The following is a 72,089-nucleotide window of genomic DNA, read 5'->3' on the forward strand; positions in this document are numbered from 1 at the left end:
TAGTAGCAGGATGACGGATTGCCAGAACTAGGACCCTCCCCATTGTTGGCAAAACGCGAGTGGCTGTCCCCGTACGTAGCCGTAGGTATTTTGCTCTGTCCCTATTTACATGGCGCCTTCATATTTTGTGAGTGAGCTCCGATCATCAATTTTAACCAATAATATAGTAGTCAGAGTTTAAATTGTGACTAAAACGTCAGTATATTTACAATATAAAGTGAGTACGTCACTGTGCTTTGATGTTAGCCTTTACTTGCTAGCTACCCATTAAAGATTACGGTGCAGCAACGAAACAAAACCATGCATATGACCAAATCCATAGTTCATGAAGATAGCTCACGTGTGGCCCCGTGCAGCACGTACTCTCCAGTGTTTTGGTTAAGCAGATTAATCGGCCCAGTCCGACGATAAGCACAAAAGAAGAGCGATCAGCTGCTGTCATGTCTTGAGCGTGATGGCAGCGAAGATGAACAGGTGCATGCTGCTGAATGCTATTCTTGCGTTTTTGCACGCATGCATGCTGCTGAATGTACCACTACTTTAATCAAAGAAGCGAGACCATTGATGAGGTGACCTATCACCATGATGAGGTGATTACTACGCGATGACTAGGTAGGGTACTGGTCAACATTGCCGGAGCAGGGAGCGACTAGTACTGGCAAGGACAAGTGGTGGAATTTCCTGCATTCAGACAGTAGTTAATTACCGAGGGGGGCAGGGCACCTCTTCTAGATCGTGTTTGTTCGATGTCCGTCTGTGCCTCGTTTGAGCCCAGCTGGCCTGCCCTCTGAAATGTTGCAAGTTATAGATTCTTATTGTAGTTTAGTTGTATATTTTACATGTTATTAAATATTTTTTTAATGATTTTGAGGAGTAACCTATTAGAGTTGTGTCGAATATTATTGTACAAGGTAGATTACAGTTGGGCTTGGTTTTGGACTATGTGCAGACATGGTAGGAGTTGTGTCCTAATAGGACACTTGTATCCTAGGTCTTTTATATATAGTGGGGGTAGACACACGATGTAACATATGCCAACATAATAGCACATGCACGAGGGGGAGCCGGCGGTGTGTGCCGGCGCCCGGGCGGTCGGGGTGCATTATTGTAGCGATGTCATGGGGAGGAGCGCCCGTAGACATGCCCCGGAGATGTAGCCATATCGGTGAACCTTGTTAACAAATCTCGGTGTCGTGTTTGAGTGATTGCTTGATACTCGGTAGATCGACTACGCGACTCGGATTTATTCTAACAAATGGTATCAGAGCAAGGTTCAAAGAAGTCGCGGATTGTGGATCTAGAGGAGGTCGTGGTTGTGGAAAAAGTCTGACAGGCAGCGCGATTGGGCGGCAGCGGATGTTGCCGGCAGTTTTCATGTCGCGGAGAAGTCTTGGCCAGTATAGCAACAGTGACACGAATCAGAAGCAGTCGGAAGCTGCAGGGCGACGGCAGATCGGATCAGCAGAACAGAGGCTTGGGGACTCAACGCGTGGCAGAGGAACGGATCGATCTGATCAACGGCAGTCGGCAGAGCAGGATTGGTTCTCTCCGTCAGATCGGGTAGACGGCACCGCATGTGGAATTGTTGCACTACAACGCGTGGCACAAGGGATTAGGGCAGCGGCCCACTCGGATGCAGCAGGCGCGCAGTTGGCAGTTGGCCCAAACCCATGGCGCTGGATGGTTTAATACAGAGGCCGAGGTGCGGCGCGGAAGCAGCAGCGATGCAGAGTCCCAAGTCGGGGCATGGATGGTGCAGGTCCAGGATGTGTGCAGGGTCGCTTGAGTTTATCTGGTGTGAGATTTGTTTAGACAAAAAAAAAAGTTGCTAGGTTCAACGCGTGTGCACGGGACTGGTTTGGCATGGATGTATTTGATTCCTTGTTCTGCTACAGGTGCATGGAGAAGCTATTAAATCAAACATGGGCAAGATAATTTGCAGACAAGGGATTTCTCCGGTTTAAGTTTGCATGGAAGTTTTGCTAGGTTGGTTTGATCATATGGTTTGGAGCGTGTGAACAGGCAACGGAGTGCGCGGACAAGCGCCTCATGGAGGATCATGCATACACAGGGCGTTAAGTAATGCACGAAGATGTGCGGGCCGATACGACGCAGGGTGAAGCATGGTTGCAGTCGGTTAATTTCGGTTGGGTCGGACTGGACTGTCTGACGGATCGACGGGGATATCGGTCAAAGCAGAAGACATCAGTAATTTCAGTGACGCCGACACATGAGCGTGATGTTGATGGTGGCCGACTTCTAGGGCGTGGAAACACGTGGTGCAGGCCTGAGGGCTTGTGCGGCTTCGACAAGACTATGCGCAGGGTTGATTCAAGGCAGTGCACACATGAGAGTTTGAAATCGACGGAGCGCGGGGTAGCATAGCGCAGCTACATGCAGTCATGTTGAAGGTGGAGCTGGAGTCTGATGGACGAGTATGGTCTGTGTTGATGGGGGGGGGGGGGGGCTACGGTGTAAGATATCGGAGAATCGAAGCCTATTTCAGCGGGATAGCGAGAGACGTGGATCGGACTGGGTACCAGTGGTCTGCTGGAGACGTGATACTCGACATCGGTCGGTGATAATCGATGGTTCTCTGCATTGGGGGTTGTGACAGTGTGGGCTAGCTATCCTGGATACTTGACCAGGACAGCAGAGGCTCGATGCGGTGATAGCGGCGAGGCGTGCGGTCAGCACGGGACACATCGACAAGCCAAGGCACTGGTGGTCAGACATGTGGTCAGACAAATTGTGCAGGGGATGTTGAAGCAGTGTTGATGAGTACCAGATTCAAGTTGGTGACTGGGTCTATCGGTGCCGGAAGATGGACAAGAGTTGACCATGGAGAATCTAAGAAAGTGGCAGAGAGTCTGAAATAGTCAAAAGCTGAGAGAGTACATGGCTGTATATTCTGTGGTGTTCAGTACACATGGCAAAGTGCGGATGACAAGGCAGAAGGAGGTGGAGTGCTATAGCTGTGGGACATGCCAGAGATTATCCGGGAAAGAAGGGTGAGACAACTGCGAAGTTGACTCGGGGTGACACAGGGTGACAGTGGAATTCCTTCAAGTTTCAGACAAGTAGTCAAGAAAGAGCGGTGATGTTGAGTTCAGATAACTCTTTATATGTGGCGTCCAATATGTGAGTTGTTCATTTTCACGCAGACAGTGGTCGGTGTGTGATGGCGTTGAACGGATTCTTCGGAAGTTAGGAGCACAAAGTAGAGTAATGAGGAACTTAATTTTGCTCGAGTGTTGACTGTGAAGAAGACGAGAAGGGACTACAGTTGCCGGTGGAGTCACATGGAGTCTAGGAGTTGCAGCGCTGCTCATGGCGTATCTCAAGTCCAATGTACATGGAGGTTCGACGCATGGATGAATTCAAGGTGGTGAAAAATATTCGCCAAGGTGGAGTTTGTTAGAGTTGTGTCGAATATTATCGTACAAGGTAGGTTACAGTTTGACTTGGTTTTGGACTGTGTGCAGACAGGGTAGAGTTGTGTCCTAATAGGACACTTGTATCCTAGGTCTCTCATATATAGTGGGGGTAGACACACGATGTAACCTATACCAACATAATAGCACAGGCACGCGGGGGAGCCGGCGGTGTGTGCCGGCGCCCGAGCAGCCGGGGTGCGTTATTGTAGCGGTGTCATGGGGTGGAGCGCCCGTAGTCATGCCCCGAGAATGTAGCCATATCGGTGAACCTCATTAACAAATCTCGATGTCGTGTTTGATGATTGCTTGATACTCGATAGATCGACTACGCGACTTGGATTTATTCTAACATAACCAACTCGTAAAAAGCCTATTCTCTATCTCGGGTTACGCCTAATTAAGGTATTTTGTGACCCAGCAAAAAAATTAAGTTATTTTGTGGAAGGATACAAATATGAGAAAATGTAGCGGTGCACAGGGGTTGCGCTAGTACCCCCACCCAACTCCTGCCGCCCTTCGCCTGTTTTATGTATGTATGTACTTCCTCCGTTCCGGTTTATAGGGCTTATCTTAAAATTTTATTTTATCATTTTATAACTCTCAATTTTGTTTCTCTTGCTCACATTTCAAATTTCAAGGTGCATTAAAGCTTTGTATGCAACAATTAAAACAAAACTCGCCAATGCATGCATTGCAATTAATAATTGGTAAACACAATTTCTTAAGAAAAACGAGCCCATCAATCAAGTAATTCTACAAACTAAAAAATTATTTCACAACTCACCATCTATCTTGGTTGGTGAGATTTCTGAATTGAGCCCTTAAAACCGGAAGGGAGGGAGTACCCATCAGGCCAGGTTGATTTCTCAGGAGGAGGAATTTATTGCAAACTTCATAAAGATCATATTCAGTACGTTGTCCCCGTGTGAGATGTGAGTCGTTGGGCTAAAGGCTTGAAGTAATAGCTATGTAGATTTTTTTATCTATTTGTGCTTCATTTTCTAGATCATAATAGTTGACGTACAAGATTATATTCGTCTATTTAATTCTTATGGTGGATTTTTTATAATATTGTTAATTCCATATATTGTAGTCATATTTATTGCATGATTGGTATGCACATGCATATTATATCTCTGTTATTTACTTTAGTTGTGGCCAGGTTATAATGGGCAGACAGTACTGGAAACTGTATGTGTTACATGGATTGAATTGAGAGGTATTTTTATCCCACTGACCAAAAAGGTTAATCACTTGTGCCTGATATATCTCCTATTAATTCAGTGTTGAGTGTCGGTTCCTGGTATCTACTGTTTTTGAATTCCAGGAGAAAAAAAAAAGTCCGCAAGAAATTACGAGAAAACTTGCGAGCAAGTTTCAAGTCATCCGAGGACCAATCGGACAAGACCCCAAACCTAAGGCGGCCCAAGGAGTGAGCGTAGGTGCCCTATGGAGGGCCCTAGGTCCCTAGGGCGCCTATAGTAAGCGCCCACAACCCCTAGGGCACCCCTCGGCTGCCTCTAGTGCCCGATGACTTTATATATCCCTATAACTCACCCTCAATTTAGCGATTAGTTTTCCTTTGCCGCCACTTCATGGTCGAAGGCAATCTTTGTTTTCGGCCCAAATCTGGCACTCTGCGGGAGTGGGGAATTCACCTCCATCACCAAGGTTGATACTCAAGCTCCAAGATGAGTTGTGTGTATCATGTCCCCTAGCCATGGTAGTAACCAAGATGTAACGTCTCCACCTTGTAGTTCAATACAATAGCCATATGACCTGCTCTACATTATTCTGGTTAATTTGATGTAAACCCTAGAGATGGTGTTGATCATGTGATGAATTATTTCTTTATGTTAGGATTTATAGATGCCTTTATGTTCTATATATAGATGGCCATTTAGTTGGGTAATCGGTAGAGTGAGAGGTGTGCATTAGTTTGGTAATCTTGCAAGTGAACAACTTCAATGATAGAAAGTGGAAATGGCTTGTATAGTATTGCATTGTTGCCACTAAGGATACATGTTTGTATGAGGACTAAAATGATTCATATGACAATATGTCATCTTGGTCAGTGCAATTATCTGTGTTTACACTTCAAGTTTGGATGGTGCAGAGGGTATCTTGATCTACAAGTAGACTACCATTACTAGGGAAAACCCTAGTAGTAGCGCGGGTTTTGAGGCTATCAGCAACGCGGGCAGCCGCGCTACCGATAAGGCGCTACAACTAACTGTTAGTAGTAGCGCGGTCTGTACCCGCGCTACTACTATTGACTATATCAGCAGCGCTTTTCCGGAACGCGCTACTATTAGTTAGCTGTAGCGATTTCCTAGCCCCGCACTACTGCTATATCTTTCATCATTTCCACCCCGTTTCAGCTTCAATAAACTGCAATTTCCAGATACTAGGTACTACTAGATATCAATTTCATAAAGCATTATAGGTACTAGCTAGTATTCCCTCGGTTCCAAATTACTCGTCGTGGTTTTAGTTCAAATTTGAACTAAAACCACGACGAGTAATTTGGAACGGAGGGAGTACTAGATAACAATTTCATATATACTGAACATGCATCCTCAAGCAGTACTAGGTGATATCGACGACGATCATCATATGTAGTTCTAGATGATATCGACGACGATCATCATATGTAGTTTTACATGATATCGACGACAATCATCATATGTAGTTCTAGATGATATCGACGATGATCATCATATGTAGTTTTACATGATATCGACGACAATCATCATATGTAGTTCTAGATGATATAGTCACACACATATGTAGTTCGAGATGATATCGACGACGATCATCATCCTCAAGCCTGGGCGGTGGGTGTTCCTGATAGTAATTAGGATGGCCTGTCCAACACGAAGATTCTTGCCAACAAGGAATCTCTTCCACCCAACCGAGTTTAAGTGTGTGCGACCGTCTGTGTCCATGCGGTAAGTACAGGTGGTGACGGAGCCCCTTGCGGTAAGGCGTAGTCCAGCTGAGCCTTCTTCATCAGGCTCGAAACCACAACTCACATATAGGTTCTTTGGCAATTTCTGAATAAGAAAAACATATCAATTAATAAATAGCCTCGCACATACTCTTGCAAATATATTTCTATTAAGTCTAGATTTCTACACTACCAAAAGACATAGTACTACACATTTGTACTAATTAATCATGAATTCTACTAATAAGCATGTGATCAGACTCTACACTAAAGCATATCATCGACTAGATTCCACAAAGCATATCATTGGACTCTACACTAAGCATATCATCGGATTAACTAGGCATATCATCGGATAATTTGCATTTGTAAGTATAACAATAAAGCATATATATATCATCAAATTACTACAGTCAGTATAACATACTATTTCATGCCGATCGACCATGGTACTTGTCAGGCGGGTCACGAATGGCACCCCGACAAAGTCATCACGTGGCGGAATTATGTCCCGTAGGTTGCACACCTCCTCCTGGCTCAGCCTCATTCTTTGAGCTACGATGGCTTCATGAAGTGGGTTCTCATCATCTTCATCGAGTGGGTCCTCATTATCTTCATCATCTTCGTCATCTTCATCATCTTCGTTATCTTCATCATCTTCATCATCTTCATCATCTTCATCATCTTCCACCAGGTTGAGATAAATGACAGCCAGCTTGGGTCTTTCTGCTCTGAAGGAGAAGCTGATCAACTCACCACCAGTAAGACGCATGCGGGCAAGGAAACGGGCCCATCCACCTCCTCCATTCTGCGACATATTGCGTCCTTTCTCGACCTCCATAGTGTACGGCCCCCCAGGAGCCTCAAATGTCACAGTGTCTCCTGTCAGCTTGTTGAATTTCAACCTCACATTGCATGGGACGATCTGTGTAAAAAAAGCAAAATGACACAATGCAGTAATGCCAACACTAAAAATAAAATAGTTGTTACATTTCATCTAATTTCTTACCGCCGCATGACGAAAACTCGGCTGGAAGTAGATGTCGAACAGCTTGCCAGTTGCAAGGCTGCTGGCGCACCTTAACTTGCATAGTCGACATAGTGGTGGTGGTGGTGGCGCCATTTTCCTAAAGCAATATGAGCAAAGGATTAAAGATCCACTTCACAGGAAAGAAAAACAGTAGCATGTGATATTTCTGGTTCTTCCGCAAGAAGCAATTTGATGGACAATTATAATCCTAAGATCTAGTAACATATTAGATGACAAGGTACCACCTACCAAAGCATTTCGGTGGCACCTATTGCCGAAAAAACTTTTCACAAATATCTACCAAATCAGGGTACCATACCAAGACATTTCATCTAATTTGGTCCCTATTGCCTAAGATAATTGATTAAAAAAACAAGTGGCAAATTTAACTAAATTGGCACCTACATTTTGCCAAAAAATAACTTATTACAAAAAAACAAAAGCATCTACCTATCCATGTACAGAAAAAATAACAATAAAATGGTGCATACTAAATCAACTAGCCTACTAAATCAACTAAATCAAAATGTTCTAAATCAACTAAATCAACTAAATCATATCAACTAAATCAAAATGTTGCATATGAACTAGCCTACTAAATCAAAATGTAGCAGGGAGGAGGGAGAAGGAGGGGCGACTCGAGGAGGGAGAAGAGAGTATGACGGAGGAGGAAGGCGGAGCGAGGAGGGGCCGGCCAGCGGCGAGTGGAGGGAGGATAGAGGAGGAAGGCGGAGCGAGGAGGGGCCGGCCAGCTGCGAGTGGAGGGAGGACGAAGGAGGAGGCCGGTATCGAGTCCAGCGAGGAGGAGGAGGTGACGGCGGCGCAGAGGGAGGAGGGGCGACGGGGAAGGACCGGCGCGGGGGGGGGGGGGAGGGGGAGATCCAGTGAGTGTGTGAGTGTGAGTGGATCGGATAGAGGAGAGTGGGGGTGGGAGATGGAATGGCTTAGCAGTAGCGCGCTATAGAGAAAGGCGCTACTGCTAAACTACCTAGCAGTAGCGCATTTCACAAAGAACGCGTTGCTGCTATGTGTCAGCATGTAAAAATAGACATAAAAAATACATTGATCATCAACGATCTTTTTGTGTACAATCTGATTTGTCAATATGAGTCCTCACCGGTTTAGGAACCGGTGAAGACTCATATTGCAGCCACAAATTCTACACATAGAGTTCAATGAAGACCAAGTGCTTGTCAAAGTTTGAGAAGTAGCATATTTAAGGTGGTAGAAACTCTCTTCACGGAGTGAGGTGGGACTAATTTTTTGTAGTAAACTTAGCAGTAGAGCTTATTGGTGAAACGCGCTTCTGCTATGATCCGTAGCAGTAGCGCGCTTCGTGATAACGCGCTGCTGCTAGAACTAGCCTCGCGGCGGCGGCGTGCGAATTATAGCAGTAGCGCGTGTTTGAGCTGGCGCGCTACTGCTATATTTATTTCAGCAGCGAGTTTTGTTTGCGCGCGCTACTGCTACGTAGCAGCAACGCCTTATTTTAAAGCGCGCTGCTGGTAAGATTCTGTGTATAGGCTTTTCCCTAGTAGTGTACTAGCTATATATGCAGGGATGATCTTAGCCTATAGAATTATGGATGTAGCACCATTATGTTTGGAAAGATAGTGAAATGTTTTTTATGCACTTTTTAAATGACTATTTTACTTACGCACTTTTATGTATTGGAGAGTTAAACTTGGTGTACCTATATAACCTGATCTAGTTTTTAGCATTAGAATCACCTTCCAACAACTTTTATATGCACTTCTATTCTCATTTTTATTACAAAAATAAAATAAATAAATATTATCTACCACATTATCTTTTAATTATCGTGTGCAACTAGCAACACTAGCAAGGTTGACACCCTTGTTAGCACTATTGGAGACACAGGTGAAGTTTTATTTGTGTTGTAGCAATTTATCCGTGTTATAGACCATAGTTACCTCCACAGATTGATACTTTGGTTTTTCACTACGGAAAGTTATTGCTTTCTACAAACTCCTGCACATGGGAGCCCAACAACATTGACTTGTTATATTCCTTGTTAACGTCAAGCCACTTTCTGGTGCTGTTGCTAGCGAGGTGAAGTTCTATATCAGTTCTGTATTATTTTTAGTATCTTCATTGTTTTATATATTTCTTAGTTGTAAATTTTTAATGTTTGGTTGTGTTTTTGTCTTTCAAAATTACCAAGAACTCCAACAATATTTCTAATTTCAGCAACTCGTTACTTTTTGTTTAGTAGTTGTAGTGGAATATTTAGGGACAGTTACTACATTGTAGATGGAAATCCTAAGCTTGAAGAAAAGGGGATGGAAGAGTTTCAAGGATGATTGGTATAGAATCAAGATACTAAATGACAAAGCCACAACCAAGTGTTCAATAACCCTACTCAGGAATTTGTATACTATTATATCAACTTGGTTTAATTATTTGTTAAGCACTTTATCAGGAGGAAATTTTCTGGGAAGTAACACTCTAGATGCCTACAATGCGATCGAGAGTTTGGATGGATCTCCGCAAAAACAAAATAACCTAAACAATAAGAGGGTGTCCCATTGTCGTATAGAAATTGGAAGAGATATAAAAAATGATGGCTATCTTGGAACAAGTGAAGGGAAATACTAAGAAACTTGAAGTAGTAATTAATAACCTTTGCTCTCATTTGGGATCAGGTTAAGCATGTTAAATGCACATGTAACATTAGCCAACCAACACATTGAGAAGCTAGAAACTATAGAGGAAATGTAAGTGATCCTTTCGGTACTAAGTTTGAAATGAGGAGTACCTCCACAAATTCATCTCCTGTTCTCATGTATATTCCAAAAAAATTGACACTTTAAATCTGCTAGAGTTATGAAAGTGGCATAAAGACTGTTATAACTCTCTTTGCGTCACTTATGTTTTGTTGGAAAGTTAGCAACTTGGTTGGAACTTGTTTTTATGGTTAAATCTTGGGATTATTACTATTAAATTTTTTAGTTTTTAACTTTATTAGTTTTCATGCTAGGAGAGTCAACAACTTAATAAGAACACTGAGTTAGAGTCGATTTAATAAAATAGTAGTGGGTATTATTTTGGTTTTGAGACTTTCTTAGTACTATTAATATGCATTACGGCGTATCTCTTGCTATTTAGAGATGGTATAGTGTATTTAATATTTAAATGAACCATTTCCTTTCTTTCACCAAGTAAACAAAATATGGGGACTCTAATGGGAATTTGAAGTTGCAAACTTATGTTTGTATCAGCCATCATCTAATAGCAACATTGCTATAGCCAGGGCAAAGTGATGGTCTTGAACCTACCAATCTTTCCCCATGGGGTACCAGCTTGGTGTACTATTGCAACTTGTGAGCTACGCTGGGATTTCCTCGAAGAGGAGAGGATGATGCAGTACACTAAAGATAAGTATTTCCCTCAGTTAAGAACCAAGGTTATCAATCCAGTAGGAGAACCACGCAACACCTCGTTAGTAGTGCCTACACACAAAATAACAAATACTTGCACCCAACGCGAACAAGGGGATGTCAATCCCTCGGCGGTTAATTGCAAGGATCAAATCTTGTAGTCATAGATAGTTAGAACAAAAATACAAAATAAAATAAAGTAAATAAAATTGTGGCAAGGTATTTTTGGTTTTTGATATATGATAAAAATAGACCCCGGGGCCATAGTTTTGACTAGAGGCTTCTCTCTTGGAAATAGCATACAGTGGGTAAACAAATTACTGTTGGGCAATTGATAGAAAAGCAAATAATCATGATGATATCCAAGGCAATGATCATGTATATAGGCATCACGTCCAAGACAAATAGACCGACTCCTGCCTGCATTTACTACTATTACGCCACACATCGACCGCTATCCAGCATGCATCTAGAGTATTAAGTTTCATAAAGAATGGAGTAACGCCTTAAGCAAGATGACATGATGTAGACAAAGTAAACTCACGCATGAATAAACCCCACCATTTTATCCTTAATAGCAACAATACAAATATATATGTGTCTTGTCCCTTTCTGTCACTGGGATATAGATCACTGCAAGATTGAGCCCATCATAAAGCACCTCTCCCATTGCAAGAAAAATCAATCTAGTTGGCCAAACCAAATGAATAGATCGGAGAGAAATACAAAGCTATAATAATCATGCATAGAAGAGTTCAGGGAAGACTCAAATAATATTCATGGATAATCTGATCATAAACTCACAGTTCATCGAATCCCAACAAACAGACCACAAAAAGTGATTACATCGAATAGAACTCTAAGAACATCGAGGAGAACATTGTATTGAAGATCAAAGAGAGAGAAGAAGCCATCTAGCTACTAGCTATGTACCCGTAGGTCTGTGGTAATATACTCACGCAACATCGGAAGGGCAACAAGGTTGATGTAGAGCCCCTCCGTGATCAATCTCCCCTCCGGCAGAGTGCAGGGGAAAGCCTCGAGATGGGATCTCACGAGAACAGAAACTTGCGGCGGCAAAAAAAGTATTTCGGGTTGCTCTCTGATGTTAGGGGAATACTTGAGTATTTATAGAGGCGGAATTAGGTCAAGAGGTGTCACGAGGGGCCCACAAGCCTGGGGCGGGCCTAGGGCGTGCCTCCCGAGCTTGTCCCTCCCTCGTGGCTCGTCAGGTTTTCTCCCGGACCTTCTAGGGTCTCTTCTGGTCCAGAAAAAAATTAATACAAAGTTTTTTCTCTGTTTGGACTCTGCTTGATATTGATTTCCTGAAAAGCAAAAAACAATCAAAAAACAGCAACTGGCACTGGGCACTAGGTTAATAGGTTATTCCAAAAAATGATATATAATTGCATATAATTGAATAATAAACATCCAATATTGATACTATAATAGCATGGAATAATGAAAAATTATAGATACGTTGGAGACGTATCAACTGTGCAATATGATATCATGATGCTCATGTTGATGATTTGTTTAAGATTAATGCAAGTTCTAGTGTTCTTTGCTTGCACATAATTTTTTGCTAGCCTCTTTGGTACTCAACATTGCCCACTCTCACATTGTAACATGGTGTGTACTTCACTGGTACATCCAAATCTGTTGGTGGATCTACGCTTGTCCTCCTACACATAAACCCAACATCTCTTGGAAACTACAATCATACCTACCTACATTTGGCATTTCAATAGCCATTTTTAGTAAATTGCCATGCACAACCATCATTTATAGATGATGAGCCACAAATGTTAAGGGCATCTAAAAACATGAGAGGGTGCATAAGGGGGACAAGAGGGCCTCACTCGATGTCAGTAAAACTATTGGAACTCATCCATTATGTAGAGAATGTGAATATTCACTAATTGAAAGGAAAAAGAGATGCAAATAAAAAGGACAACCTTGATGAATACCTCAGGCCCCTTAAAAGTAACAAAATGTTAACCATTTATATTGATAGTAAGGTGGTAATGGAAATGCATTCATTAATTAACATGATAAAGTCACCAAGCATCCATTTAGGTGTGAGGGCCCTAATGATGAAGTACCATTTAATTATTTCAAAAGATTTGGCTAAATGAATGTATTTAACATGGGCACATTATGATTGCAAGAGGAAAGTTGGAAAGGATGTATAAGTTCTTAGGACATGGTAATACTATTTGGAATTGTATGCCCTTGAGTAAAAGATGGTTAGGATTCATAAATGTAGTCTGGTAAATGGTCTTCGAGTCTTAGCCAATGTTCTAGTAACTATTTTATATAAAAAAGATTTTTAACCCCATGTATTAATTAAGAAATGTTCATACAATAAGTATGAACGAAGCATGCTATACAAGAAGTCACAAAACCAAATAACACACCATCAACTTTAGAACTGAAGCAAAACCTTGCAAAGTCACGAGTCACTATATTAGCCTCCGTTTTTATTTTCACCATCTTTAAATCCTGTAATTTTTTTGGATGAATCCGTTTCCCCCTAGCTTGAGTTCAACCAAACAGATCTATCAAGGATGGAATAGCTAAAACCATATGCACAAACAAGCAATATATCTCTAAGATTGGCCTAAAGTCTTGCCTCATATGCTTCATTCTTGTCACCTGCAAATCACCAAAGGTAACTCTAGCATATGTTTTACTATTGGCATCCTACTTGGAACCCCATCTACGATCAACTTATATCTCTACTCTTGTCATCTTTGGCCGGAAAATTCTGGCGCATGTAACATTCACAAAATTTCAGCTCACTTTCATGATGGTTAAAAAATCAAATTATTCAAATTCCCATCACTGGTGCTAACTTTTGCAGATGAATTGTTTGTTGGGTACATAATCCTAATGTCCAATATATGACCAAGAGTGAATACAAAACATTTAGCAGGCTGCCATGCTCGGCATGCAAGAATCAAGACACTAGATTACACTCCTTCCCAAGGTTTGGAAAGCAAAATTTTCCACCTAGGGTAAAATCATTTGCTTGGAGGCTGTTCAGGATAGCTCTTCCATCATGTTTGCAAACTTCATGATTCTATACACACATCACAGAGCAATGACGTAGATGTTAATTACTTAATTCCGATTCTCATCTTCGTCAAAGTTTCTTTTGCTAGGGCGCTTTGCTTTTGTTGGGGACTTAGATCGGTATAATTTACTTAATTTGCACCTAAAATTTATCACTCCTCCATTATTCAAAGCCTATTTTCTAACTCACATCTTGAAGCCTCTCTTGAAGATATCTACACGTTCTATTGGAAATTTAGAAAGCTCTATATTGCATGCTCTTAAGGCAAATATGTTGGTTAATTTACCAACCATATGTGCTTCCAATGATTTTCTTTCCATGACACAAATGAATCCGTGACAGACCAGGATTCGAATTACAAATCTAACCTCCCTCCTAATCATGCTTGTTCTGGTTCTATTTCTTCTCTTTCTCTAGATCCTCGAGCATTTTTGAATGTGGCATTCAACCCTTCCCAGGTAGGGAATGTTGCTAGACTTGAAGTTTTCTTTTTGATGATATTACTTATAATTCTCCATTTACATCCAAGTTTTCTCCTTGCTTGTTGATTATGTGTTATAATCCAAGGCTCAAGCGATTGTCCTTGGAATGCAAACAGTCCGAGCTCTCTCTTAGAGAGAGCTATCCTTCCTGATAGGTTGGAGAACTCTTTTGGATGTCGCTTCAACCAGCAATCGCCTACCATATAGATCTTTCCTTGCTTATTTATTCAATCAACGACACAAGGATTTGATAGTCACTATATTTTCAAGGAACTCCAGGGTTGTAGCTCATGCCCTTGCAAGATGTGCTTGTAGGGACTTCCACGACTCGTTTCTTGTAAGAACCATGTTTTGAACTTCCCTCACTCGATCGTTCTAGGCTTGCTCTAGAAATGGTAGATCTCGCTTCCAGGATTCAGTATGTACTTTGCCTTGGATGTTGATGAAGGAGTAAAATCCCGCTCTACCTACCCAGCATCACGACTCCCGAGTCCAATCTGTGACCTTTGACCTCTTAATCTAGTGGACGAACAAGAAGATCAAATGTATATATATCCTCTAAGCGATATTCATGCTGCTAATACATAATGCTAGATCATGAACAATGCAATGTGTGCCACTACGCCATCATGGGGAAGGTGTCTCTCAAGTCTTTAATGTCATAAAGAATTATCGAGGAGGTCAAACCATCAGCTGCACACACATTCCGTCTAACTCAAAGACAAGTACGGTGGTCCATGTGTTCCTACTATGCCCACTTCGGGATGGTGGCTTTCCAAGCCCAAGCGGATAGCGAGATACGTGTTATAACAAAACCGTGCACTCTACTACAAACACTATCATTCGTGACCAGTCCATACTCACATATGTCATGGCTGAGAGCCAAACGGTAGTAATGCTAACTCCCTTCATCCAAATATGTAGGGCATAATACGTTTTTTGAACTTGCATTTGATCATTGACAAGATGAATAATATATAAGATATATGATACAAAAATTATATCATTAGAAACTTCTTCCATATATGAATTTGATGGTATTGCTTTGTGTAACATGCATGTCATATATAATTGCTCTAACCTATGGTCAAAAGTAAACTCGAAAGACGGATTATAGGTGCTATATATTTGGATAGAGAAGGAGTACCAGTGACCAAGTGATGGGCTAAAAGCATCGATAACCATCCATAGGCCAGGAGGTTTATCCTCCCCTTTCCATCAAAAAACAAGGACATGCCTCTTTGTGATTTACCACTAGCAAATTGGTTTGACCTTGCATCTTCCATGTCATTGGCATGCTGTTTTAACCGTGCGAGGAGTGCCCCCATCCATTGTGCCAGGAACAGAAATTCAAAGGAATTAATTTTAACCCATTTCCTTCACCTCCCAATTCCATGCATGGGATTGGTGAAAGCCAAATGGAGTTGAGCTTTACCCATTTTTTTGTCCGAGGAAAGCTGCATCGGAGGCTGCGTCCGAAGCTGCGTCTGAGGGGCCGATAATTAATGCCAGGGCCGCCACTCCAACAGACAGTTCAGCTTGCAGCCAGCCAGCCAGCCAAGGAAACAGACTATAAATCCTGAGCCCAGCACATACCCCATTAGACCAAGCTGCTGCATGCCATTGAAGCTTCATTCGATCACAAAGCTAGCGACTAGTGATCCCTGCCCAGCAAACAAGAGTAGTGCTCCTGCTTCCGAAAGATCGGCCATGGGAAGCATCGGAACCGCCAACGGCAACGGGATCGGGCACGGTGGTGCCGCGGTGGCGCGGCGGCAGCACGCCGAAGGCCCCGCGGCCATGCTCGGCATCGGCACGGCGAACCCGACCGGCGTCGAGGTGCCCCAGAACGTCTTCGCCGAGAACCTCTTCCGCGTCACCAAGAGCGACCACCTCACTGAGCTCCAGCAGAAGCTGACCAGAATCTGTACTACCGCTATGTTTACCCCTGTTCACCACGTTCGACTACAGTACAATTTGCATGCATGCATGCATGTTTTTTCCTGCTACCGCTAATGATTTACTTCTACTAATTTATGCTTCTTTTTTTGGTTGCAGGCGAGAAGACGGGCATCGACAAGCGCCACTTCCACCTGACGGAGGAGACGCTGGTGGCGCACCCGGAGCTGTACGACCAAGACGCGCCGTCGCTGGACAGCCGCCTCGCCATGACCGTCGACGCCGTGCCGAAGCTGGCGCAGTGCGCGGCGGCCAAGGCCATTGCCGAGTGGGGCCGCCCGGCGAGCGAGATCACCCACCTCGTCTTCAGCACCTACTCCGCCTGGGGCGCCCCGAGCGCCGACCTGCGGCTCGCCACGCTGCTCGGCCTCCGCCCCACTGTCAACCGCACCATCCTCAGCCTCCACGGCTGCTACGGCGGCGGCCGGGCGCTGGGCCTCGCCAGGGAGCTCGCCGAGAACAACCGCGGCGCGCGCGTCCTCGTGGCCTGCGCCGAGATCACGCTCGTCTGCTTCGGCGGGCCCGACGGCGGCAACCTCGTCGGCCACGCCATCTTCGGGGACGGCGCCGGCGCGGTCATCGTCGGCGCCGGGCCCTTCCGCGACGGCGAGCAGAGCCCCATCTTCGAGATGGTCCACGCCACGCAGACCACGCTGCCCAAGACCGAGCACGTGCTCGGCATGCAGGTCTCCGGCAGCGGCGTCGACTTCCACCTCGCCATCCAGGTGCCCACGCTCATCGGGCAGAACGTGGAGCGCTGCCTCCTCGACGCGTTCCGGGGAGGAGACGACGAGGACGACGACGGTGGTGCTCATCTCCCATCGCCGTTATCTGGGAACGGGAAGTGGAACGAGCTCTTCTGGGCGGTGCACCCAGGTGGCCGTCAGATCCTGGACAACATAGACAAGGTGCTCCAGCTGGAGCCGGAGAAGCTGGGCGCCAGCCGGCACGTGCTCCGCGAGTACGGCAACATGAGCGGCGCGACCATCGTCTTCGTGCTCGACGAGCTGCGCCGGCGCCGGAGCCTGCTGCCGGAGTGGGGCGCCATGCTGGCCTTCGGGCCCGGAGTCACAATTGAGACCATGGTGCTCCGCTGTCCACGCTAGGTGCATCTATGGCCTCCAGTCATCCTTCTCAAAGCTCAAGCCTCCTTAATTATACCATTATACGTACGTTCGTATGTATTTGTGTGTGCGCGTATCGTGTGTCAAACTAAATGGACACGTACGTCACTCAAATCAAATCAAGGCCGCAAACGGCCACGTCCCACTGAGCTTTCAGTCCATGTCCCATAAGACTAGCTATAGCTAGTAATTATATATGTAGTACCTGCTGGGTGTAATATGATTCACAAAAAGAAACTAGCTACTTGGATGTAGTAAATTGTAAAGTTTATTTTCCTAATATTTTCTAGCTATATGCGCGTCTTTATGAAGGCGGACAGATCATTCTTGAATCTCAAAAAATGAAGGTATGTTCCAACTCCGGTTAAAGCAATGGCTTGGTGTATTCCACATTAAAACATGAATAGTCAATCTCTAAAAAAAACACGAGGTGGCGACCTACTAGCGCCTCGGGGCGGGCCATGAAGTCGCTGCTAATCGTACTGCTGAGTGTGGTATGGTGTTGCGGGACGCCCATGATGAAATTATTTTCACAGCATGCCGACAGCTCTTTGCATGTGATAATGCCCTTGATGCCGAACTGGAGGCATGCAAACAAGGCCTCGCGCTTGCACTGGAGCGCACGACCTGCCCCATCCAGGTGGAGTTGGACTGCTCGGAAGCAGTGGTGATGCTAAATTAATGCCACTGAACGGAACCGGTCGAGGCACATGACCATTGTGAGTGAACTTCAGGAGAAGTTAAAAGTTGATAGGGAGATCTCAGTTACTCTTATTAGCCGTACCAAAAATAAAGTTAGTCATAGTCTAGCTGCCTAAGGGCGTTGTACTCCTCGGACCGCGGTGTGGTTAGGAGGAGGTACAGACGAAATTGTGAACTTGTGCAAGGATGATGCACCACCTTAAGTAATGAGATCCCCCCCCCACCCCTCCCCCACAAAAAAAAGGAGGGAGACGACGGGTTGTTGTCGGCAAGGCAGCAGATGGAGGTTCGTTGACGGGAGCGGTGGTGCGGTGCCGGAAAGTCGTCAAGATCGTCATCTGGTAGTTAGAGTCAAGGAGTCGTGCAGGTTAGCACGGTCAGTTGGTCGTCGTCGTCGTGTCAGCGTCATCGTGTCCAAGGTCGTCTATGTGTCACCATGGGAGGATCAAGTTCAACTATGTGGGGGCGGTAAACCAGAGAAGGTGAGTGTCTTCAATGAGGCCATGTCTCTACATGGGGCTGGAGTTGGCGGTGTAGTCCACGGGGTGGTGTGATCCACAAGGAGCCAACATGTATCTCGCTAGGGTGGATTTGTAACACCCCGAGAATCATGCTACAATAACCCCACCCTAGTGATGCCATGCCATCACAATTAAGTTGCTAATCCTCACTTTGTTTCAAACCAAACTTAAATTCATTAGTTTAAATTTCAAGTAAAAAAATTTACATCTTCAAGAATGCAAACAAAATAGTTCATAATTTTACAAATAATTCCTATGTAATTATGTTGAGGAAAACAACATCACCTAAATTCTCAAAACGCCACTAGGAGTTAGAACAGTGCCCAAAACAGCCCCATTAATCTATTTTCATTTATATAAAAGTTAAATGAAATTATCTTGCCTCAAAACCTTTTTATGGCAGTGCTCAATATTGCAAAGTATTTATGTGGCACAACTCCATAAGCTACAAAAGACTTCTTTTGGCTAAATATTTTGCAAAACAGAAAAGAAATAAATAAATAAAAAGAAAACAAAAAGAAAGAAAGAAGGAACGGAAAGAGTGAGGGAGCCCCATGTGTGGGCAGGGAGGCCCAACCCACCTCACCTCCTCTCCCTCCCCATGCTACAGGAAACAGGGGGAGGCCATGGCGGCCATCCACGCCTCCCTGGCCAGTGATGCCGCCGTGGCGGCCATCCCACGGTGCCCCGCGTGGATAAGGTCATCCCCTCCCCCCGGACAAACCCTAGACCATCTTCCCCCTCCCCTCGTGCTGCTCCCTTCGATCCTGAGCTCGGCCTCGCCACTGTCACCATGGACCTCGACGTCCGCGTGCCCACCTTGCTCCCCGCCGGCCAACCCCCTACCCGAGATCTACTGGATTTGACTCTGTCATCTGTAGAAGTGGCTGGTTGCGTGTGGTGTCGGTGTGATCTCAAGCTCCTTGACACGCCGGATAGCTTGGATGGGTTCATCGGCCTCCCCGGCGCCCCGACGAACTCGTTGTTGTCCATGACCGTTCTCCCTTGCTCTACAATGTGCCGTCTGTGTGGACATTTGGCGGGCCGTAGATTGAGTCCTTTGGAAGACCAGCTGCTTGTCTAGATCGAAGGCACCCACTCATCATGTCGCCTATCCTGTCGCAGATGTCCCTCATGACTCTTCGTTCCCTGATTTCTCGACCGTTGTGTTGGGTTTGGTTTGTCCAGATACTGCAACAACGGTTATAATCGTGTGTGAGGTTTCCTAGTCTCTTCTGGTATGTATTGTGATCGGTGATTTGGACTGCAAATCCCACATGGTCCGGGCGACGAAGCATACGTTGTTTGGACATGGACATAGAAAAGGTTGCTTTATTTTTTTTTGCAAAACATGCTTGACAGAACAAACCAAGAATATCACCTCCCTCTAGGACTATGACATAATCCTGTAACCAGGTTGATCACATTTTGTAATATTTCCTATGCACAATAAAATTTCTGTTGCAGTCACGTGCTCGCAAACCTCTTTTTACCGATGGAGGGAGGTACCGGTCAAGCATCCATCGTTGGTGTAGTTTAAGATTCGTGCTGTTTGGTGGCCCACATCATTGTATCTCTGTGTATTTCAACTTTTCATGTCTGTATCCACCATTAGGTCAAATCATGCGTAGGTCCCACCCATGCATGCATGCATGCAAGAGACATCCACGCCGTGCTGCAAATGCATGAAAGCGACCCATCTGTCTAATCTCCCATCCTGTAAATTTCATGGCTTTTATTTTCTCTTTGACATTTTCAATCGTTTATATCTTTTAAACAGTGATTTCATTTTTGAAATATTTTATATATTTGAACTCGTGACACTAAGATCTTTAGAACAAGATCAATATTGGACAGATTTCAAACATATTTAAATTTTACGTCTAATTTCACGCATATACCGGGCGAAATCTATTATTCGAAATGAGTGAAAATATGTGAAACGTGTTCTTCCAAACATGTGAATTTGACTGTTTCAATGCATGAAATTGAATATTTCAAATATATGAAATTGTGTTTTTTTAACTTATGAAACATATTTCAAACTTATTTGAATTTCAGGGAAATCAGTTTTTGGAACATAGTGAAATTGGATATTTTTTGTGTTATCATAACATAACTTTTCATTGAAATTAGTGAAATATGTTTTTGAAATGAGTGAAATCATTTGAAATAAGTAAATTTGGTTGTTTCAAATGAGTGAAATATGGTTAAAATTTGAGTGAAATATGTTTTCTCAAATGAGTGAAATCCGTTTTCTAAAATGAGTGGAACTGAGTGTGAAAATATGTTATTGCGGTGTGTGAAAAGATGTCAAATTGTTGTTTACAAAATGTGAAACTTACATTTGTCGACATGTGAAAGTTATTTCATTGAACTTATTAAATTTTTAGGGAAATCATTTTTTGGAACTGAGTGAAATTGGATTTTGAATGTAACGGAAATGTGAAATCAGTTTTTTCGAAAATGAGTGAAATATATTATTTCAATTGAGTGAGTGTAATGTGTTTTGAAAAATGTGTGAAACCTATCTTTTGTAAATAATATAAGTGAAATTGTTTATTGAAATGAGTGAAATATATATTCTCAAAATGAGTGAAATCAGTTCTCTTGTTCAAGATAGTTGAGTGAAATATGTTATTTGGAATCTGTGAAATAAAATTAGTCGAAATGTATCCAATTTTGATCTTATTTTAAAGGTCTTGCCTCGAGCAATTCAAATATATAAAAATATCGGCAATTAAATTTATTGTTTGAAATATAGCAATCTTCAAAATTTTGGCTATCAAATTTAATACTAGTCTTTCCTTCGGAGAGAGACTTGTGAATGTTTAATCGCCGTACTACTACCCACATGTAGATTCCTGACAAAAGCTGCATGGCACGCATAGGGGTCCACAGCAGGTTTGTATTCTCACGTATTGAAGTGTGAAAGAGATTGGCTTACTTATACGTGAACAATGGCCGCGAATCTCAAAGCAATCATATGTGGTGGATTCTTTGCCGGTAGCTCCCCGCTCCGGTAAAAAAAACTTAGTCGGTCACGTGTGCTATCCGTGTCGGCTTGGACTGCGTACGTACGTATCCGTCTTGGCTTGGACTCGGGTCACCTCTCCACGACCCCGGCCGGTAAATAAATATGGCAACAGACCTTACGAATCAGCCACCAAAGAAAAGCCAGACGTGCGAGAGCTCAGCTAACTCCCAACTCCGCGAGCTCCGGGTGCATCATTTTGACGTCGATCCCATCGGCGGCCGGCGCGCGGAGCCACGATGAACCCGGAGATGATGCGGTTGGCGGAGGAGCAGATGCGGCGCATGTCCCCGGACGACCTGGCCAGGATGCAGCGGCAGCTCGCGTCCAACCCCGACCTGGTAAAGCTGGCATCCGAGAGCATGAGAAACATGACTCCTCAGGACCTCAAACTTGCCGCTCAGCAGCTGAACCAAACTAGCCCAGAGGAGATGCTTTCCATCGCCGAAAAGCTCACCATGGCTAAGCCCGAGGAGTTCGCCGCCATGAAGGCTCAAGCTGACGCTCAGATCTCACACGCCATATCTGGTGCCAAGGCCCTGAAGCAGCAGGGGAACGAGCTTCACGGCCGTGGGCGGTACGCCGAGGCTGCTACCAAGTACGACCTCGCCAAGGATAGCTTGAAGAACGTGCCGTCGGCAGCCGCGCACGCATTAAGGGTGCAGTGCAGCCTTAATCTGATGTCCTGTTACCTGAAATCGGGCAAGTTTCAGGAGTGCGTAAACGAAGGGTCAGAGGTTCTTCTAGGTTGTGATGATTCGAGCAATGTCGTCGTCAAGGCGTACTACCGAAGGGGTAGGCGTACAGAGGACTGGGGAACCTTCAAGCTGCCGTCGCTGACTTGAGTAAAGCCCATGAAATCTCTCCAGAAGATGAAACCATTGCTGAGGTCCTGAGAGAGACAGAGGGAGAACTTGCAGCTGAAGGAAATCTGCCAAAAGGAATTGTTATTGAAGAGGCTGTAGAAGAACTTCCAAAAGGAGTTGTTATTGAAGAGATTGTAGAAGAACTTCCAACCTTCCAGCCTCCGTCTTTGCAAAATGTTGCGGAGAACCATGATGAAATAGTAGTTAACAACCAGTCGCCATCCAGTTCTATAGCTGATATGCAAGAAGCCGTGAGAAAATCCATGGAAGACCAGGCTATGCGGCAGATGTTCGTGTCCATGATGGAGAACATGAGTCCTGATGTGATGGCAGACTTGAGTCAGAAGTTTGGCATGAAGCTCTCCAAGGAGGAGGATGCCAAAGCACAACAAGCTATGGCTTCATTATCTCCAGAAGGTCTAGACAGAATGATTAGATGGACGGCCAGAGCACAGCGAGGAGTAGAAGTAGCAAACAAGACAAAGAACTGGCTCCTAGCCAGGAAGGGCTTGGTCATTGCCATTGTCATGCTGATCTTGTCCTTGATCCTCCTGCGTCCTGGATCGCAGTGTCAAATCCATGTTATGGGTGTGTAGTCAATTAACTACATGGCTTTTTGCCAAAAGAAATAAATACAAGTGAAATTTCATGTATAAATTTGTGAAATATTATAAGATTTAGAGATGGGTTATACTTGACATCATAGGTTTATGGTTCGGGCACCCTCACCACTTTCATTCAACTATATGTTTTGTCCTAGACATCCCTCTGATGCCGATCACACCGTGTATCCTAGAAATTGGGAATGAATACTTAGCCTTGTTTGTTCTTTTGTCATATGTATTTATATATTGTACATATTAGAAGTAATTGGCCAAGGTTATTTTTACCTTGAGGTATATATAGGCTGACCGCTGAATTGTGATGTTATGAATGTCTTACGTTATATTGTTAATTGATACCATATGCCGTAAAATCATATGTTCTATTATTAATTGATAAAATCATAAAAAATACATTTTCTAAGATTGAGAACATGAGCAGCACAAATTACATAACAGGGGAAAAACAGAAACTTAATTGATCACTTGCTAAAATTGCAATATAGACATAAAATGCTTTGCCCTCCGCGCCGCTCTTGCACTCGGGTGGCATGCAAAAACATAAAACGGTGACTGATTTGTGTCTAGCCGAACTACAACAGCGTGGTTAATTCCAACAGACGAGTCCTAATTTTCCCTCTTAAAAAGCATGAAGAGATATCTGTGATTGACGACAGTTGATGATTGATAGCTGCAAATTTTAACAGCTGATGATTGACAAGATTCATGATTTGGTAGGCACACATAGCTCATCGGCAGGTAATCTACCGTTACAGCCCGGAGGGTCCACTCAGACGTGTTGATACTATGTGATGTATGATAGCAGAATGATGATGTGGGTGAAGGTATTTTGTGGAGTTCTCAAGTTCATATGCCTTACAAGGAAGCCGCCTCACCCGGGTGAGTATTATGCTGCCGCTTGCGTAAGGCAACTGTGCACTAGATTCATATTTGCCTGATATAAGAACAGTGTACTAAATTTTGGAAGCTGTTAGTGAGCTCTTTTTCTCCCGACTAAAGTTTAATGTTTGTCTGAAGCTGGGTATTCGTATTCATTTACATATACACCGTAAGGGATATTGATCTCTTCGGATATTACTTGCATAGCTGTCAAATGTGGCTCTCTGGCATCTTGCACAAACAGAAGCTGTCAAATGAATTAGAGCAGTTCTAAACTAGCTATTCATCTGTGGCCATTTCCGAAATCAACTGAACAAATGAATATATTGTGCATGGTTTATACGTGTAATCTTAATAGGTGGGCACCAAGGATCAGACTGTAGTCGTGAGAATAACTGGCCGCCCTATTAGATGTGGCAGAAATAAGAAGACTGAGAATAGCATGGGTTGGTTTGGTTGGCGATGGCCCAACTTTTTACGCTTGTTCAGTTGGGATCTAGTAGGGGCATAGTGGAGAGAATAACTTGTCTCTCTATTAGATGCGATAGAAATGAGAATAACTGGCATATCGCCTGTCACCCCTACACCCTTGGCCGTCTCGGGGTACTCAACCTCTTCAAGATTGCTCATGCACTGCGTTTGCAATGGTTTTCGTTTGAATGGAAGGAACCCAACAAAACGTGGGTGTGTATTGGAAACCGTTGTGATGATGCGGATCCCAACTTGTTCTACACCTCCTACACTATCACCATTGGCAATGGGGAGTGGGCTCCTTTTTGGGTCTCCCCTTGGCTCAATGGGGTGCGGCCTAGGGAGATTGCACCTTTGATTTACAAGGCGTCACTAGGAAGATGTGGAAGGTGGCCGAGGCCATGATAGAGGGAGCTTAGCTCTTTATAATTAAGCCCCCGAGAATTGGAGTACTGAGCACATCCGCCAAATTGTGTCCCTTTGGGCCAACTTGCGCGAGGTCCATCTCATGATGGGCATAAATGACGACATCACATGGAAGCATATGGTTAGCAGGCACTACTTGGCACAGTCGCAAAAAAAAAAGCAGGCACTACTTGGCAGCATCCGCTTATAAAGCATAATTTCATGGCCTCATTACTTTGTGCACGGAGTTGGCAGTGTGGAAAGCTTTGGGGCCCTCCGAAAGTCAAAATTTTCGCACGGTTGGCCATCCAAAGTCAAGTTTGGACCGCCGATATATTTGAAAAAGGGGGTGGCCAAACTGTGGAAAGTGTCCACTTTGCACGAGCGACCCGAATCCGTTGATCATCTCTTCTTCAAGTGTCGCTTCACTATTAAGATTTGAGGCATGATTAAAGAGTGGCTCCATCTCCACTCCGTTGACCTTCATCATGGAGCACCATCCCTTCCATCAAAGCTAGGTGGATTGGTATCTCCGAGCCTCATCGCCCTAATCGGAATGTCATGGCCTCCCTCATGATGCTACCCTCTTGGATCATCTGGAACGAGCGCAACTCATGGGTGTTTCGGCACAAGTCCATGCCACCACCAATTCTGATCACCATCATCAAGGAGGCCGCTGTTTGGAGTATTGTGTGTGCCAAGCATTGGGGTAAACTAATGTCTCGAGAGTGAGACTTTGTATATCTGTGTTGTTTGTAAGATCTTTAAACTTCTTCTCAATTAATGGATGAGGCATATCTTTTGCCTCTGTTTCAAAAAAAATACCAGGTAAAAACGAGTTGAAATATTCTGCACAACATTTATATATCCATTTTGTTTGTTTACCTCATTGGGTTTGGCAGGTGTGCGCTTTATGCACTGATTTGCAGTGTGGCATCTACTGTATGTTAGGCAGCGTTGTGTGACTATGGGGAGCAACAAAATGCTTTACCGGTGGGGTATTTTTTTCCGACATACATATTTGTAATTGGTGGCTTCAGATGGGGTCTGGACGTCGAAACATCTAGGGGTAGGGCCTTCCTTTATTTTCTCCGCACGCTGCGTTCTGACACTACGTTTTGGTTGTGGACCTTTGTTCCATTATCTTCAATGGTACTTGAACCCGGTAAAAGTTCGATCGAATGGAAAAAAAATGTAACTGGTGCCTACTTTAGTGTAGAACCCTGTAGCTGATATGTTTGATCATATGGATTTTGATTGTACAGTTTGTTTTGGCTTATAATGACAGTAATGCACAGGTACTATGCTATTAATAAAATTGATCCTACCTCAATCCTTCCTACCCAAAGGAAACATGCTACAGAAAAATTATTGAATAGGGAGGTATTCGTTTGGTCGAATAAAATAACAGCTCAAAATATACTAATTAGAGTCAAGAAAGATTACCAAATTTGAACAGTAGAAGCGAGGGACCAGTTTATCCTTTTAGACACATGGGCCTAACTAACGAAGCCTGATCACCTGCATGTTATCTTGTTATGCATTTGATCGACAAGCCTGCTATTTTGGCAGAAAGTATAGGAGAGACCATGCATGGCTATTTCTCACCACCTCTCTCAGATTGAGTGTTTTCTTGGTATCTGTGGAAGGTTACAAATAGCAAAGTCAGCAGTAGTAGTAATACAGGAAATTTAACCACTCCTGCATTCTTGATTGTGGGCAAAATTGAAGAAGATATGAACAATTATCAGTCATCCCGAATTCATTTAGATAATAATTAGTAGTATCTCAGCTTAGACAGCAAACCTCTTGCTAGTATCTACATCAGATTAGTTAATTAGATGGGTAATCACCTGAACCTATTCTTGCAATGAGCTGCAAAGCCTTATAGGCAACTGGATACAAATTCAGGTGGGGAATCCCCCACCCCCACCCCCACCCCACGCCACCCCTGTTGAAAATTCAAAAAAATTAGATGGCTAACATGGATTACTGAGAAGCATGTTTGGAACTTAGATATGATGCTATATCAGATAGAAGAATTCATGTTTGGATTGGAGTGAGTAATTGTTTTTTTCTTAATGCCTAGCTTAATTCTAGATGGGTCATCAAACTATAAATTGCAAGATCCTCCCCCGTCTCACTACTAGCGTCTTTGTTTGAGAATCCGTTTCAAAACATTTGCCAGTTGAAAAAATAAAACAAACTGTTTACTGCTGTATTTCTACTCTTAAATGCTTTCAAACTGGTAAAGGTGATTGTAATTTCTTGAATCAATAGGAATGTGGCCAAAGATAGTTATAGAAAATGAAGTGAGTAATAATAACTAATGCATGTGTGAAGCATCATTTTAAGGCTACACCATTGACTGTGGGTGCAATAAGAGAAGGTAGTACATACTAGCTTAATGCCAGGTCCATATTACTATTTTTGAAATAACTGGCAGGACCCGCATAACTTGTCTGATTTGGTTATTTATTTTAAAGAATGGGGATAAAAGCTGAGCTTCTAGCAACAAATTAGCAACTATTACACTGCTGTAAGAACTTTGCTCGATTTACAAGTCATGCCCAGATGAGGCATAACTGTGTTTTTTCTTTTACCCATTAATTTTGCCGATCCATGGAAAAGAACCACTCAGAGTGAGAAGTTTAGAACCTTTGGGCAACAATAACAAATTCGATAGGTTTAGTTTTGCCAGTCCCTGACAAAGAGCCACTCAGAGTGAGAAGTTGAGAATTCAATGTGCACTCAATACACTTAGTTCAGAATGTTGGGTAGTTGACAACAGAATTACATACTAAGGTACATCATGGTCAATAAAAATCAGAAGATACTTCCAAAATAGGTTTAGTTTGACAACAGCCTAGAAATTCAACAATCTAGTAGGAAAATATTGGTCATGGTCCGACCGACAACTCAACAAAAACACGAGATTAGGAACACACCAGGGGTGCATAAGTAGTAGGCAACGAACAGCAAACTTAATAGCACATAATTATTCTTGGCAACAATCAGAATATTTTGTTCTCTCTCTTGTAAAAAATAAATATGTTCATTCGATATGATAAGTGATGGAAATAAAGAGCAGAAGATGTAAGCTCACATTCAACCCACCCGAACAGGTAACAAGTGACCAGTGACCACAGCAGTTAGTACTACATGAAAGCAAATATATTAGGTGACTAGGTAATTCATCCAACTCAGCATTACCCATTGGATCGTTTTTCGCTTACAAAATATGTACGGCTAAGTGACATCATTCAAAGCCGCAAAAGGCATTCACCTGAAGAGCACATTTCGGAATACTAGGAGGACATATCCAAACCAGCGCCAGAGAACTAGAAGATTAGGCACACACACTCAACTACTGATTTTTACAAAGGCGTTAGTGCGGTCGCATTAAATGGATGAAGCAGCACCGACTTTCAGTGATCATCCCGAATTCATTTGAAGAATAATTAGTAGTATATCAGCCTAGACAGCAAACTACTTGCTCATATCTACATCAAGTTAGTTCATTAGATGGGTGAAAGGATTACTGAGCAGGTTGTTTGGAATTTAGATATGATGTTATATCAGATAGAAGAACTCATGTTTGGGTCCGAGTGAGTAATTGCTTAATTTTTCTTAATGCCTACCTTAACTCTAAACTGGTCATCAAACTACAAATTGCAAGTCCCAACCACGTTTCACTATTACCGAGAATCCATTTCAAAACATTTGCCAGTTGAGAAAATATAGCAAATTGTTTACTACTGTATTTGTACTCTTAAATGCTTTCAAACTGGTAGAGGTGATTGTGATTTTTTAATAAATAGGAATGTGGCCAAAGATAGTTATAGGAAACGAAGCGACTAGTGATCAGTAATGCTATGTAGTATAGTGATGCATCATGTTGAGCCTACACCATTGGCTGTGGGTGCAATAAGAGAAGGTAGTACATACTACCTATAAATGCCAGGTCCATATTACTATTTTTGAAATAATTGACAGGACCAGCATAGCTTATCTGATGTGGTTATTTATTTTAAAGAACGGTGATAAAATCTGGGCTTCTAGTAACAAACTAGAAACTACTACGTTGCAGTAAAAACTTTGCTCTATTTACAAGTCATGCCCAGATTAGGCTTAGTTCTTTTTACCCGTTTAATTGTGCCGGTCCCTGGCAAAGAGCCCCTTAGAGTGGGAAGTTCAGAACCTTTGGTCAACAAAAAATATATCAAACAGAATTCAATGTGCACTCAATACAATGTTCAGATAGTAGACAACAAAATTATGTACTAAGCTTTAAAAAAATCTGAAGATTCTTCCAAAATATGTTTAGTTTGACAACAGCCTAGAAATTCAACAATATAGTCAGAATTCTAGTACTCCCTCCGATCAGTATTACTTGTCTTAGATTTGTCTAGATACGGATGTATCTAGACACATTTTAGTGTAAAATACATCCGTATCTAGACAAATCTAAGACGAGTAATATGGATCAAAGGGAGTAGGAAAATATTGGTCATGGTTTGATGGACAACTAAATCAAAACAATAGATTAGGCACACACCAGTGCATAAGTAGTAGGCAACGAACGGCAAACTTAAGAGCGTTTAATTAGTCTTGGCAACAAACAGAATTATTTTGTTCTCTCTCCTGAACAAAATGAAGAAATAAGTATGTTCATTAGATATGATAAGCTGCATATTGTGCAATCTATATAAAAGAACTCCATATTGTTTGACAACGGCCTAGAAATTCAACAATATAGTCAGAATTCTAGTAGGAAAATATTGGTCATGGTATGATGGACAACTCAATGAAAACACAAGATTAGGAACACACCAGTGCATAAGTAGTAGGCAACGAACGGCAAACTTAAGAGTGCTTAATTAGTCTTCGCAACAAACAGAATTATTTTGTTCTCTCCTGACCAAAATAAAGAAATAATGATGTTCATCAGATATGATAAGCTGCATATTGTGCAATCCATTCAAAAGAGCTTCATATTGTTTGACATCATCGATGGCAGGCCATGAAGGATTCATAAATGAAGCTAACATCTCTTTAGACTCTGTATATGCAGCAAAATATATATAAAAGGGAACAGCAGGAAACATCATATTACTGTAAAAGACCACCATCTTAAAATTCACAAATGCTCAAAAAAATAGCGTCATCAATATTCAGCTTAGATAGAAATGAAGAACAGAAAATGTAAAGGATACTAAACATGGTAATATAAGCTTACATTCAGCCCACACGAACAGATAACAAGTGCCACAGCAGTTAGTACTACATTAAAGCAAATATATAGGGGACTAGGTCATTCATACAACTAAGTATTACACATTGGACCGCTTGTCGCTTACAAAATATCTACGGCTAACCAACATTGTTCAAAGCCGCGAAAGGCACGCACCGAACGCTAGGGGGACATATCCAAACCTTACAAAATATCTACGGCTAACCAACATTGTTCAAAGCCGTGAAGGGCATGCACCTAAAAAAGCACAATTTGGAATGATAGGACGACATATCCAAACCTGTGCCACAGAACTAGAAGATTAGGCGCACACACAACCAACAACTGATTTTTACAAAGGCGTTAGTGCCACCACGTTAAGTGCATGAAGCAGCAGCGACTTTCAGCGATCATCCGACAACCAAATCCGCGAAAGAGGGAATAAAAGGTAGGCCACCCAGGAAATCTCCAGAAGTGCACATAAGATGCACTTCCTTGCTATCCATATCATACGACAGATTCACCTCCTTCCAGTCAGTAAGGAAAATCAAATTATGCTCCGGATGAATTGCAAACATCTCGTACTTATAGGTCCTGTCCTCTTCGTCACAATCCTCTTCGGCGGATTCCCTTCCAAAAAGTTCTGGAACGTCAACGGTGTGCTTTAGGGTCCACTTTTCACTAGCATAATCCTCAAGTACCCACACAGAGAGTTCGTAATAATGAGGATGCATATACCAGGCATGCAATTTCCCCTGAGAGTACCCAATTGAACTATAACCAGAACTGGCGTCTTCCATTCCTTCCGGCAAAGCAATTTCCCCACAAACATCCCCCTCTACGTCCACAACGGCTATTATAGGTTCCTCGATCACCAAATGCAGAAAATGCATCATGCCATTCAGGAAGGCACATTCTGCAGAAAAAGAAGGATACTCGCTGTTATCCCCCCACTCACTGTTGCGAGTCCATCGCCCAGTTTCCGACAAGTATATCGCCACATCGTCGCACACCTCAACAAGGGGCGAAAACACCACAAAGCGGGACGGAACGGCCGGGTCGAAACCCAGGAAGGGCTGCACCACTTTGAAATACGCAGGTTCACCATCCTCTTCATCCTGCCATACTATAGGAGGCAGCACGGTCCACTGCCCGGTCATAGGATTGCACACGACGTAATCGCATTCCTCGACTTCCTCCGATTCCCGGCATTTGCAGAGAAGAAGGCTGCTGCTGCATTGTTCGAGCTTGACGCTTGCGTACCTCCTGCGGAGGAAAGGGAGCGAAGCGTTGACCAGAGGGGCGCCTCCCCCGGGCAGATTGCTGAAACGGAGGCCGCCGTCCGAGTGGTGGGTGTGGAAGAATCCGGAGAGGGTCTGCGGCACCCTCCTTTCGATGGCCCGGTGGGAGCAGAGGACTCGCCACGCCTTGGACACGCACCGGAAGCGGCACAGCGACCGGTACGGCACCCGCGACAGGATCTCGGCGAAGGGGAGGCTCGCCGCCGGCGGCTGCCTCGGCCTTTTCGTCCTCCTCCCCTGCGAATTCAAGAGACGGACGGCCCATTCAATCAGGCTCCCGATTCCCTTCCATGGACCGATGAAAGATCAGAGGAGGGGATGTGGAGCAGACCTGAGGTGCGAAGGCGGGGAACGGCGGCGTGGGACGGGACGGAGCACCCTCGTCGCGGCGGCCGGTCTCCGGCGGGTGGTGCTGCTCCGTGCGCGCACGCCGGCCTCGTCCTGGCGGCATCGCTTCCTCCTCGGATCGGGGATCGGTGGTACCTCGGGGATGTCGCCTCGGCCGTCGCCGGAGCTCTAGGGTTCGGAAGCCGGAAAGGGAAATAGCTAGAGCGGCGGCCGCGTTATCTTTGTCGCTTGACTGTTCGCCTGGATCTGGATGGGCTTTACGGCTTCTTCCAGAGTCTTGCCGAGAACAACTACTAGTAAAATAATGGCATGCATATCCATCGAAATATTTTTTCTAGTAATAAATTACGTTACAACGATATCAATTGCCCATTTCTTCCATTCTTAGTGGCACCCAGGGGCATCATCGTCCTAGAAGATGCATAAAATCCAAGGCCGTCTCTTTGTACATTGTATCTCGAACTAATTCTTGCCGTTCATTTGCAAGATTTGAGGATAAATCAACGGTAGATATAGTGTTTCTAAACAATTTATAATAGACTATGCTACGGATATAGTACAACCTTCCTTTGACGGCTGATGAGACCACTCAGTCTGCGTCGGCGTATCATCTGCCCGTGATCGCACCTGCCTAGGTGATGGAGTCAAATTCGCCGGATCTCGGGTAGGGGGTCCCGAGCTAATTGTCTTGACACGATGGTAACTGGGGCACATTTTTTTATCCATGTTAGGCCTCTCCTAAGAGATAAAACCATCATTTCTTGTGTTTGTATTGATTTTGGATGGAGTACAAAGTATAGATGATTGATGGAGTAATGGAATGGGGCATCCCTGTGTTTTTGGTAGTGTGGCTCCTTTGGAAAAGACCATATCAGACTAAAACTAGAAGGGAAAATTATTTTCCTTTGACCGTTGTTTTTCACCCAAAGACATACATAGGTACATGAGTATTACGACCATAGTTGGGTAGCTGATGACACCAGCAGTAACAGAATCAGGGGCTGGAGGCCGAGCATCCAGGGCATGTGTCGCAATGGCAGGGGGCCTTGCGAAACACTAAAGGGCCACCACGTGGCACGGGCCAGCGCCGGGGGTGGGGATACCTTTAGTACCGGTTGGTAACACCAACCGGTACTAAAAGGGTTGGGGGTTTTTGTTTTATTTTTTTATTTTGTGTTTTCCATTTAATTTTGTGTTTTCCAAAAAAAACACATTTTCCATAACGTGTACAATATGTAGTATAGTAAAATACCAGCAAATGACAAAAATTAAATGGAAAACATAAAATTAAAGAAAAAATAAATTTTATATATATATATCGCTATTCGTCAACCTGGGTGAGGAATAATTATTCTTCACCCCTTTATTTTTTTACATCAATGCACCGTATTTTTACGTTTATAAATTTTGTCTTATTTCAAACATAAAAAGAGAACGTAAAAAAATATGCACTCGCCGTAAAAAATATTTTATGTTACATAAAATTAAAAATGTAAAAATATAATGTAAAACATATATAAAATGTGTTTTTTCTGGTCTTATAATCGATATTTTTGTTTTTTATAACAAATTTTACATATTGAATCAATATGCATGTAACCATTTATATTCTAAACGTAATTTATTTAGAAAGTGATCGTAAGATTACCTCGGGTGAAGAATATATACCATGTGGTACTATATATACTATTTTATTATTTTAAATATGTTCATATACTATATATATAAGATATTTCAAAGCAAATTTCATGAAAAAATTGCATATGAACCCATAGTTTTTGTTATATTTGTGAAATACGTATATATTTGTACGTAAAAAAGAGCATACTCAAAACATAGTACATACTACCTAAAAAATAGTATATATACTACGTAATCATTGTTATATACTACATACTACACGTACATACTCTCGGTTTCGACCGATACTACATACAACATACAAAACGCAAGTGGTGGTAACTACCACTGCTTGTAGGAAAGATATATATATATATATATATATATCATCGAATGTCTCGCACCACACCATTCACACATATATAGATTTTTGCAATAAGTATGTGAGTTCTTTATGACTAATGTTGAGTCCATGGATTATACGCACTCTCACCCTTCCACCATTGCTAGCCTCTCTTGTGCCGCGCAACTTCCGCCGGTACCATACACCCACCATATACCTTCCTCAAAACAGCCACCATACCTACCTATTATGGCATTTCTATAGCCATTCCGAGATATATTGCCATGCAAATTTCCACCGCTCCGTTTATTATGACACGCTCCATCATTGTCATATTGCTTTGCATGATCATGTAGTTGACATCGTATTCGTGGCAAAGCCACATTCATAATTCTTTCATACATGTCACTCTTGATTCATTGCACATCCCGGTACACCACCGGAGGCATTCAAATAGAGTCATATTTTGTTCTAAGTATCGAGTTGTAATTCTTGAGTTGTAAGTAAATAAAAGTGTGATGATCATCATTATTAGAGCATTGTCCCAGTGAGGAAAGGATGATGGAGACTATGATTCCCCCACAAGTCAGGATGAGACTCCGGACAAAAAAAAAGAGAAGAAAAAAGAGGCCATAAAAAAAGAGAAAAGGCCCAAATAAAAAAAATAAAAAATGAGAGAAAAAGAGAGAAGGGGCAATGCTACTATCCTTTTACCACACTTGTTCTTCAAAGTAGCACCGTGATCTTCATGATAGAGAGTCTCTTATTTTGTCACTTCCATATACTACTGGGAATTTTCGTTATAGAACTTGGCTTGTATATTACAATGATGGGCTTCCTCAAAGTGCCCTAGGTCTTCGTGAGCAAGCAAGTTGGATGCACACCCACTTAGTTTCTTTTGTTGAGCTTTCATAAACTTATGGCACTAGTGCATCCGTTGCATGGCAATCCCTACTCACTCAATTGATATCTATTGATGGGCATCTCCATAGCCCGTTGATACGCCTAGTTGATGTGAGACTATCTTCCTCCTTTTTGTCTTCTCCACAACCACCATTCTATTCCACCTAGAGTGCTATGTCCATGGCTCACACTCATGTATTGCGTGAAGATTGAAAAAGTTGAGAACATCAAAAGTATGAAATAATTGCTTGGCTTGTCATCGGGGTTGTGCATGATTTAAATATTTTGTGTGATGAAGATAGAGCATAGCCAGACTATATAATTTTGTAGGGATAGCTTTCTTTGGCCATGTTATTTTGAGAAGACATGATTGCTTTGTTAGTATGCTTGAAGTATTATTGTTTTTATGTCAATATTAAACTTTCGTCTTGAATCTTTCGGATATGAACATTCATGCCACAATAAAGAAAATTACATTGATAATTATGTTAGGTAGCATTCCACATCAAAAATTATGTTTTTAACATTTACCTACTCGAGGACGAGCAGGAATTAAGCTTGGGGATGCTTGATACGTCTCCAACGTATCTATAATTTTTTATTGTTCCATGCTATTATATTATCTGTTTTGGATGTTTAATGGGCTTTAATATGCTCTTTTATATTATTTTTGAGACTAACCTATTTACCGGAGGCCCAGTGCCAATTTCTGTTTTTTTGCCTATTTTAGAGTTTCACAAAAAAGGAATACCAAACGGAGTCCAAACGGAATGAAACCTTCGCGATGATCTTTCTTGGACCGAAAGCAATCCAGAAGACTTGGAGTCAAAGTCTGGAACGCCAGGAGGCAGGAGGGCGCGCCCAGGGGGGTAGGCACGCCCCCACTCTCGTGGGCCCCTCGTAGCTCCACCGACGTACTTCTTTCGCCTATATGTACTCTTATACCCTAGAAACATCAGGGAGAGCCACGAAACCACTTTTCCACCGCCGCAACCTTCTGTACCTGTGAGATCCCATCTTGGGGCCTTTTCCGGCGATCTGCCGGAGGGGGAATCGATCACGGAGGGCTTCTACATCAACATCATAGCCTCTCCGATGAAGCGTGAGTAGTTTACAATAGACCTTCGGGTCCATAGTTATTAGCTAGATGGCTTCATCTCTCTCTTTGATTCTCAATACAAAGTTCTCCTCGATGTTCTTGGAGATCTATTCGATGTTTACTCTTTTGCGGTGTGTTTGCCGAGATCCGATGAATTGTGGATTTATGAACAAGATTATCTATGAATATTGTTTGGTTCTTTTCTGAATTCTTATATGCATGATTTGATATCTTTGCAAGTCTCTTTGAATTATCGGTTTAGTTTGGCCTACTATATTGATCTTTCTTGCAATGGGAGAAGTGCTTAGTTTTGGGTTCAATCTTGCGGTGTCCTTTCCCAGTAACAGTAGGGGCAGCAAGGCACGCATTGTATTATTGCCATCGAGGATAAAAAGATGGGGTTTATATCATATTGCTTGAGTTTATCCCTCTACATCATGTCATCTTGCTTAATGCGTTACTCCATTCTTAAGAACTTAATACTCTAGATGCATGCTGGATAGCGGTCGATGTGTGGAGTAATAGTAGTAGATGCAGAATCGTTTCGGTCTACTTGACACAGACGTGATGCCTATGTTCATGATCATTGCCTTAGATATCATCATAATTATTCGTTTTTCTATCAATTGCACGACAGTAATTTGTTCACCCACCGTAATATATGCTATCTTGAGAGAAGCCACTAGTGAAACCTATGGCCCTCGGGTCTCTGTCCTATTATATTACATGATTTTGTAGGGATAGCTTGCTTTGGCCTTGTTATTTTGAGAAGACATGATTGCTTTGTTAGTATGCTTGAAGTATTATTGTTTTCATGTCAATATTAAACTTTTTTCTTGAATCTTATGGATCTGAATATTCTTGCCACAATAAACAAGATTACATTGATAAATATGTTAGGTAGCATTCCACATCAAAATTCTGTTTTTATCATTTACCTACTCGAGGACGAACAGGAATTAAGCTTGGGGATGCTGATACGTCTCCAACGTATCTATAATTCTTTATTGTTCCATGCTATTATATTATCCATCTAGGATGTTTTATATGCATTTATATGCTATTTTATATGATTTTTGGGACTAACCTATTAACCTAGAGCCCAGTGCTAGTTTCTGTTTTTTCTTCTTATTTTTGAGTATTGCAGAAAAGGAATACCAAACGGAGTCCAATAGACCTGAAATTTCACGGAGATTATTTTTGGACCAGAACAAGCCCACGGAGTATCGGAGATGGGCCAGAAGAGTCCCGAGGCACCAACGAGGGTGGGGGTGCGCCCTACCCCTGGGCGCGCCCCCCCTACCATGTGGCCGCTTCGGAGACCCCCCTGACTTGTTTCCAACGCCAAAACCTCTTATATATACCCAAACTTCCAGAAGATAACCTAGATCGGGAGTTCCGCCGCCGCAAGCCTCTGTAGCCACCAAAAACCAATCGGGACCCTGTTCCGGCACCCTGCCGGAGGGGGGATCCATCACCGGTGGCCATCTTCATCATCTCTGCGCTCTCCATGACGAGGAGGGAGTGGTTCACCCTCAGGGCTGAGGGCATGTACCAGTAGCTATGTGTTTGATCTCTCTCTCTCTCGTGTTCTTCATATGGCACGATCTTGATGTATCGCGAGCTTTGCTATTATAGTTGGATCTTATGGTGTTTCTCCCCCTCTACTCTCTTGTAATGGATTGAGTTTTCCCTTTGAAGTTATCTTATCGGATTGAGTCTTTAAGGATTTGAGAACACTTGATGTATGTCTTGCATGTGCTTATCTGTGGTGACAATGGGATATCACGCGATTCACTTGATGTATGTTTTGGTGATCAACTTGCGGGTTCAGTGACCTTGTGAACTTATGCATAGGGGTTGGCACACGTTTTCGTCTTGACTCTCCGGTAGAAATTTTGGGGCACTCTTTGAAGTACTTTGTGTTGGTTGAATAGATGAATCTGAGATTGTCTGATGCATATCGTATAATCATACCCACGGATACTTGAGGTGACATTGGAGTATCTAGGTGACATTAGGATTTTGGTTGATTTGTGTATTAAGGTGTTATTCTAGTACGAACTCTAGGATAGATCGAACGGAAAGAATAGCTTCGTGTTATTTTACTACGGACTCTTGAATAGATTGACCAGAAAGAATAACTTTGAGGTGGTTTCGTACCCTACAATAATCTCTCCGTTTGTTCTCCGCTATTAGTGACTCTTTGTTGCACGTTGATGGATAGTTATATGATCCAATTATGTTATTATTGTTGAGAGAACTTGCACTAGTGAAAGTCTGAACCCTAGGCCTTGTTTTCTAGCATTGCAATACCGTTTGTGCTCACTTTTATTACTTGTTACCTTGCTGTTTTTATATTTTCATATTACAAAAACCTATATCTACCATCCATATTGCACTTGTATCACCATCTCCTCGCCGAACTAGTGTACCTATACAATTTACCATTGTATTGGGTGTGTTGGCGACACAAGAGACTCTTTGTTATTTGGTTGCAGGGTTGTTTGAGAGAGACCATCTTCATCCTATGCCTCCCACGGATTGATAAACCTTAGGTCATCCACTTGAGGGAAACTTGCTGATGTCCTACAAACCTCTGCACTTGGAGGCCCAACAACGTCTACAAGAAGAAGGTTGTGTAGTAGACATCACAAACCAGAGCTTCTCACAACAAGCATGATGGTTTCGGTAGGAAACGTCGCACCTTTGGGGACGAAACGATATCCATTGCCTCTTATTGCTTCCAAAAAATTTCTCATGTCAACATAGAACAACAGGAGTGTTGTGTCAATTTTTGTGATTTTTCGGGGTTCGTTTGGACATTTTTATGCATTAGCTGAGTTTTCAATGCATTTATGTGCATAATTCAAATTTGAACTACATGCACATGCTCCAGTGCATATAAATTGGTTGAAAAATCAAATATGTGTCCTTGGGTGCATGCTTAGGTCCCATGCAAGAATTTGGAATGAATTTCAAACACCGGGGCACCGTTGATTGCCGTAAAAACATTGAGATGCCTGGTTTTTAAATTCTAGTAAATCCAAAACTCGTCTGAAATTTATGAAACTTGGCATGCTATTATGGAGCGGCATCAACATGTCGTGGTAAATTTTTTGTCCCATTTCGGGCAGGTTTGGGTAAATGCTCCTCACAAACCAGAGCTTCTCACAACAAGCATGATGGTTTCGGTAGGGAATGTCGCACCTTTGGGGACGAAACAATATCCATTGCCTCTTATTGGTTCCAAAACATTTCTCGTGTCAACATAGAACAACAGGAGTGTTGTGCCAATTTTTGTGATTTTTCGGGGTTCGTTTGGACATTTTTATGCATTAACTGAGTTTTCAATGCATTTATGTGCATAATTAAAATTTGAACTACATGCACATGCTCCAGTGCATATAAATTGGTTGAAAAAACAAATTTGTGTCCTTGGGTGCATGCTTAGGTCCCATGCAAGAAATGGGAATGAATTTCAAACACCGGGGCACCATTGATTGCCGGCAAAACATTGAGATGCCTGGTTTTTAAATTCTAGTAAACCCAAAACTCGTCTGAAATTCATGAAACTTGGCATGCTATCATGGAGCGGCATCAACATGAAGTGGTAAATTTTTGTCCCAATTGGGGCAGGTTTGGGTATATGCTTCTCACAAACCAGAGCTTCTCACAACAAGCATGATGGTTTCGATAGGGGACGTCCCACCTTTGGGGACGAAACGATATACATTGCCTCTTATTGCTTCCAAAATTTTTCTGATGTCAACATAGAACAACAGGAGTGTTGTTCCAATTTTCGTGATTTTTCGGGGTTCGTTTGGACATTTTTATGCATTAACTGAGTTGTCAATGCATTTATGTGCATAATTCAAATTTGAACTACATGCACATGCTCCAGTGCATATAAATTGGTAGAAAAAACAAATATGTGTCCTTATGTGCATGCTTAGGTCCCATGCAAGAAATGGGAATGAATTTCAAACACTAGGGCACTGTTGATTGCCGGCAAAACATTGAGATGCCTGGTTTTTAAATTCTAGTACATCCAAAACTCGTCGCGTGCGCAGGTTAACCAGGAAGCATGCGAGATGTTCAACGCAGGATTTGTGCATCTCTTCAACGCAAACGGTTCAGTGAACCAGTAAAGCGGCAGAAAATAAACCAAAATATATATGTGCTGCCACACGCCCCGTGTGCCGTGCGAGCAGGCGTGAGTTCACGGGACGCATGTGAGCAGTCCGCCGTGCAGGCATACCGGGAGGCGTGCGTGCAGGTGTGTGTATTGACAGGGAGCCATGCGACTAGCTGTGTGAAATGATGGTAGGAATGGCAGACGTCCGCCGCGCAGGCTCACCGGGAGGCGAGACAACTTTTGAGCGCAGCCTGCCTCGCTCCCATTGGTCCGTATTAATTGCGTGCCCGAGCCGCCGGCCATAATAGGCGGCCGCACCCCCGGTCCACAGTGGTCACCGATGTCTGGACTCCGGAGTGTATGACGATGACGTCGAAGCGCACAATCGGAGGGAGTGGCGACGCTAGGGCTGGTGAAGCACCCGCACAACGCGTGAAGCTGGCCACAGAGGTTTCCGTTGCCGCCGCCGAGGTCTCGCGCGGGCAGCAGCACGGCCTTGAATTCGTCGACACCGTCGTGCCCCCCCCCCAGCCAGAGCCAGAGGTCAACAGCAACTCCGGCAACAACTGCGACTCTGACGGAAAACCGGTTAGTCATTTGTATACCCATCTGTGCGGCAAACATATCAAGTGTTTTCTCTGGTTAATCCCCCCACCCCGTGATACGTCTCCATTGTATCTACTTTCCAAACACTTTTGCCCTTGTTTTGGACTCTAACTTGCATGATTTGAATGGAACTAACCCGGATTGACGTTGTTTTCAGCAAAATTACCATGGTGTTATTTTTGTGCAGAAATAAAAGTTCTCGAAATGACCTGAAACTTCATGGAGGATATTATTGGAATTAATAAAAAATATTTGCGAAAGAATCAAGACCAGGGGGCCCACACCCTATCCACGAGGGTGGGGCGCGCCTACCCCCCCCCCCCCCCCCCCGAGCGCGCCCCTGCCTCGTGGGCCCCCTAGAGCTCCACCAACCTCAACTCCGACTCTACATATTCACGTTCAGGGAGAAAAAAATCAGAGAGAAGGATTCATCATGTTTTACGATATGGAGCCGCCGCCAAGCCCTAATCTTTCTCGGGAGGGCTGATCTGGAGTCCGTTCGGGGCTCCGGAGAGGGGAATCCGTCGCCATCGTCATCATCAACCTTCCTCCATCAGCAATTTCATGATGCTCACCGCCGTGCGTGAGTAATTCCATCGTAGGCTTGCTGGACGGTGATGGGTTGGATGAGATTTATCATGTAATCGAGTTAGTTTTGTTAGGCGTTGATCCCTAGTATCCATTATATTCTAAGATTGATGTTGCTATGACTTTGCTATGCTTAATGCTTGTCACTATGGCCCGAGTGCCATGATTTCAGATCTGAACCTATTATGTTTTCATGAATATATGTGAGTTCTTGATCCTATCTTGCAAGTCTATAGTCACGTATTATGTGTTATGATCTGTTAACCCCGAAGTGACAATAATCGGGATACTTACCGGTGATGACCATAGTTTGAGGAGTTCATGTATTCACTAAGTGTTAATGCTTTGGTCCGGTACTCTATTAAAAGGAGGCCTTAATATCCCTTAGTTTCCAATAGGACCCCGCTGCCACGGGAGGGTAGGACAAAAGATGCCATGCAAGTTCTTTTCCATAAGCATGTATGACTATATTCGGAATACATGCCTACATTACATTGATGAACTGGAGCTAGTTCTGTGTCACCCTATGTTATAACTGTTACATGAGGAATCGCGTCCGACATAATTATCCATCATTGATCCAATGCCTACGAGCTTTTCACATATTGATCCTTGCTTAGTTACTTTTCTGTTGCTGCTGTTACAATTGCTACAATACTACTAGTGTTACTTTTACCACCGTTACCGTTACTTCCATACTACTTTGCTGCAGATATTAAGTTATCTAGGTGTGGTTGAATTGAGAACTCAACTGCTAATACTTGAGAATATTCTTTGGCTCCCCTTGTGTCGAATCAATATATTGTTGGAAATATGCCCTAGAGGCAATAATAAATTGGTTATTATTATATTTCCTTGTTCATGATAATCGTTTATTATCCATGCTAGAATTGTATTGATAGGAAACTCAGATACATGTGTGGATACATAGACAACACCATGTCCCTAGTAAGCCTCTAGTTGACTAGCTCGTTGATCAATAGATGGTTACGGTTTCCTGACCATGGACATTGGATGTCGTTGATAACGGGATCACATCATTAGGAGAATGATGTGATGGACAAGACCCAATCCTAAGCATAGCATAAAAGATCGTGTAGTTCGTTTGCTAGAGCTTTTCCAATGTCAAGTATCTTTTCCTTAGACCATGAGATCGTGGAACTCCCGGATACCGTAGGAGTGCTTTGGGTGTGCCAAACGTCACAACGTAACTGGGTGACTATAAAGGTACACTACGGGTATCTCTGAAAGTGTCTGTTGGGTTGACACGGATCGAGACTGGGATTTGTCACTCCGTATGACGGAGAGGTATCTCTGGGCCCACTCGGTAATGCATCATCATAATGAGCTCAATGTGACTAAGGAGTTAGCCATGGGATCATGCATTACGGTACGAGTAAAGTGACTTGGCGGTAACGAGATTGAACAAGGTATTGGGATACCGACGATCGAATCTCGGGCAAGTAAAGTACCGATTGACAAAGGGAATTGCATACGGGATTGATTGAATCCTCGACATCGTGGTTCATCCGATGAGATCATCGTGGAACATGTGGGAGCCAACATGGGTATCCAGATCCCGCTGTTGGTTATTGACCGGAGAGGCATCTCGGTCATGTCTGCATGTCTCCCGAACCCGTAGGGTCTACACACTTACGGTTCGGTGACGCTAGGGTTGTAGAGATATGAGTATGCGGAAACCCGAAAGTTGTTCGGAGTTCCGGATGAGATCCCGGACGTCACGAGGAGTTCCGGAATGGTCCGGAGGTGAAGAATTATATATAGGAAGTCCAGTTTTGGCCACCGGGAAAGTTTCAGGGGTTATCGGTATTGTACCGGGACCACCGGAAGGGTCCCGGGGGTCCACCGGGTGGGGCCACCTATCCCGGAGGACCCCATGGGCTGAAGTGGGAAGGGAACCAGCCCTTAGTGGGCTGGGGCGCCCCCCATGGGCCTCCCCCCTGCGCCTAGGGTTGGAAACCCTAGGGTGGGGGTCGCCCCACTTGACTTGGGGGGGAAGCCACCCCCCCTTCCCCCTTGGCCGCCCCCCCCATGTAATGGGTTCCAGGCCGGCGCCCCCCCTCCCAGGGGGCCTATATATAGTGGGGGGGAGGGAGGGCAGCAACATAACAGCCCTTGGCGCCTCCCTCCTCCCCTGCAACACCTCTCCCTCTCGCAGAAGCTTGGCGAAGCCCTGCCGAGATCCCGCTACATCCACCACCACGCCGTCGTGCTGCTGGATCTCCATCAACCTCTCCTTCCCCCTTGCTGGATCAAGAAGGAGGTGCCGTCACTGCTCCGTACATGTGTTGAACGCGGAGGTGCCGTCCGTTCGGCACTCGGTCATCGGTGATTTGGATCACGGCGAGTACGACTCCATCAACCCCATTCATTGGAACGCTTCCGCTCGCGATCTACAAGGGTATGTAGATGCACTCCTCTCCCCTCGTTGCTAGTATACTCCATAGATGGATCTTGGTGATGCGTAGGAAAATTTTGAATTTCTGCTACGTTCCCCAACAGTGGCATCATGAGCCAGGCCTATGCGTAGTTAATATGCACGAGTAGAACACAAAGCAGTTGTCGGCGTAGATGTTGCCAATTCTTCTTGCCGCTACTAGTCTTATCTTGTTTCGGCGGTATTGTGGGATGAAGCGGCCCGGACCGACCTTACACGTACGCTTATGTGAGACAGGTTCCACCGACTGACATGCACTAGTTGCATAAGGTGGCTAGCGGGTGTCTGTCTCTCCCACTTTAGTCGGAACGGATTCGATGAAAAGGGTCCTTATGAAGGGTAAATAGAAATTGGCATATCACGTTATGGTTTTACGTAGGTAAGAAACGTTCTTGCTAGAAACCTATACAAGTCACGTAAAAACTTGCAACAACAATTAGAGGACGTCTAACTTGTTTTTGCAGCTTGTGCTATGTGATGTGATATGGCCAGAAGATGTGATGAATGATATATGTGATGTATGAGATTGATCATATTCTTGTAATAGGAATCACGGCTTGCATGTCGATGAGTATGACAACCGGCAGGAGCCATAGGAGTTGTCTTTATTTTTTGTATGACCTGCGTGTCATTGAAGAACGCCATGTAAATTACTTTACTATATTGCTAAACGCGTTAGCCATAGAAGTAGAAGTAATCGTTGGCGTGACAACTTCATGAAGACACAATGATGGAGATCATGATGATGGAGATCATGGTGTCATGCCGGTGACGAAGATGATCATGACGCCCCGAAGATGGAGATCAAAGAAGCAGAATGATATTGGCCATATCATGTCACTATTTGATTGCATGTGATGTTTATCATGTTTTGCATCTTATTTGCTTAGAACGACGGTAGTAAGTAAGATGATCCCTTATAATAATTTCAAGAAAGTGTTCCCCCTAACTGTGCACCGTTGCGAAGGTTCGTTGTTTCGAAGCACCACGTGATGATCGGGTGTGATAGATTCTAACGTTCGCATACAACGGGTGTTGACGAGCCTAGCATGTATAGACATGGCCTCGGAACACACGCAATACACTTAGGTTGACTTGACGAGCCTAGCATGTACAGACATGGCCTCGGAACACGGAGGACCGAAAGGTCGAGCATGAGTCGTATAGAAGATACGATCAACATGGAGATGTTCACCGATGCTGACTAGTCCGTCTCACGTGATGATCGGACACGGCCTAGTTTGACTCGGATCATGTATCACTTAGATGACTAGAGGGATGTCTATCTGAGTGGGAGTTCATAATATAATCAGATGAACTTAATTATCATGAACATAGTCAAAAGGTCTTTGCAAATTATGTCATAACTTACGCTTAAGTTCTACTATTTAAGATACGTTCCTAGAGAAAATTTAGTTGAAAGTTGATAGTAGCAATTATGCGGACTAGGTCCGTAAACTGAGGATTGTCCTCATTGCTCCACAGAAGGCTTATGTCCTTAATGCACCGCTCGGTGCGCTGAACCTCAGCGTCGTCTGTAGATGTTGCGAAACATCTGACATACACATTTTGATGACTACGTGATAGTTCAGTGCGTAAATGCTAACAGTTTAGAATTGTGGCACCAAAGACGTTTTGAAACGTCGCAGAACATATGAGATGTTCCGAAGACTGAAATTGGGATTTCAGACTAGTGCCCACGTCAGGAGGTATAAGACCTCTTACAAGTTTCTTAAGCCTGCAAACTAAGGGAGAAAAGCTCAATCGTTGAGCATGTGCTCAGATTGTCTGAGTACCACAATCGCTTGAATCGAGTGGGAGTTAATCTTCCAGATGAGATAGTGATGGTTCTCCATAGTTACTGCCACCAAGCTATTAGAGCTTCGTGATGAACTATAACATATCGGGGATAGACATGATGATCCTTGAGCAACTCGCGATATTTGACACCGCGAAAGTAGAAATCAAGAAGGAGCATCAATTGTTGATGGTTAGTAAAACCACTAGTTTCTAGAAGGGCAAGGGCAAAAGGGATACTTCATGAAACAGCAAATCATTTGATGCTCTAGTGAAGAATCCCAAGGTTGAACCCAAACCCGAGACTAAGTGCTTCTGTAATGAGGGGAACGGTCACTGAAGCGGGACTACTCTAGATACTTGGTAGATGAGAAGGCAGGCAAGGTCGACAGAAGTATATTTGATATACATTATATGAATGTGTACTTTACTAGTACTCCTAGCAGCACCAGGGTATTAGATACCGGTTCGGTTGCTAAGTGTTAGTAACTCGAAATAAAAGCTACGGAATAAATGGAGACTAGCTAAAGATGAGATGACGATGTGTGTAGGAAGTGTTTCCAAGGTTGACGTGATCAAGCATCGCATGCTCCCTCTACCATCGAGATTGGTGTTAAACCTAAATAATTGTTATTTGGTGTTTGGGTTGAGCATAAACATGATTGGATTATGTTTATCGCAATACGGTTATTCATTTAAGGAGAATAATGGTTACTCTGTTTATTTGAATAATACCTTCAATGGTCTTGCACCTAAAATGAATCTCGATCGCAGTGATACACATGTTCGTGCCAAAAGATATAAAATAGTAATGATAGTACCACATACTTGTGGCACTGCCATTTGAGTCATATTGGTATAGAACGCATGAAGAAGCTCCATGTAGATGGATCTTTGGACTCAGTCGTTTTTGAAAAGATTGAGACATGCGAACCATGTCTATTGGTATATATGCATGAAGAAACTCCATGCAGATGGATCGTTTGGACTCACTTGATTTTGAATCACTTGAGACATGCAAATCATACCACATGGGCAAGATGACTGAAAGGCCTCGTTTTCAGTAAGATGGAACAAGAGAGCAACTTGTTGGAAGTAATACATTTTGATGTATGCAGTCCAATGAGTGCTGAGGCATGCAGTGGATATCGTTATGTTCTTACTTCACAAATGATTTGAGTAGATGCTGAGTGTATTTACTTGATGAAACACAAGTCTGAATTATTGAAAGGTTCAAGTAATTTCAGAGTGAAGTTGAAGATCGTCGTGACAAGAGGATATAATGTCTGTGATATGATCATAGAGATGAGTTACGAGTTTGGCACACAATTAAGACATTGTGGAAAGTGTTTCACAATTAATACCACCTGGAACACCACAATGTGATGGTGTGTCCGAGCATCATAACTGCACCCTATTGGATATGGTGCATGCCATGATGTCTCTTATCGAATTACCACTATCGTTTATGGGTTAGGCATTAGAGATAACCGCATTCACTTTAAAAAGGGGCACCACGCAATTCCGTTGAGACGACACCGTTTAGAGAAACCTAAGTTGTCGTTTCTTAAAAGATTGGGGCTGCGATGCTTATGTGAAAAAGTTTCAAGCTGATAAGCTCGAACCCAAAGCGGATAAATGCATCTTCATAGAAAACCCAAACAGTTGGGTGTACCTCCTATTTCAGATCTGGAAGCAAAAGTAATTCTTCTAGAAACGAGTCCTTTCTCAAGGAAAAGTTTCTCTCGAAAGAATTGAGTGGGAGGATGGTGGAGACTTGATGAGGTTATTGAACCATAACTTCAACTAGTGTGTAGCAGGGCACAGGAAGTTGTTCCTGTGGCACCTACACCAATTGAAGTGGAAGCTTATGATAGTGATCATGAAACTTCGGATCAAGTCACTACCAAACCTCGTAGGACGACGAGGATGCGTACTACTTCAGAGTAATGCGTAATCCTGTCTTGGAAGTCATGTTGCTAGACAACAATGAACCTACGAGCTATGGAGAAGCGATGGTGAGCCCATATTCCGACAAATGGTTAGAAGCCATGAAATCCGAGATAAGATCCATATATCAGAACAAAGCATGGACTTTGGTGAACTTGCCCGATGATCGGCAAGCCATTAAGATAAATGGATCTTTAAGAAGAAGACGGACATGGACGGTAATGTTACCGTCTGTGAAGCTCGACTTGTGGCAAAGAGTATTTTCACAAGTTCAAGGAGTTGACTACGATGAGATTTTTCTCATCCGTAGCGATGCTTAAGTCCGTCGGAATCATGTTAGCATTAGCTGCATTTATGAAATCTGGCAGACGGATGTCAAAACAAGTTTCCTTACCAGTTTTCGTAAGGAAAGGTTGTATGTGATACAATCAGAAAGGTTTTGTCGATCCTAAGGATGCTAAAAGGTATGCTAGCTCCAGCGATCCTTCCATGGACTAGAGCAAGCATCTCGGAGTCAGAATATATGCTTTGATGGAGTGATCAAAGTTTTTGGGTTTATACAAAGTTTGTTAGAAACTTGTATTTACAATAAAGTGAGTGGGAGCGCTACAACATTTCTGATAAGTATATGTGAATGACATATTGTTGATTCGAAATGATGTAGAATTTCTGGAAAGCATAAAGGGTTGTTTGAAAGGAGTTTTTCAAAGGAAGACCTGGATAAAGCTGCTTACATATTGGGCATCAAGATCTATAGAGATAGATCAAGACGCCTGATGATACTTTCAAAGAACGCACACTTTGACATGATTTTGAAAGAGTTCAAAATAGATCAGCAAAGAAGGAGTTCTTGGCTGTGTTACAAGGTGTGAGTATTGAGTAAGACTGAAGACCAGACCACAGCAGAAGAGAGAGAAAGGACGAAGGTCGTCCCCTATGCTTTAGACGTAGGCTCTACAGTATGCTATGTTGTGTACCGCACATGAAGTGTGCCTTGCCATGAGTTGGTCAAGGGGTACAATAGTGATCCGGGAATGGATCACATGACAGCGGTCGGACTTATCCTTAGTATTTAGTGGACTAAGGAATTTTCTCGATTATGGAGGTGAAAAGGAGTTCGTCGTAAAGGGTTACGTCGATGCAAACTTTGACACTAATCCGGATGACTCTGAGTAAGTAAACCGGATTCGTATAGTAGAGCAGTTATTTGAAATGGCTCCAAGTAGCGCGTGGTAGCATCCACAAGATGACATAGATATTCGTAAAGCACACACGGATCTAAAAGGTTCAGACCCGTTGACTAATAACCTCTCTCACAAGCATAACATGATCAAACCAGAACTCATTGAGTGGTGATCACATAGTGATGTGAACTAGATTGTTGACTCTAGTAAACTCTTTGGATGTTGGTCACATGGTGATGTGACCTGTGAGTGTTAATCACATGGTGATGTGAACTAGATTATTGACTCTAGTGCAAGTGGGAGACTGTTGGAAATATGCCCTAGAGGCAATAATAAATTGGTTATTATTATATTTCCTTGTTCATGATAATCGTTTATTATCCATGCTAGAATTGTATTGATAGGAAACTCAGATACATGTGTGGATACATAGACAACACCATGTCCCTAGTAAGCCTCTAGTTGACTAGCTCATTGATCAATAGATGGTTACGGTTTCCTGACCATGGACATTGGATGTCGTTGATAACGGGATCACATCATTAGGAGAATGATGTGATGGACAAGACCCAATCCTAAGCATAGCATAAAAGATCGTGTAGTTCGTTTGCTAGAGCTTTTCCAATGCCAAGTATCTTTTCCTTAGACCATGAGATCGTGTAACTCCCGGATACCGTAGGAGTGCTTTGGGTGTGCCAAACGTCACAACGTAACTGGGTGACTATAAAGGTACACTACGGGTATCTCTGAAAGTGTCTGTTGGGTTGACACGGATCGAGACTGGGATTTGTCACTCCGTATGACGGAGAGGTATCTCTGGGCCCACTCGGTAATGCATCATCATAATGAGCTCAATGTGACTAAGGAGTTAGCCACGGGATCATGCATTACGGTACGAGTAAAGTGACTTGGCGGTAACGAGATTGAACAAGGTATTGGGATACCGACGATCGAATCTCGGGCAAGTAAAGTACCGATTGACAAAGGGAATTGTATACGGGATTGATTGAATCCTCGACATCGTGGTTCATCCGATGAGATCATCGTGGAACATGTGGGAGCCAACATGGGTATCCAGATCCCGCTGTTGGTTATTGACCGGAGAGGCGTCTCGGTCATGTCTGCATGTCTCCCGAACCCGTAGGGTCGACACACTTAAGGTTCGGTGACGCTAGGGTTGTAGAGATATGAGTATGCGGAAACCCGAAAGTTGTTCGGAGTTCCGGATGAGATCCCGGACGTCATGAGGAGTTCCGGAATGGTCCGGAGGTGAAGAATTATATATAGGAAGTCCAGTTTTGGCCACCGGGAAAGTTTCGGGGGTTATCGGTATTGTACCGGGACCACCGGAAGGGTCCCGGGGGTCCACCGGGTGGGGCCACCTATCCCGGAGGACCCCATGGGCTGAAGTGGGAAGGGAACCAGCCCTTAGTGGGCTGGGGCGCCCCCCATGGGCCTCCCCCCTGCGCCTAGGGTTGGAAACCCTAGGGTGGGGGGCCGCCCCACTTGACTTGGGGGGGAAGCCACCCCCCCTTCCCCCTTGACCGCCGCCCCCCCATGTAGATGGGTTCCAGGCCGGCGCCCCCCCTCCCAGGGGGCCTATATATAGTGGGGGGAGGGAGGGCAGCAACATAACAGCCCTTGGCGCCTCCCTCCTCCCATGCAACACCTCTCCCTCTCGCAGAAGCTTGGCGAAGCCCTGCCGAGATCCCGCTACATCCACCACCACACCGTCGTGCTGCTGGATCTCCATCAACCTCTCCTTCCCCCTTGCTGGATCAAGAAGGAGGAGACGTCGCTGCTCCATACGTGTGTTGAACACGGAGGTGCCGTCCGTTCGGCACTCGGTCATCGGTGATTTGGATCACGGCGAGTACGACTCCATCAACCACATTCATTGGAACGCTTCCGCTCGCGATCTACAAGGGTATGTAGATGCACTCCTCTCCCCTCGTTGCTAGTATACTCCAATAGATGGATCTTGGTGATGCGTAGGAAAATTTTGAATTTCTGCTACGTTCCCCAACATAAATTTGGGTTGAATACTCTACCCTCGAAAACTGTTGCGATCTCCTATACTTGTGGGTTATCAAGACTATTTTCTGGCGCCGTTGTCGGGGAGCATAGCTCTATTCTTTGAGTCACTTGGGATTTATATCTGTTGATCACTTTGAAGAACTGGAAAGACAAGAAAACCAAGATTTATCCCTCAACTACGAGGGGAGGTAAGGAACTGCCATCTAGTTCTGCTCTTGATTCTCCTTCTGTTTTGAGTGAACTTGCGACGCCTAAACCTGCTTCTGCTATTAATTCTGATATGTCGCATGTTATTGATGATGCCACTTCTGCTATGCATGGTACTTATGATGAAACTACTTCTATGCTTGATAATATTGTGCCACTAGGTGAATTTCTTGATGAACAACTTGCTAGGGCTAGAGAGAATGAAATTATTGAAACTGATAATATTGATGAAAGTGGTGATGAAGATTCTCCCCCTAGATATGAATTGCCCGTTGTGCCTGAGGGTTATGTTATGGATGAAGAAACTGCTAGAGACTTTCTTGCTTGCAATGATAGATATGATCTTAAGAAACTATTAGCTAAGCTGAAAGAAAAATCCTTGAATGCTAGAATGAAATATGACCCTGCTTTTGCTACTTCACCTATCTATATTTATGATAAGGATTATGATTTCTCTGTCGATCCTGAGATAATTACTTTGGTTGAATCTGATCCTTTTTGTGGCTATGAATCTGAAACTATTGTGGCACATCTTACTAAATTAAATGATATAGCCACCCTATTCACTAATGATGAGAAAACTCGCTACTACTATATCCTTAAATTATTTCCGTTCTCATTAAAGGGTGATGCTAAAACATGGTTTAATTCTCTTGATCCTGGTTGTGTGTGGAGTCCCCAGGATATGATTTATTACTTCTCTGCTAAATATTTCCCCGCTCATAAGAAACAAGCTGCCTTAAGGGAAATATATATTTTTGTGCAAATTGAAGAAGAGAGTCTCCCACAAGCTTGGGGGAGGCTTCTCCGGTTACTTAATGCTTTGCCTGATCATCCTCTCAAGAAAAATGAAATACTTGATATCTTTTATAATGGACTAGCCAATGCTTCCAGAGACCGCCTGGATAGTTGTGCTGGTTGTGTTTCAGGGAAAGAACTGTTGATCAAGCTGAATTGCTATTGAATAATATGTTGAGTAATGAAAATAATTGGACACTCCCTGAACCGACTCCTAAGCCAACTCCGAAGAAAAGGGGTATTCTATTTCTCAATCCTGAAGATATGCAAGAGGCAAAGAAATCTATGAAAGAAAAAGGTATTAAAGCTGAAGATGTTAAGAATTTACCACCTATTGAAGAAATACATGGTCTTGATAACCCGACACAGGTAGTAAAGGTAAATTCTCTCTATAGATTTGATGAAGGTGATATTCCTCGTTGTAAGTCTGCTAGCCAATGCTTAGATGAGTTTGAAAATTTCATTGTTAAACAAGAAAACTTCAATGCTTATGTTGGTAGACAATTGAAACGAAATGCTTATATGATTGAAAACTTGAGTGATTATATGTCTAGTGTTAAAGGTGAACTTAAACTTATTAGTAAACATGCTTCTATGGTTACCACTCAAGTAGAACAAGTGCTTCAGGCTCAGATGCTCAATGAATTAAATAATAAGAAAAATGATAATGCTGTTAGAGTTATGACTAGAGGGGGTAAAATGACTCAGGAACCTTTGTATCCTGAGGGTCACCCCAAGAGAATTGAGCAAGATTCTTAGAGAACTAATGTTGATGCACCTAGTCCTTCTAAGAAGAAGAAAAATAAAAATGGTAGGACTTTGCATGCTTCTAGTGAACCTGTTGTTGACACACTGATACGTCTCCGTCGTATCTATAATTTTTTATTGTTCCATGCCAATATTATGCAACTTCCATATACTTTTGGCAACTTTTTATATTATTTTTGGGACTAACATATTGATCCAGTGCCCATTGCCAGTTCCTGTTTGTTGCATGTTTTATGTTTCGCAGAAAACCCATATCAAATGGAGTCCAAATGGAATAAAAACGGACGGAGAATATTTTTGGAATATTTGTGAAATATGGGAAGAAGAATCAACGCGAGAAGGTGCCCGAGGGGGCCACGAGGCAAGGGGGCGCGCCCCTGACCCTCGTGGGCACCCCGTAAGGCAGTTGTTGCTCTTCTTTGGCTGCAAGAAGGCTAATTTTCGGAGAAAAATCTAGGCAAAGGTTTCAATCCAATCGGAGTTACGGATCTCCGGGAATATAAGAAACGGTGAAAGGGCAGAATCAGGAGCGCAGAAACAGAGAGAGACAGAGAGACAGATCCAATCTCGGAGGGGCTCTCGCCCCTCCCACGCCATGGAGACCATGGACCAGAGGGGAAACCCTTCTCCCACCTAGGGAGAAGGTCAAGGAAGAAGAAGAAGGAGGGGGGCTCTCTCCCCCTCGCTTCCGGTGGCACAGGAACGCTGCCGGGGCCATCATCATCACCGCGATCTACACCAACACCTCCGTCATCTTCACCAACATCTCCATCACCTTCCCCCCTCTATCTACAGCGGTCCACTCTCCCGCAACCCGTTGTACCCTCTACTTGAACATGGTGCTTTATGCTTCATATTATTATCCAATGATGTGTTGCCATCCTATGATGTCTGAGTAGATTTTCGTTGTCCAATCGGTAACTGATGAATTGCTGTGATTGGTTTAATTTGCTTGTGGTTATGTTGCTGTCCTTTGGTGCCCATCATATGAGCGCGCGCGTGGATCACACCATAGGGTTAGTTGTATGTTGATAGGACTATGTATTGGAGGGCAAGAGTGACAGAAGCTTCAACCTAGCATAGAAATTGATGCATACGGGATTGAAGGGGGGCCAATATATCTTAATGCTATGGTTGGGTTTTACCTTAATGAACGTTAGTAGTTGCGGATGCTTGCTAATAGTTCAAATCATAAGTGCATAGAATCCCAAGTCAGGGATGACATGCTAGCAGTGGCCTCTCCCACATAAAAACTTGCTATCGGTCTAGTAAAGTAGTCAATTGCTTAGGGGCAATTTCGCAACTCCTACCACCACTATTCCATACTCGCTATACTAACTTTATTGCTTCTTTACTTAAAACAGCCCCTAGTTTTTATTTACGTGCTCTTTATATTCTTGCAAACCTACCCAACAACACCTACAAAGTACTTCTAGTTTCATACTTGTTCTAGGTAAAGCAAACGTTAAGCGTGCGTAGAGTTGTATCGGTGGTCGATAGAACTTGAGGGAATATTTGTTCTACCTTTAGCCCCTCGTTGGGTTCGACACTCTTACTTATCGAAAGAGGCTACAACTGATCCCCTATACTTGTGGGTTATCACACACCTAAGAATCCAAATGAAATTTCTATTTCTAATGCTAAAACACAATCTGGTGATGAACATGAACCTAGTGATAATGTTAATGATGATGTTCATGTTGATGCTCAACCTAGCAATAACAATGATGTAGAAATTGAACCTGCTGTTGATCTTGATAACCCACAATCAAAGAATCAACGTTATGATAAGAGAGACTTTGTTGCTAGGAAGCACAGTAAAGAAAGAGAACCATGGGTTCAGAAACCCATGCCCTGTCCTCCTAAACCATCCAAGAAAAAGGATGATGAGGATTTTGAGCGCTTTGCTGAAATGATTAGACCTATTTTTTGCATATGCGTTTGACTGATATGCTTCAAACGAATCCTTATGCTAAGTATATGAAAGATATTGTTACAAACAAAAGAAAGATACCAGAAACTAAATTTCCACCATGCTTGCCAATTATACTTTTAAAGGTAGAATACCAAAGAAACTAGGAGATCCCGGAGTACCAACTATACCATGCTCCATTAAAAGAAACTATGTTAAAACTGCTTTATGTGATCTTGGAGCCGGTGTTAGTGTTATGCCTCTCTCTTTATATCATAGACTTGATTTGAATAAGTTGACACCTACTGAAATATCTTTGCAAATGGCCGATAAATCAACTGCTATACCTGTCGGTATTTGTGAGGATGTGCCTGCTGTGGTTGCAAATGTTACTATTTTAACGGACTTTGTTATTCTTGATATTCCCGAGGACGATAGTATGTCGATTATCCTTGGTAGACCCTTTTTGAATACTGCAGGGGCTGTTATTGGTTGCAACAAAGGCAATATCACTTTTCATGTTAATGGTAATGAGCATACGGTACACTTTCCAAGGAAACAACCTCAAGTCCATAGTATCAATTCTATTTGAAAATTTTCAACTATTACTATTGGAGGTTTCGAATTTCCTCTTCCTACTATCAAGAAGAAATATGATATTCTTATTATTGGGGACGTGCATATCCCCATTGAGGTAACCTAGTGCTATTCGAAAATTCTCCAGTTTCATTCGATTCGGAATGAGTTTGTTAACAAGACTTGATCAACCTTGTTAGTGGATTCTTTCGATATGCATGAGATGGATGAAGTTAGAAAGCACAACCTTCTGTACCCTCTTTTTACTTTCTGTTATTTAGAATAAATAAAGAAAAAATAGTATTTTCTGTCTGTTTTCTGAATTATCCATGCAATAAAAAAATACCCCGAAAATAAAAGTTCTCCGAATACCCTGAAATTGAAATATGATTTTTTCTAGAATATTTAAGAATATCTGGCACTGAGAACACACCTGGGGGCCACACCACCTAGCCACGAGGGTCCAGGGCGCGCCCCCTGCCTCGTGGGCCCCATGTGGCCCCTCTCCACTTATTCTTGCACCCACACACTTCGTCTTCCTCCAGAAAAAATCACCACCTAGCTCAAACTCGTGTTCTAGCTCGTTTTGCTGCGATTTTCGATCTCCTTGCTCAAAGCTCCACTCACAAAACTGCTTTGGGGGATTGTTCTTCGGTATGTGACTCCTCCAATGGTCCAATTAGTTTTTGTTCTAGTGCTTTATTTATTGCAAATTTTTGCTGCTAAGGTGACCCTGTTCTTGAGCTTGCATGTCAAATTTATTTGGTCCCAAGTAGTTCTAATGCATGATATAGGTTCTAGGCACTTGTGGGAGTAGTTGCTATCAATCTTGTTGAGTTTGGTTCACTTTTATTTTGAGTCACTAAAAATTTCAGAAAATTTCATAGGAAGAAAATGTTAAAGAGATTGTTGAGAGGCTCTTCGAGCCGAAGCTCGAAGGATAAGCAAAGTGAAGAGAATAAGACGCCCAAATATAATCTTCCCCGTACCGCGGAAGTTCGTCCGTGTGAATGGCCTTGTGATGAGTTCTTGAGAGCCACCGAAATTTATGATGATTTTTATTACTTGGCTGAGAATGCAGGCCTCACCGACTTCCTCCACGACCAGCTCGAACAGTATCTCCTACTCACTAATATCTTTGTGCAAAATTTTCATTTCCATGCTAGGAGATCACCACCTTCGATGGATTTTTATCTATATGATGAGTTTAACGAGATGTCTATCTATGATTTTTGTGCGGTTTGCAAGTTGCCCTTTGAGGGCAGCATCGAGGAACCACATCCTAGGGATGTGGAAGAATTTATTCATATGATTGTTGTAGGGGAAACGAGAAAAGTTTCAGAAGCAAGAACTACTAGCATAAATTTCCCTGTTCTACGTTATTATGCAACATTTGCTAGTAGATGTTTAATTGGCCGTGGGAACAGTGGGGGCCTCAGTGCTCCTGACCTCGCCATTTTGCGCCATGCTTTATTCAGTGATAGAACTTTCAGTTTAGGTGCTATGGTTGCTAAACGGTTGAGTCTAAACCATACAAAGGGCCCCATATTTGGAGGTATCTTTGCTTCGCGTCTTGCTAAATATTTTGAGATGCCTATTAGACACTATTAGAAGGAAGAAAAGTTGCTGCCCCTTATTTTCTTAGACTATAAAAGCATGGATTTTATTTGCGATGATAAGGAGAAGAGACTCATTTACAACCTGGTATTCAGTAAAACTACTTGTCAGCTTATTACCCTGCCTGCACCTTCTTTGTTTAACATTTATTCAGGCACATACATCATCCTGCCCGATGACATATATGCATATTGGGAGCAAACCCGATCCCCAGAGACTGAGCCAGAGCCACCATGTCGGAGTAAATGGCCACGGGTAGCCTAACCGACTACCCCTGGCTCTTCAGAAAAATTATCGGGCCTTTGGGCCTTCCAGCACTCCAAGCATTTGGGCCGCCTTCCCTGGTCGGCTACCACTAAAGCCGACTCCCGTAAGACGACCCAGCCTCACCAACTCCTCCCCAGGACGACTACGGGGTGGCCGACTCCAAGAAGCCGGCCAAGAAGGACGCCGACTCCTGGGAGGCGGCCAAGACCACAACCACTCCCACATAACGGCGACGTGATGGGGTGTGACCACAGTGCGGCCCACTACCCCCGAAGCCCAAGGCGGGCGTGGCTACAGGAGGCCGTACGGGACGGACGTCTCCCGTGCGGCTCGGCACTGTAGCCACGCTGGGCTCAACGTCATCCACGACCCACTCCTGTACGGCCTAAGGACTGCGGGCCCCTTCAGCCAGAGAGAGGCGTGAAGGCGGCCCGGCCTATCCTAGTCGGCCACGAGCATAGCCGGCCTCCAGAAGCCGGCTACTCCCCTCCTCGAAGCAGGAGCCCCATTAAGAAGACAAGACGAGGTGAGGCTACAGTGATAGCCCCCGAGGCGGCCCACTGTAGCCACGCTTACATCGACAAAGCCCTCGACATCAGAGGCGCGGCTACAGTAAGCAGCCGCCGACAAGACCCTAGGCGGTGGGGCCGGCCTGTCGACCAAGTAGCCGGCAGCCGACGGGACCCACCAGCCGGCGGGACCCAACAGCCGGCGGAGAAGCCGGCGAGCGTAGACACTGACGGCTGGGACCAGATCCCAGTCGTATTACCATTGTACCCCCCGGGGGTAGGCCTATATAAACCCCCCAGAGCACCCATGCAAAGGGTTCGCACCCAAGCATAGTTGGCCTCTGAGCATAGAGCTGCCTTCTAAGCATAGACACACACCATAGATAGAGAGAAGCAAGAGCTAGCCTTGTCCTTCTTCTCCCTTGATCTCAACAGCTCTAGGAGCGATTGTAGCTACCCTTTACCGATCTAGTGATCATGCGGAGACCCCGCAGAGCAGGACTAGGGGTGTTATCTCCTCGGAGAGCCCCGAACCTGGGTAAGATTCGCCGGCGTGCATGTCTTCGCCTCATCTCGTTTCCAGGCACCGGCGACGTTTTATTGGCTCCCACAATGATAAGCCATCCCTTGGCATATGTCGCACCAACCACCCGACATTTGGCGCCCACCGTGGGGCCAGGTGCACCGTCGTCCGGAGACCTGTTCTGGACGGGAACCCTCTTCCTCCCCCATGAGCGCAGCCAGCCTGCTGTGCCCGATGGCGTTTGCCTCGACGCGCTGCAAGGCGTCGACGACGCCTGCGCAGCGAGCCGCCTTGCCGATCTTCTCGGCGAGACTCGCATCTCCGATGAGCCTGCGTCCGACGCAGGCACCGACTACCCCGAGAGCCGCCTCGTCAGCCTCCTCGACCAACTTCACGTCTCCAGCGAGCCTGCTGCGGACATGGAGTCGGTCAGCTCCACCGACCCGATGCTCATCGACTCCGACACCGCGTCGCTCGACGCCTACCCCTCTGACGTGGTGGTCTTCGACGACCCCCTCCCTCGAGCTGACAGCGGCAGCAGCGCTGTCACCGAAGTGCTGGTCATCAGCCATGTCTCCAACTCGGGCGAGAACGCCCGCGATGCTCAGCAAGCGGCGATGCACGACCTCTCCGTCCCCATCCCGGCCGACGCCGACGCCGAGACCCTGGAGGCACGTCGCCTTGCCCTCATCGCGGAGGGCAAGAAGATAGCCTCGATGAGACGCCTCACCGAGGCCCACCAGCGCGAAGTCGACCGCGCTGCCTTCGGCACGCCGCCGCCTAGCGGCCCGAGCCGAGCCGGTTTCGTCCAGAAGCGCGGCGCAGCCGTTGCCAGCATGTTGGGCGCAGATCGCCCCGTCTACGCCACCCCGCTCGAGAATCTGCGAGCCGCTCAGGCGGCTGCAGAGGAGCTCAATGGGCTGGGAGCCGATGAGCTCTCCTACATGACAAGACGGATCCAGCAGCTGATCGACGCGGCTGCAGAACGGCATGAAGCCGGCGCCCGTGCTGATAGCCCTCCCCCGCGCCGGGAGCACGCCGCGACGTCCCGCTCGCCGACTGCGAGCGGCGCGCGCCAGAAGAAAGACAAGGAGCCGGCTGCCAGCCGTAGCCGGACTCCCATCACCATCGAGCGCGACGCGGAGGGCCGCCCTCGAGCTATAGAGCACCAGGGAAACCTGCCCCCTCCCCCGCCTCGAAGAGAGAGACGCCTCACTCCACCGCCTGTCACACATCCGACTCTTGGCGACTGACTCGGCCGCCGAGAAGGAGTCGGCGAGAACGACGCCCGCCACAGGATCGACCGCCTCGCTCGATCCTTGGCATTGGAAGAAGAAGACGATGTCGGCCCGCCATGCTTTGGCCCCCGCATCCGCGACGAGCCCTTCCCCAAAGGGTTCTCGCTCCCCAGAGACACGCCCAAGTACAACGGCTCGGTGAAGCCGGAAGATTGGCTCATCGACTACTCCACAGCCGTCAGCATCGCCAACGGCAATCGGCGCGTCGCCGTGAAGTACGTCCCCCTGATGTTGCAAGGCACGGCGCGTACATGGCTCAACAGCCTCAAGCCCTACAGCATCAACAGTTGGCTGGACTTCACCGAAGTTTTCGTCCGCAACTTCACCAGCACCTACAAGCGGCCTCCCAAGCCTCGCCAGCTCTCCCTCTGCGTCCAGGGGCCCGTCGACCCGCTACTACCTCACGCGATGGGCCGAGCTCCGCAACTCCTGCGAGGGGGTGCACGAGGTCCAGGCCATCGAGTACTTCACTGCCGGGTGCCGAGAGGGCACCCTCCTCAAGCACCGACTCCTCTGCGACGAGCCGGCTACCCTCGACGAGCTACTAGTCATCACCGACAAGTACGCCACTGCCGACTCCTCAATGAAGACCGAGCTCCGAGTGGATGCCTCGGGGAAAGTAGTTGCTCCGGCTCCCAAGCAGCCGGCTGGCGACCCTAATCGGCGCCCCTACCAGAACGACCACAAGCGCAAGGGCCCCATGCCGACTTCCTCCAGTCGGCAGGTGGCCACAGTTGAAGACGAGCAGCCCGAAGAACGGCCCGCTCCCAAGAAGAAGGGTGGCTGGCCGCCCTGGCAGCCGTCTTTCTCCTACGAACAAGCACTCGATGCTCCCTGCAAGTTCCACAGCGGCGCGAAGCCGTCCAACCATACAACACGAAAATGCCACTGGCTCACCCGCATCACCAAGGGCGACGGGATGGTGCCGCCTCCACCTCCTGGCCCGCCGCCTCCAGCTCCCCAGCAGCCGGCGGCTCGGCCGGCAGTCGGCGCCATCCAAGACGAGTTCCCTGAAGCGCATGACGCCTACGTCGTCTTCAAAGTCAAGCCGACGACAAGCGCAGCCGACGCGGGCAGCACCAAGAAGTAAACGCAGTCGCCTCTAGCACCGCCGAGTTCATGCACTGGTCGGAAAAGCCAATCAGCTGGAGCCAGGCCGACCACCCAGAGGTGATGCCTTCGCCTGGCTCCTATGTTATGGTCTTGGACGTCACCCTTGCGACGGAGAGGCGAGCTGCCAGATTTTCCCGCGTCCTGATAGACGGCGGAAGCAGTATCAACATACTGTACCGCGATACCATGGACAAGCTGAACATCAAAGCGAAGCAGCTCATGCCGAGCTGCACCGTCTTCCATGGTATCGTACCCGGCCTATCTTGCTCTCCAATCGGCAAGATCAAAATGGATGTTCTCTTCAGAGACAAAGATCACTTTCGCCGGGAAGCAATATGGTTCGAGGTGGTGGATTTGGAGAGCCCCTATCATGCACTGCTTGGCCGACCTGCTTTGGCCAAGTTCATGGCTGTGCCCCACTACGCTTACCTGAAGATGAAGATGCCGAGCTCGAAGGGGATCATCACGGTAGCCGGCGACTACAAGAAGTCCATCGAGTGTGCCATGGCCAGTAGCCGGCTGGCCGAGTCCCTCGTGGTGGCAGAAGAGAAGAAGATGTTGGAACGGGTTGTGGCCATGGCCGGCAAGCAGCCGGCCTTGTCCCCCAACCCCAAGGACTGTGATGCGCAGGGCTCCTTCCAGCCTGCAAAAGAGACAAAGAAGATACCCCTAGACCCGGAGCACCCGGAGAGGTTCGCCGTGATTGGGGCGAACTTGGACAGTAAATAGGAAGGCGAGCTCGTCGACTTCCTCCGTGAGAATCGAGACATCTTTGCATGGTCCCCAAAGGACATGCCGGGTGTCCCGAAGGATTTCGCCGAGCACAAATTACATGTCCGAGCTGATGCGAAGCCGGTCAAGCAGCCCCTCCGCCGACTATCAGAAGAGAAGCGAAGAATCGTGGGAGAAGAGATAGCCCGGCTCCTTGCAGCCGGCTTTATCATGGAAGTGTTCTTTCCAGAGTGGCTTGCCAACCCAGTTCTGGTTCTGAAGAAGAATAACAAGTGGCGCATGTGTATAGACTACACAAGTTTGAACAAGGCCTGCCCAAAGGATCCGTTTGCTCTGCCACGGATTGATCAAGTGATAGACTCCACAGCCGGATGCGAGCTGTTAAGTTTTTTGGATGCATACTCAGGGTATCATCAGATCAAGTTGGACCCGGCTGACCGCCTGAAGACTGCCTTCATCACACCCTTTGGAGCTTTCTGCTACCTGACAATGACATTCGGCTTGAGAAATGCCGGTGCCACTTTTCAGCGTTGCATGCAGAAATGTCTCTTGAAACAACTCGGCAGAAATGCCCACGTCTACGTAGACGACATTGTGGTGAAGACAAAAAAGCGCGGTACCTTGCTGGAAGACCTGAAGGAAACATTTGCCAACTTGCGCCGATTCCAGATCAAGCTCAACCCCGAGAAGTGCGTGTTCGGAGTGCCAGCCGGCCAGCTGCTAGGCTTCTTGGTCTCCGAACGCGGCATTGAGTGCAACCCTGTCAAGATCAAGGCCATCGAGAGGATGAAGATTCCCACCAAGCTGCGAGATGTGCAGAAGTTCACTGGCTGCTTAGCCTCCCTGAACCGTTTTATCAGCCGACTAGGAGAGAAGGCTCTCCCTCTGTACCGACTCATCAAGAAGTCCACTCACTTTGAGTGGAATGATCAAGCTGACCAAGCCTTCCATGAGTTGAAGAAAATGTTGACCACTCCGCCTGTCCTGGCTGCGCCGACTGAGAAGGAGCCCATGCTCCTCTACATCGCCGCGACAAGCCGAGTCGTCAGCACTGTTGTTGTGGTCCAGCGCCCGGAGGAAGGCCGAGCCCAGCTGGTCCAGAGGCCGGTCTACTATCTCAGCGAAGTACTATCCAGCTCAAAGCAAAACTACCCGCACTACCAGAAGATGTGCTATGGGGTGTACTTCGCTGCCAAGAAATTGAAGCCCTACTTCCAAGAGCACCCCATCACGGTCGTGTGCACTGCCCCGCTCGCCGAGATCATAGGCAGCCGGGATGCATCTGGCCGGGTGGCCAAATGGGCCATTGCCTTGGCACCCTACACGATTTTCTATCAACCCCGCACCGCCATCAAGTCGCAAGCATTGGCCGACTTCCTCGTCGACTGGGCCGAGACCCAGTAATTACCGCCGGCTCCCGACTCTACCCATTGGCGGATGCACTTTGACGGGTCCAAGATGCGCACCGGCTTGGGAGCCGGCATCGTCCTCACCTCTCCCAAAGGCGACAAGCTCAAGTACATGTTGCAGATCCACTTCGCCGCCTCCAACAACGTGGCCGAGTACGAGGCGCTCATACATGGGCTCCGGCTAGCCAAAGAGCTTGGCATACGCCGGATCCTGTGCTACGGCGACTCCGACTTAGTGGTCCAGCAATCATCTGGCGACTGGGACGCCAAGGACGTGAACATGGCGAGCTACCGTTTTCTCGTCCAACAGATGAGCGGATACTTCGAAGGGTGCGAGTTCCTTCACGTGCCAAGGGCCGACAACGACCAAGCAGATGCCCTAGCATGGATCGGCTCCACCCGACAAGCCATACCGACTGGCGTCTCCCTCCAGCGCCTCCTCAAGCCGTCCATCAAGCCGTCTCCAGAGTCGGATTCCATCTTCGTACCGCCTGCGCCAGAAACAGCCGGATCCGGCTCAAGAAATCCCGCAGGCGGCACGGGGACTTCGACGACCGCCCCGGGGACTGACGTAGTCGCACCCGGCCCAGGGACTTCAGAACCTGGCCCGGGGACTGCAGCAGTCGGCCCGGGGACTGCAACGACACAAGAAGCGGTGGCCGACTCCAATGCAACACCCAACCCACCCACCCGAGTCATGGTGGCCACCCTAACAGCAGAAGAAGTCACAGCTCCCTCATGGGCCCAGCCCATCCTCAAGTTCCTAGTCAGCAGAGAGCTGCCGGCTGATGAGATCTCAGCAAGACTAGTGCAACGACGAGCCGCAGCATACACAATAATCAACAGGGAGCTTGTGAAGCGCAGCGTCACTGGAGTCTTCCAGCGTTGCGTCGAGCCAGAAAAAGGAGTGGCAATCCTCAAAGACATCCACCAAGGCGAATGCGGCCATCACGACGCCTCAAGATCCCTCGTGGCCAAAGCTTTCCGCCACGGTTTCTTCTGGCCGACTGCCTTGGAGGATGCTAAAGAAATAGTCAAGAGCTGCAGAGGATGTCAAGTCTTCAGTTCCAAACAACACCTGCCGGCTTCTGCCCTCAAGACCATTCCCCTCACCTGGCCTTTTGCCGTCTGGGGACTGGACATGGTGGGCCCTTTCAAGACAGCCCGCGGTGGCATGACACATCTACTCGTTGCTGTGGACAAGTTCACAAAGTGGATCGAAGCCGAGCCGATTAAGAAGCTGAATGGGCCGACTGCCGTGACATTCATCTCCGACATCACTACTCGGTACGGCGTGCCACACAGCATCATCACCGACAACGGCACGAACTTCGCCAAAGGAGCACTAGCACGTTTCTGCGCGACGCAGGGCATCCGACTGGACTTAGCGTACGTTGCCCACCCGCAGTCAAACGGCCAGGTCGAGCGAGCAAATGGACTCATCCTCTCCAGCATCAAGCCCCGACTGGTTGTACCACTAGAGCGATCGGCCGGCTGCTGGCTCGAAGAGCTGCCGGCTATCCTCTAGAGTCTGCGCACTACACCCAACAAGTCAACCGGCTTCACTCCATTCTTCCTTGTGTACGGTGCCGAGGCTGTCATCCCAACAGACATCGAGTTCGACTCGCCTTGGATCACCATGTACACGGAGGAGGAAGCCAAAGAAGCAAGAGAAGACGGCGTCGACCTACTGGAAGAAGGCCGGCTGTTAGCCCTCAGCCGGTCCGCCATCTACCAGCAAGGCATGCGCCGCTACTACAACCGCAAGGTCAAGCCAAGATCCTTCCAAGAGGGCGACCTTGTGCTCCGGCTGATCCAGCGAACAGCCGGCCAGCACAAGCTCTCGGCCCCTTGGGAAGGCCCCTTCGTCGTCAGCAAGGCACTCGGCAACGACTCCTACTACTTGATCGACGCGCAAAAACCAAGAGCACGCAAGAGAGACGACTCCGGCAAGGAGTCGGAGCGACCATGGAACGCAAACCTCCTAAGACGATTTTACAGCTGAAAAGCAGTATGTATCACGCTACCCTTTTTTGTATTAAGTACAAACCAACAGGCCCCCCGAACAGCACTCGGGGACTGCCTTTTATTTATCTATGAATGACGAGTGTCATATCCATGAATGTATTATTACATTTTGAACTTTTGTCCGGCACCGGGTTCGACTAGTCGGCCCGGGGACTGGCCGCCTTGAGCTATATCGAAAGTTCTTCCTAAAGTCAACAAAGTAGTGCGCCGGCTCCCGAGTCCTCCCTTGTTGAAAGTCGCAGCTCAAAGAACTGACTGTCCGACTAGCAACAGGAAAGACAGAAAGGACGCCCACACGAAAAACGGCTAAGGAACAACTAACCTATATAGCAAAGAGGCGGCCTCCAAATATGCCTGCCGGCTGTCAAAACAGCCGACTGGCCGGCTTCCTAAAAAACTTAGCTTAAGTCCGGCAGAGCTAAAGTACTCCCCCCTCCCCAATCGGCCAGGCACTCCCCGGCTACAGATTGCAGAGCAACTGTTTGACTGGGGAGGCGGCAACCAAGGGAGGGCGGCAAAGGAAAAAAGCAGAAGGACAAAAAGCAAAAGTACAAGAAAAGGCCGATTGCATAACTTATATACATAAAGCCCCCAATAGGCGGCAACAGACTTGAGTTTGAAATACACCCAGTGGGTGGAATTGTGCAGACTTAACCAAACATTGTTCAAAAGTAACAAGACAGGAAAACGAAAGGAAAGAAGACTAAGGGCGCGACATGAAGGCCGAGCTGGTCGGTGAAGGCGACCTCGCCGGCTGAAGGAGTGGCCGCCTAGCTGGTCCCGGCTTGACCACCTCCTGCGGCAGGAGACGCACTCGCACGCGACGTAGTGCTGGAGGCGCGGTCAGGCTGGCCGGCTACTCCACCAGCCGGCTCGGCGCCTTCACCCTCCTCCTCCTCCTCTTCGCCCTCGTCGCTGGAGTCGATCTCCTCCGCCGAGTCCTCGCCGTACGCCGGGTCCAGTCTGAACCAATCTTCCGGCTGGGCGACTCCATTGTCGTCCACCTCGGGGGCGAAGATGTTGGTGTCGGTGTAGTCGGCGATCGCTGAAGCCCGCCGAATGATGGCCGGCCGTGCCGGCTCCAGCTCCGTGTCGGCTTGCTGCCGCCAAGTAGCCAGCTGGTCCAGGTTCAGGCCGGGGTACCAGGCCTTGACGAACTCCAGCGCCCGCCTGGCACCGGAGCGAGCCGCTGACGCCTTCCAAGCCTCGAAGCGACCGACGGCCACCTCCAGCCAGTCGGCGGTCCGACTGGGAGTGCGCGGGACCACTTGGCCGGGCCAGAGGGCGGCCAGGACCTGCGACCCGGCACGCTGAAGCCGGCGGAGCAGCCTATGAGCCGGCTGGATGCGAGCCTGGATCGCCAGGAGCTGTTCCTCCAGCGAGCGGCCGGCGGTTGGCGAGATCTCGAAGCCGGCTTGCCTCTTCGCCTGGCGACGGGCTTCGATGGCCTGGTTGGCGGCAGTTGAATAGCCAGGAAAGTACTCTGCGTGAAGAAGAAAAGAAGAACACCAAAATCAGAAAAACAAGTCAAAGTGGTAGATGGCAAGAAAGGACGAAGGGGTAGACGACTTACCGTCAACCAGATCCTCGATCTGGCCATAGCCGGAGACCAGAGTCTGCCGGTCCTCTGCCCAGCCGGCCGCCTCCGTCTCAAACTCGGCCTGGAGGGTGGCTTCGCGATCCTGCGCAGCCTTCAGCGCCGCCTTGTGGCCTTCCTCCTGGTCGGCCAGCTTCTTGACCAGGCGGTCGCGCTCCTGCACCAAGGCGGCGAGCTCTGCGTCCTTGGCACGAAGAGCAGTCTGGGACTCCCCCAACTGTGCCCTCAGGCTGGCGTTGGCCGCTGCAGAGATAGAAGAAGAAGAAGAACAATAAGAAATCATCAAGGAAGATCCGAGCCGACTGCTCAGTAGTCGGCCCGAATCTCGGGGACTACACCCAGTGGGTGCGCTGACGCGCCCCCACATGAGATAAAGATCAAGTCACATACCTCGGCTCTCAGTAAGATCGACGGTCTTCTAAGTCAGCTCCCGAGCCTGGGAGTTGAAGGCGGCCGCTCGGAGGTTGTGGTAGTCCTGCAAGACGGACAGAAGACCGAAGTGAGAACAAAAGCAGCAAAGACAAAATCTCCAAGAAGTTCCAAGCCGCCTGCTCAGCAGCCGACTCGGAACTCGGGGACTACACCCAGTGGGTGCGCTGACGCGCCCCCACGAGAGAAATCAAGATCAAGAAGAGAAATCAAGATCAAGAAAGAACAAGATGAGAATACTAACCCGGATGGCTGCCCGCGTTGCGAGGAATTCGTCGGTGAACTGCCTCAGCGCCGCGGCTTGGCTTTGGAGCCGGGTCCGGACGTCTTGTGCAGCGATGTTCACCACGGCTGTTCCTCCGCCCGGCGTCCACCCCGAGGTAGCACTGGCCGCCTCCGCGTCTCGGGCCGACGAGCTGGAGCCCACGGCCGGCTGTGGCTCCGACGCGGCCTTCTGCGGCTCCGACGCGGCCTTCCCTGCACGCCGGCTTGGCGGAACCCGGATCGCCACCTCCGCCCCCACGGCCGGCTCGCCCTCCGCCGACTGCGCGGGCGCAGGCTCAGGCTAGCCGCCTTGGGCCGCCCTAGTCGGAGGAGTCGGCTCTGGCGCCTTCTCCAAGATGATGACGTCGTCGCCACTTCCTCCCAGCCCCGGCTGGGAACCGCTGGCTTCCCCTGGCGAGGGATCCACGTCCCCAGGCGCCATGGTGCGCAGGGGGGTGACCATCAAAGCCTCCCCTGCCGCCGCCTCGGCCTCAGCCTCCGCCTGGGCCTTGGCTGCGGCCTCGGCGAGTGCCTTCGCCGCCTCTTCCTCCCGAGCCGCCTGGGCGGCGGCTGCCCTCCGTGCCTCCGCCTCCCGCGCTTCCTGCTCCTCCCGCACCTCCCGCGCGTTCCTTTCCGTCGCCTCCAGGAGGGCGGCGCGGGGATCTACGCGGCGGGTGGTGCTCCCAGAGCCCCCTGGCGACTCGACGACGGAGCCGGCAGCCGCCCGCTCGAGTGACAGCGGAGCTCTGATCGTTGAAAAAGAAGACAAAGGTTCAAGAACCACCAAAGAAAAGAAAGAAAGAGAGTACATAGAGAAGGAGAACTTACGCCGACACGGTCTGCGGCTGCTTCACCACTTTGCGGAAGCGAGCCGCCTTCGCGGCCGCCTCTTCCCGCCTGGTGGCGGCCGCCCCGCCCCTGGGCTTCTTCGTTCGGCTGCCGAACAAGCCCGGGGCGGCGCGACGCTTCTGGCCTCTACCCCGAGCAGGCTGCACGCCGGAGGAGCCCGCGCCGCGTCCGGATGCCGGCTGGCGGTGCGGGACGGCTTCGGCTTCATCCTCGTCCGGCCAGTCGTCGAAGGTAGCGGTGAACCCGGAGCCGCCCGCTTCGTCGCCGGCTTGGCCACCGGTCGGCTCGACGGCGTCCTCCATATGGACCGCCCCCAGGTCGGGGTCCTCCTGGTCGTGTTCGGTCTGGTCGGGGACGAAGCGGCGCTCCGCGTCTGTCCCGCCGGCTGGCCGAAGCAGAGGACTCTGTCAAAAGAGCAAGCCGACTGAGTTAGAGTTGGCCCAGAGGAACTCGGCGACAAGGCTGAGAGAGAGAGAGAAAAAGAGACGAGGGGAGCGTACCGCAGGCGGAGGATTGACACGGCTATATGGCTCCTTGCCGAATTGCCAATCTTCAGAGAGTTGGCAGTTGGCGAGGTAGTTCACCATGTAGGCGACCTCGTGCTGCGGCATCTCCCTGGTGCACATGCAGCTCGGATCGAGCTGGCCGCTCATCTGACATATCAGAAGAGGCCGGCTCTGGAGCGGAAGAACCCGGCGCGTGACGAACGCGGCCAGGAGGTCGGGCCCCGTCAGGCCCTCCGACTGGACCATCACCCGCAGTCGGGCGATGGCGGCGTTTCCTGCCGGCGACAGCGTCACAGCCCGGAAGGACCACTGGGGCAGCCTGCCCGCCGGCGAGCCGGCTACGTAAGCCGGCAGGTTGATGTAGTCGCCCCGTGGGGCGATGTTCCGCACGTAGAAGTATGACTTCTGCCACTTCTTCACCGATTGGATTAGCGTGATGACGGGGAAGGGGTTGTCGGCGCCCGATCTCCGCGACGCGATGAAAGCGCCAGTATGAGCTGGCACGCCCCTGACACGCGTGCCCAGCTTCGACTGGAAGAACTCCCCCCAGAGCTCGAGGGTGGGGAGGACGCCGAGATAGCCCTCGCACAGGGTGACGAAGGCCGACAGCAGCACCACCGCGTTGGGGGTGAGATGGTGCGGCTGGAGCTGATAGAATTCCAGCCAGGAGCGGAAGAAGGCGCTCACTGGCAGGCCGAAGCCGCGCAGGAAGTGCGAGCGGAAGACCACCCGCTCGCCCTCCCGCGGCGCCGGCCTGACTTCCTTCTCCGGCGCGAGGCGGACCTCCACTTTGTCCGCGCTGGGCAGACGCCGGGTGTCGCGGAGGAAGTCGATGTGGTCGTTATGGACGATGGAGCCGTCCCAATCCCCGCCAAGCTGCTCTACGTGAGGAGGCATGGCGAGGGCTAGCGCGGCGGCAGAGGAGCGTGCGGAGGAAGAGCGCGGCGGCGAGGCGCTGTCGCGAGAACGAGCAAGGGAAGAAGACGGTGGAAGTAGGAGAAGCGTGTGAGGGCCTGCCGCCCTCCACCTCCCCCTACTTATAGCCTTACGCGGCCAAAGAGGCCGGACGTGGGGGGGAAACGTGGGATTAACTACGCCCACTCCCCCACGTCTCGCGTTTATTACGCATAAGTGCGGGCCGAAACTGCCGCACGGAACGTGCGGGCAGTTTCGGGATACAAAGGATCCGCGCCTGGGCCGGGGCGCGGACGTGGCGGGCCCCCTCCCTGCGGCGACGTCCCGTCACGCGCGTGGGCTGGCAGGCTTTCCGGCCACGTGGCACGCCGACGGCCCGTGGCCGGCCCGCGGCCCGGAGCACGTGCCAGCGGGTTCCCGCCCTGCGACTCCAGAAGCTTTCGACTACGGCGGCGCGCCTGACCAAGGCCGGCTCCCAGCTGCCGGCTTGTCATGATAGGAAGCTGATCGAGCTTCTCGAGCCCCACTCCACCTCGAAGCCCAATCAGCTTCGGGGACTACTGTCGGAGTAAATGGCCACGGGTAGCCTAACCGACTACCCCTGGCTCTTCAGAAAAATTATCGGGCCTTTGGGCCTTCCAGCACTCCAAGCATTTGGGTCGCCTTCCCTGGTCGGCTACCACTAAAGCCGACTCCCGTAAGACGACCCAGCCTCACCAACTCCTCCCCAGGACGACTACGGGGTGGCCGACTCCAAGAAGCCGGCCAAGAAGGACGCCGACTCCCGGGAGGCGGCCAAGACCACAACCACTCCCACATAACGGCGACGTGACGGGGTGTGACCACAGTGCGGCCCACTACCCCCGAAGCCCGAGGCGGGCGTGGCTACAGGAGGCCGTACGGGACGGACGTCTCCCGTGCGGCTCGGCATTGTAGCCACGCTGGGCTCAACGTCATCCACGACCCACTCCTGTACGGCCTAAGGACTGCGGGCCCCTTCAGCCAGAGAGAGGCGTGAAGGCGGCCCGGCCTATCCTAGTCGGCCACGAGCATAGCCGGCCTCCAGAAGCCGGCTACTCCCTTCCTCGAAGCAGGAGCCCCATTAAGAAGACAAGACGAGGTGAGGCTACAGTGATAGCCCCCGAGGCGGCCCACTGTAGCCACGCTTACCTCGACAAAGCCCTCGACATCAGAGGCGCGGCTACAGTAAGCAGCCGCCGACAAGACCCTAGGCGGTGGGGCCGGCCTGTCGACCAAGTAGCCGGCAGCCGGCGGGACCCACCAGCCGGCGGGACCCACCAGCTGGCGGAGAAGCCGGCGAGCGTAGAAACTGACGGCTAGGACCAGATCCCAGTCGTATTACCATTGTACCCCCGGGGGGTAGGCCTATATAAACCCCCCGGAGCACCCATGCAAAGGGTTCGCACCCAAGCATAGTTGGCCTCTGAGCATAGAGCTGCCTTCTAAGCATAGACACACACCATAGATAGAGAGAAGCAAGAGCTAGCCTTGTCCTTCTTCTCCCTTGATCTCAACAGCTCTAGGAGCGATTGTAGCTACCCTTTACCGATCTAGTGATCATGCGGAGACCCCGCAGAGCAGGACTAGGGGTGTTATCTCCTCGGAGAGCCCCGAACCTGGGTAAGATTCGCCGGCGTGCATGTCTTCGCCTCATCCCGTTTCCGGGCACCGGCGACGTTTTATTGGCTCCCACAATGATAAGCCATCCCTTGGCATATGTCGCACCAACCACCCGACACACCAGTTGACCCTTATCGGCAGTTTGTATATCAGTGGGATCCGGAGGAGATCGCCAACCAGTGGCATCCAGAGGACACTCCCCCATACACCAGAGAGGGCAGCTTTGATTCGTGTCCATAGACCAACTTAGGCCAAAAGCCTAAGCTTGGGGGAGTACGTATTTCTCACCGACATTACATTCATGTTCTTACACTCATTCTAGTTGGCGGTGCTCATACTTTTTCATTGTACTATCCATGCTAGTTTATTTTCTTTTCTAGCCTTCTTCTTGTGTGTTTGAATAACCTTAAGAAAAAACCAAAAAAAATTAGTTGTAGCTTTTAGCTAGTTTACTTTTCATGCTTGTAGTAGTAGTAATTAAAAAGAAAACCCAAAAAGATTTCTCGTTCTTCTTTTGCTTGTCGGGAGCTTTCCCGTTGTCGGTGTCAAAACCGGCGGATCTCGGGTAGGGGGTCCCGAACTGTGCGTCTAAGGTCGATGGTAACAGGAGACGGGGGACACGATGTTTACCCAGGTTTGGGCCCTCTCTATGGAGGTAATACCCTACTTCCTGCTTGATTGATCTTGATGAATATGAGTATTACAAGAGTTGGTCTATCACAAGATCGTAATGGCTAAAACCCTAGAAGTCTAGCCTGTATGACTGTATCCGTTTCCGGACTAAGCCCTCCGGTTTATATAGACACCGGAGGGGACTAGGGTTGTACAAAGTCGGTTACAAAGAAAGGAATCTTCATATTTGGTCGCCAAGCTTGCCTTCCATGCCAAGGAGAGTCCTATTCGGACACGAGAGAGAGTCTTTGATCTTGTATCTTCACAGCCCATTAGTCTGGCCCATGTCCAACAGACCGGACGCCCGAGGACCCCTTAGTCCAGGACTCCCTCAGTAGCCCCTGAACCAGGCTTCAATGATGAGGTGTCCGGCGCGCAGATTGTCTTCGGCATTGCAAGGCGGGTTCCCCTTTCCGAATACTCCAAAGATAGTCTTCAGACGCAACGAACGTATCCGGATCTGCAACACAAGTACCACACACGCAGCCGTAGAGAGTATAATATTTCACGAGTCCCATCCACTGACAACTTTTCGCAAGATGACATCACGTCTGCCCGGTCATTATTTCGAATCGTTTTTGTCCGCCGTTCCGCGTTTCGAGATGCGGTTTCCATTGGCACGTCTTGTCAAAGCAGAGATCGTGTCCCCTTATCACGGGATTCTCATCAATACGGGCATGGGTAACCCAACCATTCCATTGGAAAAATTCCTTAGGAATAGGCAGGCTTTCAGGCTTAGGAGGAGGTGTTCGATACCCGTTGCCTTTATAAAGGAACCAAGGGCCGTCTCTTTTGACACCAAACCTCTCCTCAGCCCTTCCAACCTTGAGTTCTAGCATCCGAGGCTCGACTTCATTGTCCCAAGCTTCCCAATCATGTCCGGACCCAGCT

General features: G+C 46.8%; 2 protein-coding genes and 1 pseudogene across 2 annotated transcripts; 2 read left to right on the forward strand and 1 right to left on the reverse strand.

Moving 5' to 3' along the window:
- Positions 1 to 15,966: 15,966 nt before the first annotated feature.
- LOC123142988 (bisdemethoxycurcumin synthase) lies at positions 15,967 to 17,716 on the forward strand. Its single transcript, XM_044561728.1, has 2 exons — positions 15,967 to 16,306; positions 16,438 to 17,716. Exons 1-2 carry the CDS (start codon positions 15,997 to 15,999, stop codon positions 17,442 to 17,444), a joined length of 1,317 nt encoding a protein of 438 aa, XP_044417663.1. The 5' UTR covers positions 15,967 to 15,996; the 3' UTR covers positions 17,445 to 17,716.
- A 3,600-nt stretch (positions 17,717 to 21,316) lies between these two features.
- Positions 21,317 to 23,398, forward strand: LOC123142990 (outer envelope protein 61-like; annotated as a pseudogene).
- A 6,842-nt stretch (positions 23,399 to 30,240) lies between these two features.
- LOC123142989 (putative F-box protein At1g30920) lies at positions 30,241 to 32,117 on the reverse strand. Its single transcript, XM_044561729.1, has 2 exons — positions 31,829 to 32,117; positions 30,241 to 31,734 (listed from the first exon to the last, which is right to left on the reverse strand). The coding sequence occupies exons 1-2, from the start codon at positions 31,946 to 31,948 to the stop codon at positions 30,607 to 30,609; spliced, it is 1,248 nt and encodes a 415-aa protein (XP_044417664.1). The 5' UTR covers positions 31,949 to 32,117; the 3' UTR covers positions 30,241 to 30,606.
- Between the last annotated feature and the right edge of the window lie 39,972 nt (positions 32,118 to 72,089).

This window comes from Triticum aestivum, chromosome 6D (genome assembly GCF_018294505.1).
Source record: "Triticum aestivum cultivar Chinese Spring chromosome 6D, IWGSC CS RefSeq v2.1, whole genome shotgun sequence".
In the NCBI taxonomy this organism is placed as follows: Eukaryota; Viridiplantae; Streptophyta; class Magnoliopsida; order Poales; family Poaceae; genus Triticum; species Triticum aestivum.

What these genes read in the sequence shown, in the direction of transcription:
- LOC123142988 (XM_044561728.1), top strand. Translation starts at nt 15,997, where the DNA reads ATGCCATTGAAGCTTCATTCGATCACAAAGCTAGCGACTAGTGATCCC. An exon ending in GCAGAAGCTGACCAGAATCT is followed by an intron (nt 16,307 to 16,437) that starts GTACTACCGCTA and finishes TTTTGGTTGCAG; the next exon opens with GCGAGAAGACGGGCATCGAC.
- LOC123142989 (XM_044561729.1), bottom strand. Translation starts at nt 31,948, where the DNA reads ATGCCGCCAGGACGAGGCCGGCGTGCGCGCACGGAGCAGCACCACCCG. An exon ending in TCCCCGCCTTCGCACCTCAG is followed by an intron (nt 31,735 to 31,828) that starts GTCTGCTCCACA and finishes TTGAATTCGCAG; the next exon opens with GGGAGGAGGACGAAAAGGCC.